The sequence below is a fragment of the Erigeron canadensis genome, chromosome 4, assembly GCF_010389155.1.
Source record: "Erigeron canadensis isolate Cc75 chromosome 4, C_canadensis_v1, whole genome shotgun sequence".
Lineage (NCBI taxonomy): Eukaryota > Viridiplantae > Streptophyta > Magnoliopsida > Asterales > Asteraceae > Erigeron > Erigeron canadensis.
This window is the reverse complement of record NC_057764.1, coordinates 43,825,746-43,886,693: the sequence shown is the minus strand read 5'-3', so window position 1 is coordinate 43,886,693 and position 60,948 is coordinate 43,825,746. Positions and strand designations below refer to the sequence as shown.

Here is a 60,948-nt window from a genome sequence, read left to right as displayed (position 1 = left end):
CCTTGTTCTGAGTAATCATTGAGCCACAAACCATGTTTCAAGTATAATCAGGTCTCTCGGGGCCTAGCGAGTAGCAACTATATAGGATCTAGGCCCATTTGTTGAACAATGGCTACAGGCTAATTGTCCGAGTTTTATAAAGGGACATGGAAAACCCCCATCCCCATGACCCCATGAGTTGGTGTCATGGTGTGTAGTTAGACAATCAATTTACACATCAGAAAGTGACACCCAAACGAATCATAAGTTAAGCTAAATTATATATAGCAGACTGTACTTCTCGTATAGATGGTCATGTTACCAACATACTCAAGAAGCATATCAAACAAAAATGCGGGAAAGTATATGTCGCTTTGGCATGGTTCAATTCTCTGTACAGCTCTGTGAAGGTGAGATCCACCACAAATAACAAAAAGGGGACCTCAGTTTGGTTTCCTGTAAACTAAAAAACTGGTCCTACACATCTCCAGCAGCAAAAACTAATTTTGTCCTACACGTCTCCAGCAGCATAAACTATATTTCTTTAGGTGAGATTGTGGGAGTGGACTTGAAGCAATCTCTAAGGTTAGCAATTTCCTTCGCTTGTTGCTGAAACGATAGATGAGTATTACTTAAGGTTTGACTATACAGATTTGATATTTAAATCTAACATAATATCAAACGTGATGGTTTTGTTCATACCTTGAATAATGCATCCCACCATAATTCCGACTTCTCTTGCAGTGTTCGCCACTCCATTGCCATATCAAATTCGACCGTATTGGGCTGTGAAAAATGAGAAGTTGAACCTCCCTTTTTCTATTTGTGAAGCACAGGGAATGAGTGAGATAACAAAGATGAAAAATATGAAGTGTAGAAAATACATGATATCTGCAAATATTAGTGGTAAAGCAAGATACCATATTGGAAAGAAATATGGAAGTACTGAAGCTACCTGCTCCATCCACTGCCTCTTATATCTCATAGAGTCCATTCTGATGTATCCAAACTTCTGTGATGGGTGGTTACCAGGCTCCCTCAATGATGGGCGACTACCTATAATAGGCCTGAACCACAGTACCAGTTTGAAATTAATACTCGGGTACCTTTTGCTCCTATGTATACAACCTATTCACTTTGATCTATGCGCATGTGTGTGTTTGCATAATAAACCAAAAAAATTGCAAGATACGTAAGAGAAGCAGTTTAATAGATAAAGACCATCAACAACATAGTCAACCACTAAAAAAAATTCATTTGAGCATCATTGTAACATATATGAGCATATTGAAATTATTTCAAGATGATCAAAACAAGAAACATACAATTTACAAGGTTGCAGAAACGATCATCTAAAATTTTAAGGCAACACAAGAATGCCTCTTTTAATAATTATTGCTGATTGTTGTTCAATCGTCTTAACAACTTTGTTTCCATGTTTACTTCTTTAACAGTTAGAAAATCTCGTCATGAATATACCAAGGCATTGATACATGTTTGCTTATCGACATTCACGAAAGACTCTTAGATGGTTGGAAACATCAGGGACAAGAAGAAAGATTTCAAACCAACTGGCAACCTCGAGGAAATTATCTGTTTTCTAAGGGAGTTCTTAATTTGTACATTTTAGGTTCTTGGATAAGTTGTGAGAATACAATCTGTTTTACAAATTGAAATATCAGACAGTTAGCTTTTTGTGTTATTTCAAGACTTTTAGGAAATTTTTGATAACAAGTAACTCCAGATGAGATTTTCCTTACCCGTGCAACCATATAAATATTTATGTACATGCATACATGTATGTGTATATGTGTATGTACATGTATCCTGCAATACTGTGTTATATAGTCAATTAGTTAAAAACATGTATGGTTTAACATTTTTTTTTAAAGCTGGTCATGCCAAATACTTGTCAGAACGAGGCAAGTGAATAAAAACAAAGTACAAAATAAGCTTTAAGCCGTGCTCAAACCCTCATTATACTCGAACTCATGAAAAAAACAAAACAATGATCGTGACACATAGCCGGTTTACCTTGTATCTCCAACGATTAGGCATTTTGTATTTAACTCAGAAATAGCAAAGTCTGCCTCACCTTTTGAGCCAAATACAACAAAAGCTTTCCCTACAAGAACAAAGAAAAAAAGAAAAAGAAAGAATAGATGTTAAGATATTTCAAATTTCCTTTGCAGAGAAAGTGAAAGACTATTAAGTATCAGAATTGTCATACCAATGTATGGGCTTGAAAATGCAGTGCGTCGTACCATCTTTGCACTGACCTTCATATTAAAAGCATCCATAACAATCTCCTGAAAAAAAGTTAGAAAATTTATGATCTTATGAATTAAAGAATAAATTTAAGATTGCCCCAAACATACCTCTACATCTAACGACGTAAAGGATGTGTACAGATTTTCTAGCAATACCAGGGATCCTGTTTCCCGAGCTTTCTGCATTCTTTCTTCCCAAGGCTGAAGAAAACAGAAGAGACAATATGAATAAAAGTAAGAACTAACTCGGACAGAATGAAATATTGTTATCTGTCAAAAAAACGAAGTTCTTAAGTTTGTAGTCTAATCTATCCTAATAAATGTCAGAAAGAACTTGTGAATGTCAATGTTATATGACACGAACCAGGTTGAATTCATATCTATAATAATCTATTAACAAACAAATAAAGAAAAATAGTGAAGACTTTCATGTAATTTGAGAAAGAGGGATTTTCCATTAATCTTAAGACTCAAATTCAATTCATCTATAATATAAACTACAACCCTAATGTCTATAAGTATACTAAAACTATATATTGTATAACAAACTATTAAACTTAACTATAATAAATATAAATATCCTAGTATATATCTAGAATATAATTTATCTAATTGTCTTGTTTAACACTAAATTGGAAAGATCCAGTTCCGGTCAATGATCCATGACAAATACGGATAACTCACTAATTTCATTGTCTTGAACCAGTTGCTTGAATCCTGCATGCACAAAAAGATGTGATATGTAGATTTTCAGAAGTAAAGAGTTGGAACCAAGACTTTTTCATGCAAACACAAAATCCAAACATTAATAACCACTAGAACGTTTTACTCTTTACCACTGTCGGTCTTTTCTTTTCAACGTTCTCGCCTTTATTGCTTTCAAAGTCTAGAAGCTTCCTTTTCTTCGGGTGGCAAGAATCAGACGCACTGGAGGACGAGGATGTCAGTTTACCAACATTTGAAGTAGGAATCCTCAAAACCAAGTCTTTTACCACAGTAACTTTGGAGTTCTCCTTGGGTTTTGGATTGAAAAAATGTCCTACTGCATCAATATTGATACACGTATGAGGATATTGAGGAAAACATAATATAGCAAACGGCATTAGGAGCAATCTTAGAAAATAAAAAATAGAAAATAGAAAAAATGGTCATGGCAACAAGCAAAGCACAAACCAGGAACTCCGGCTATCTTATCTGGAAATATTTCGGATATTCTGCATTCTTTAACATCAAATGTACGAGAAAATACATACGTAGACATTTTTAATCCTTCCATTGATGCTTTAGGATTCCTCCCGTCATTTGATGTGCAAATAACGTTGCATTTCCCAGAAATTGTTTCCTAAACAAAACTTAGGCAAATTAGAAAGAAAAATAAACGAACATTAGAGAAAAAAAAGAGCATCTGTGAAAGATGTATTACCAAAGCATTAATATTAAAGAGACCAAGGCCTTGACCAGAAGCCAAGAATAACTCGTTGTGGAGTACACGAGTGCCCTTTAGCCACTTTTCAACCTCGGATGGACGGAAATACCAAACAACCTTCACCTTCTTCTCAAGGTGTGGAGTCTCAAAAATCTTGACAATTTTGCCAATGTGTGGACTTGGTTGACCTTCGGCCCACAGGTATACCGTATCGTAGAGTAAATACTCCACACCATCATAAGTGAATGATCTATAATACTGTCGGTTGAGATTCTTGTCACCAGGGGGTTCCTTATGACCCCAGCTGAACATAACATCACCCAGTATGCTTGCATCTCCCTTTTCAAGAGGTGACATATCTGTGGAATTACATAAAATTGAGCGACAGTCAGGGGCCTAACCCCTGAATCAAATCCAAGGCACACTTGTACAAGAAAACACAAGTTACAAAGTTACAAAAACTACTTGCCATTCTGGCTGTTCTCGAGTTTTTAGGTAGGAAAAGGAAAAACAAACAAGGATGTAATATGCTTTCCTTCAAAAACTTTCCTCCCAATTTTGGTGGGAAAAGGGTTATAATATTTTGTAATGACAAAAATATCCTTAATGTATAAAACTTTATAAACTCAAAAAAATTTACACCTTAAGCCCTCAAAGACATGTTCATTTTGCCCCACTCAATAACATGATCTTCCTGTCTTTCTTTACAACTGAAGAACACAAACTTAATAAAGAGCGTTTACCCTTTTGTCAGCTTTTTCCTTTCAAATAAAACTCAAGAACACAGCATAAGACACATTTGTAATCATACTTAAACTTGAAATGTACAACACTCCACGGATTCCGTAGCTAAGGACCAACCAAACAAAATTACCTGCAAAAGAGATCTTAAATCGGTGATAAATGAACCAATTCTTCTAAACTTGGTTGTTTACAAATTCCAAGCATCGTAAACGACTTCCTCCATCATCTACAAGCAAGCACAACCCTCCAAAGTAATTAGAATTGCAAAGTGTGAACTACGACAACAATGTTTCAAACAGATACACGAGAAGTATCACAATGTACACAAGAATAACAAGAAGAAGATAAATAGATAATCAATCATCAATTAAAATCAACAATGTGAAAAACATATATTTATTCAATACTTTTTGATAAACAGTTGCATCAACAAAAACCATTGAAATCCCAAACACATTTAAAAAGTAAAATCACTACTAGAATTCCTAAAATTCAATATCCATCTAAAATCAACATATAGATATAAGAAATATGCATCTGCTATTGTGTAACAAATATTTTTTTACTAATGTGACAACCATACAGGTCATCAAAACTAAAATTACTACCGGTTTACAAATTATTGAAGTTTACACATGCATATATCAAACAAATCAATATATTTTATACAATCGGAAAGTCGGATAAGCAAGAATTAATATAAAACAAATCAACATAATATAAAGTCTGCTAAAACTGAAATAACTAGTTACAAACAAAATCATACAAAAAAAAATAGATGATCATAATGAAAATGCACAGTAAATAACTTACAATCACACACAGACTAAAACACACCGTTAAACACGCAGAGATATTTTTGTGTGGAGAGGTGAGAAGAAAAATGAAATTGTGTGTGCTTTTGGCAAGTTATATATAAAAATAGAAAATAAGAAAAGATGGGTAAGGACTAAAATGCGCCGGGGGTAGTACGTGCACAACAGAATCAAGCCGTACAGTTTAGAGTGGCATCTGGCTCGGCAGATAATGGCGAGTGCGTGGGAATACACATCCATGCAATTTAATGTCCATATGGTCTTTTTGTGCAATTATTTTCGTTGTTTTGTAATTTTTTGGTGTATGTTTTTTTTTATTTCAACGTCAAAATGATGGAGTATATATTAAAACCAAAGACCAATCTAGCAAGATACTAGGTCAAGAGTACAAATGTTAAAATCTAAAATATACACATAACCTTAGGCTACTTCAAAAACAAAAGCAGTCCATTAAGCGCTAATTAAGGGAGACACGATACATTCATCCCATTTCAAATGATCCAGCTTATCCCGATTATGTTGTTTCTAAAATATGCCACATTCGTATTAGTTTACTTTCAAAATTAATTTTTGGATATTATTATATACCTTCTCAGAATAACTATCCATTTGAATTGTAAGGCGATAATCTTGGCCTGATTTTTGCACGGAATTGAATTTAAGAGACTCTTTATGTTTTTTTTAGAAAGTAGAAGATTTTCAAAATGTTTTTTTAACAACAAATTAGTATACTAATCAGGGGCGGAGCCAGTAGAGTGACTGACAGGTACTTAGACCCCGTCAATCGTTTATGTTTTCCATTGGACGGCTAGCTCATAGCCGACTGTACAAAGGTCTTTTCGAACCAAGTCACCCCCAATCTAAAAATGTTTCATTTCTGGCAATGGAGGTGCGAGTAAAACCTTTACATTAGACGCATAAAAGTAAACCATCGTAATAATATTCTATTTCATTAACATTTTATTAAATGGTTACTGTCTTTCACATTATATATACAACGATCGAGAAAAAAAAATTGGTTCAGCCTCTCTCAACGTTAAATACTGACTCCGACTCTGATACTAATATTCTTTGTGGTTTTAACATGAAGTCATGAAGTAAAACTTCTCATACCTATCCCACAAATGTAAGAACTGAGACTGAATTTCAAATTACGAATAATATTATATGTTGTTTTAACATGAAGTCACGTCATGTATATGCTAAATAGAAATGTTTGAAAGAAAATGATATGATCTCATTTTAGGAAAACATGGAATTCTTTTATTACATCATTCTCTATTTACTTATTTTATGCTTTTTACTTACAACTTTCGATAACATGTATAAAAAATTACACCTTACACACTAAAAGTCTATCTTCTATATTCAATGACAAAAAAATACACTTTATACACACACTAAAATTAAAATAAAAAACAAAAAAACAAATTAGGTGGACCAATTATATGTTTAGTTATTTTTACTTTCATCATTCTCTCCCTTGATTTGATTGGTTAGACATGAGTTAAAAATTTGTTTGTAATTGATTGGTAACTCTAGCATTGCTCGCAAAAAAGTTTGATTGTTACCAATTGATGAAAGTAAAAAGAAAACAAAAGTTTATGTGGCATTTTTCTGAAAAAAAACATTACCATAAATAAAAACTTTTAAATTTACGAACCGTCGTGAAAGAACGATAAATATGTAAAACACTTCATAGCTGATATCAAAAATAAATCAATAAATAACTTCAAATTTAGGCATTTACGTCTCAAAAGTGTTTAATAGCTAAATTTATACTACGAATACTGGCAAAAGGGTATAGTCTACAATCAATTATATCTTATAATGGATAAATTGGTTTATGAGACGTAAATAACTAAAATGAAATTTCTTTGGTCGTCATCTGTCAAGTTTTTCTACATGTATTTATTGTTTCTTTCACGAAATTATATAGCTTCAGAATTGCATTTCAAAAAGATGACAGCCCAGGCGGCTCTCATTGCTTACATAAAATAAATGTAATGTGAGCATACTAAGCAGCTTTGTGTTATCAGTAATAGTAAATGTAAAAAGTAAATACATGATTTTAAAATAATATTATGTTTAACAAACATACATTATAACATAGGGGAAGGGAATATAAGACATTTAGGTTGGGTGAAAAACCTCTCACATACCTTTTTTAAACCATAAAAATCATGGGGATCAAACATTTATTCAAAATATTAAAATATTGTATGTCTAAGGGTTTTTCACCCAAGCTAGATGCATAACAGCCCATATTCACTTTTCTCTTATAATATACCGTATAATGCCTTAACTATGAATCTTCCATAAACATAAACATACATTGTATTGAAAATGTTATTGTACACAACCTCCCGAAAACAAGGTCACTCCAAGTCATATTTTTTACTAGGTCGGTCAAAGGAAAGCCAACCTTAATTGATTACGAGTATGTTGTCTTAGTTTGAAATCACCATTCCCTAAGTGAATAACAGGTTGTTTGTATCGAATTGTACAGCTTCATCAAATAGTTGTTTTGGCAATTGGGAATCATGAATTGTGCCTTAAAATGAGACAAACTAAAATTAAATCAAAACTATGTGCTCGACGAACTGGTGTATCTTCTATAACAAACAATTTGATTCAACCACCGCTGTTACAAACAGTTAACCGTTCACAACAGGCTTATAAACATTTTGATTGAACCCCATTTGGAACCACAAAGGAGTAAACAAATTACACGTGAGTGAGAGAGCTCTAAAGCCCACCCGAAACATAGAACCAGAGAGACTGGCTCCGAACTACCTTATCAAAAATACACAAAAGGAAAGAGAAATTTGGACTCATTCCCCTTGAGACAAATCAAAACAACCAAACCCCCCACACCACCCAACAACTCACCAAATTTCTTAATAAACTAGTTCTAATCAACCTACTCTTTTTCAGAATCTGCTGAAATTAACAATTTGCTAATGAAAGGTAATACAGCTGCAAGCAACGCCTTAGGACACTCTTCGTGGGGCAAATGGCCACAACCAGATATCGCAACTAGCCTCTGCATATATGTAACCAGTCAGATGATATATCAAGTTACCATAGTTGTGCTAGTAAACAAATTATAATGCATGCATCCTTAAAAAATATGAAGTATTTTTAAAAGACCTTATTAATATAACAATACTCATACTTTTAACGTAATATCTGTTAAATACAACATTTGACAGCTCGAACCCTTTTTTGACTTATTACCCAACCCACCCACCCACGGATAAGTAGGGCCGAAAAAGAGAGATGATATACTGTTGAAGATAGATAAGTATGCATGGATAGTATATACTCACAGAATTTACAAACTTGGATGCCATTGCTTGAACAGATTTTAGAGGAACAAGTGCATCTTCAGCTCCAGCAATAATCAGTAATGGCGTATCGTCCACTGCCTTTACCAGCAACGATTCATTTTGTTGTGTGAGAATTGTTTCAGATGATAACCTACCAATCTCGTGCAATGCATCATCCCAACCTTCTACACATAGTGGCGCCTGATGTCATATCAAAGAAGTGAATTCAATAATGAGAATTTTTAGTATATATAATTTATGATGGAATTTTGGTCCGTATATTGTGAGTTGGTTGATTTGGTTCTTTTTACCTCAAAAGGTCACCTTAGAGGGGAATAGGGCAAATGTGTCAAAAGTCCCAACATGTACTTTAAAATACATATAACTATATAAGATGCAACCTTCTAAACGTGTTATTTAATGTTTAGCTCATTAATTTAAAGAACTATTCATTATTCATATAATTAATGTACTTATGTACAAGAATTGAAAAAAAAAACCATTAGCGACTTAGCAGATCAACCCAGCCCGGGCATGTCTGTTTTGTACCATACTAGTATATGACGTGTATCAAACCAAACCCATTTTGACCAGTTACACAACACGCCAGACCTGCTCATCTTGCAAACTCGAATACAATTCTATACGAACAGCAACAAGATGGCCATAACCAGAAAAAGTGAATACTGATTTATCAAACTCTCTCTCTCTCTCTCTCTCTCTATATATATATATTTATTATATATATATATGGATACCTTATAGAGGCTTAACACATCCGTTGTTAGTTTGGTAGCATCATACCACGCTCGCCGGTTAACAACCTGAGAAATTTCTGTACGAAGTAAAGGACGAACCAAGTGCTTCTTCCCTAAAGAGGTACGCATGAGTATCCTAGCAAATCCAGGAACAACTTCCCTTGTTAAGCTTGTTGTCAGCAAAACGACACCCTTAACATCCACCTGAAGATGTATCTTAGTTAAATAATCTATAATATCTGTCTTAGCTAATGGAACTTACTTTACAAAAACCATTTTTTTAATGTATATACACCAAACTTGTATCCTTGATCCTTCAGAAATACTGTCGTGTGAATATTTACGATCTTATACACTCAGTATGTTTCAGCTTGACTTCAAAACACAAATCTTGAATTTACAGGGAACAATACAATACAATCTATATTTTCTTTCGATAAAGATGTCAAAATACATCCATAAATGGGTTAGCTTACATCAACAAGGCATGGAGATGCCTTGACTCGTTGTGCAGCCTTCAAAGCAAGGAGGCCTCCATCATCATGACCAACAAGTACAACAGAAGAAAAGCCCATCTCTTTACAAAACGAAATGAGCATGTCAACCTGGAACATATTTACAAAAGTGTGGTTCAGAACTTCAGATACATGTTTGATGGGTTTACAATAATTGTGGTTCGGATATATGTTTGATGGCAATTATATAGCAACTTCGATAAGAGGTTTCAGTATTATCATGGAATTATGGAAAAGTAGAAGTGTACAACACCTGACTATCAAGCATGTAAGGGTTGCGCAAATTATTTGCCTCCCATTCTTCTCGCCTTGATCTTGAAGTCAAACCCCAACCAGGACGGTCAAAAGCTGCAACAACACAATTCACATGCCGAGATAGCACACCCATAACATGCCTCCATGAAAATACTCCCCCTCCAAAACCATGCACCAAAACAATCCCGAACTGGCCATTGACTTCTGGAACTTGTTCTAGTGATTGATAAGAAGGCCTACCAGTGGCATTCTCATCGGACCCTTCATCTAGGTTAAAAACAGGTATTTCTTCAGAGAGTACAAAGGAATTGGTACCATCTAACAAAGGGGCATAAAGAGGAGACATGTGCATATGATTGCTATAGCTCCTCCGAAGATGATATTGGGGTTTTGGAATGACATTTAATGATGGTCTTTCCAGCAGGGTAGATGATAGTGTGCGTGATGGTGGACTGGGCAAACTAAGTTTGTAGTGTAGGGTGATACCCTGCCAACCCATGAATAGACTGTCAACATCAGCTAGTAATCTAACTGGAAGTTCACCATTATTGTGACCTAAACCTACAGGTTTTCGTCTGATTTCAGTATCACTTTTTGGTGTCCTACCAGCAGTAGGAGTTGGAGATCGTGGTACTTTAGCATAACCCGCCGTAAATAAAAGCTTGCTCGACAGAACCTACACATTAAAAGTGATGGTCAAATACAAGTTATGATTTCTTTCACAATAATGCATGGACAAGATTCTTGAATTTGGAAGTTTGACATAATCAGTGTAACAAAATTTAAGCCATCACTTTAAACAAGAAGTTGAAGCCTCGAAATATAAGACCCCAGTTGTACAGCTATAAACAACAGATTTCCAATTTTTAAGAAAATATTGGGTCACAGCTAAATCATAACTCAATCTTGACAAAATTACAGGAGTCATTTCAGACCCGCAATAAACAAAATGATGTACCGCATTTTAGACTGAATGATGATAAAAGATATTTGTATGCTTAACATATGGCAAGACAAGTGGACATAAAGCCTCAGTAGCTATACATACAGATTCAGGATCAATCCGGTGAAGCATAAGCTTCCGCCGTGCTCTGCAGCTTGTCCGATATGCAATAACGGTATGACCAAGAGCAAAAACCACAGACGATAGAAACAGCACAGGCATTCCCCATGATTTCTTTAGATGAAGCCTTTGTCTTGAAGGAGAAGACGAAGCTTCAGCTTCGAGTTGCGAATTGACAGTGAAAATACACAGTTTAACTGATAAAAGAAGAACTGAAAGTGCAGAGCACAACGTCACTGTTCCAAGATATTGCCCATGTGAAATCAAGGAGCTGTCACAGATTAGATAAACACCTGGAATCACAAAACAGGTATTAGATTTTAAACTCATGAAAGAAGGTCCTCAGCATCCATTGACCAGCAATAGTATATACATTTAACAGTATACAAACTGTTGAGAACAAACCCAGAATCTAAAGTCATCAGGATCTAAAGAACCAAAAGGAAAAAATATACATAATACAACTAAGGAATTTCATGTGCCCAATACTTGCACACAGCATTTGCATTCTAACTTTATATTATCGATCGCGAAAATCAATCTTACGGCTACACCTTCGACATGCAAAGAAGAAGTGCAATTGGCATGCTTTTTTATTTTTAGTGACAATCCGATTTACTTAGCGAAGATGACAGTTACTCAGTTAGTATAACAACAAAGGTCAAGATGAAAGGAACACAATGACTGCATATGCACTAACCAGAAAACACACAATTTAGATATCATTAACCACACAATTTATACACATGCAAGAATATAAGCATAACTCGATAATTCTTTAATTCCAAGAAAAGCGTGCGCTATCAAGTAGTTTCACTATCACAACCTTTAGCATTCAACACATGTAATGACACTCTTTTTCCAAAATATTAAAAACCTCATTTTATTTTAAGTACAACTACAAATAAAACCTTTTATAAATAAAAGCAACAATAAAAACAAAAGAAATTAGAACTACAAAAATAAATTCATGGAAAAGCACAACTCTGTACACGTTATAAAGATGTTCTGATCAAAACCAAATGCCCAACGAAAGATAATAAAATAACCACAATGCCAAATATTTGGATACATACAAATAAACTGCCTATAAAAAACAAATATTAAAAATCATGCATACTGATGATTATGAGAATTAAGAGAACCATGTGCTAGCAACTTATCAAGTAGTGTTGGTATAACAACATTTGGCAACCATGCAAAAAACTAACACAAAACACAAAGCCAAGTATTTACATACATATAAGTGACTGCTTACAAGAGACAATTATTGAAGCTGAGACACATTGCATGGATGACATTACAGTAGCTTAAAGTTCATATAACTGATTATACACAACAAAATCATACAGCACACAAGTGACTTATTATTATTATAAGAAACAATATATATATGTATAACTTCAATTTGTAAACTTTAACATAAAATCAAACGTTTCTAACCATGTAATTACTCAAACTAACACAAAAAAATAGTACTTCATGACACTCTCTGGAAATGCTTATCTGCCAAAACTTTTTCAGCATAAGCCCTTTAAAAGATACTCACAATTTTGGAAATAAACAATCATGAATACACCGCAAACTCGATCCAAACATGTGATACACATACATAAACAACTATCATAAAAAAAATATTCAATGAAAGAAAATAGATAGATACTTATATATATATATGAAGATGGATACATACAGGTTATAATGAGGGATCTGATGAGGGAAACAAGAGGAACATCAGTGAAAGAAGAAGTAAAAGAGTATCTGCTAAAATGTTGTTTCAGAGTATAACAATTCACACATGTAAAACTCGATATCAATACACAAGGTATCACCACATCACCAATTGCTACTAATATTGGCAAACATATAACCAATAATGACGTCACCATTACTACCATAAAATACACTGTTCTCACTATCCTCCATATTTTCTCCATCCAAACACCTTTTCCTATACCACCACCCATTATTATGAAGTTTTTTATTAAAAAAAAATTCTGATCAAAAATTTGAAAGAGGGCTAGGCGGCGTTAGAAGAAACGGCGACGGCCGCAAATGATCCATGCGGCGGTGAATTGAAGTGAGTAAGTGTCCGATTGTGTTAATTTTGAAAGGAAGGTGAGTAATTTTGGATAGCTAGGGTTAGGGTTTGGTAAAATATTTGGGGGATTTTATATGAATTAATAGAAAAGTGTTTGAAATAAAAAGAGAGAGAGAAGAGATGAATAAGAAAATGATGGAAATGAAGGAGTCTCTGTTTGTCTGTCTGTCTGGTGAATTTTTGAGGGAGGAGGGAGGGAGGGGAGCTATATTTCTTTTTTCTTTTTCTTTTTCTTGTGTAATTTGTATATGTGTTCTTTTTTGTAACTATCTGTTGGTTGTTATTGTTTTCTTGTGCTTTTCAACGAGGGAGTTTTTTCAATTTACTCGTAATATACTAGAGCTGCGTACCTATCGATGTGCGGTGGTTTCTCAGAAAAATACGAGTAAAAGAAAGAAATATCAACGGTAAAAATCTAAAAAAACATTCTTCAAACTACATATATGAAAACGTAACAGTAACACATAGACAATGTTTTTCCATATTCCATTTTAAAGAAGGTTGTTTCTCACCCTAAAAGAGAAGGCTAATTTCAAATTGCTGATGATATATGAGTTCTACAAAAAAATAATAATAATAATATTCATATATTTGAACTATTAGACACAAAATTAGGATTACGAGTGATCCTTAACACAAAATATTTAATACTAGCCTCATATTCATGCAAAATAACATAAACGACTAAATTATTACGAGTTTTAAAGATTTTTCTTTGACTTTAGCATTTTATAAGGTATGTCCTTATAAGACGTCTAGGTCACGTCTGAGGCCACCAAGATTTCGGACACTATTAGCACTAGTGCATCCTATGTTGCATCCTTTCCGTTTGTTCCATTTTTAGACACGTGTTTTGTGAAGGAAAGTGGGGCCCGAAAAGATGATGTGAGGGAAAGAAGTGAGGAAGAAGTGGGGGTTATAAGGCCTATACTTATAAGGAACCGCTTCTAACCCACTTCTAACACTATTCATCACTTCTAGACACACCAAGAACACCCCTTCCTTATAACCCCTACTTCAAACACTATGCATCCATTATTATATTATTTCATTTTTTATTTTTTACAAAATTAAACAAACACAATCTATTTTTCACAAAATTCACCCTTCTAGTCAGCTTGGGTGTTGAAGAACTTGAAGCTGCCTGGCTCTGGTTTTCTTCCTCGTCAAAGATAACGTTAAGACAAGCGCTTATGGCCTCGGGATTGAAAACTGCATTCATCTGGGAAACAGCCCGATTGATGGATTCATATTCGGTTGCTTCAAAATCAGAGCTAGAGGAGGAGGATGCTGATAAATCAGACATTTTTCTGGGGTGGTAAGTGCTAGAGATGGTTTAAGATAGATAGAAGTGTGTATGTTTGATAGTGTGAAATAAAAGGGTAGTGTGATAGTGGTATATATAGGAGGAGGAAGAAAAAAAAAACCAAACCAAACTAGCCGTTGTATTTGAAAATATTTTAAAAAATCAAAATTTTTTTGTTTGCAACGGCTCACGATCAAGACGGACCCACCACCACCACTTCTATTGCGTTCAAAGTTAGAAGCAAGCACCGGACGCACCCTTCAGACGCGCCGATGCTTATAACGTCTTCTGCTTCGGTCGCGTCGGACGCCTCCTAGACGCGAAGTGGAAGTCTTAATAAGGAACGACCTAAGGAGGGGGTGTTCTTGGTGTGTCTAGAAGAGAGAGAAACTGATGAATACTGTTAGACGTGGGTTAGAAGTAGATTTCTATAAGAAGGAGCCTAAGAGTTTTAGCACTTTTTGTTAGTTTTCATTTCTTATTTAATTGCTCGTATGCATATCTATAAGTTTTGTTGTTTAAAATCTTTTAAAAGTTTAAGGTTATTCACATTAATCGCTATCCCAAATTTCGTTGACCCGTATCATCGATGGAAAATTCAACGTATTTAAAAAAAATACGCTATATGGGTTGAGCGGACCTCTAACCCTAATTAGACAATCTAACCCTAATTACCCTATCACTAAGATAGTTCCGCCCCTGATTAGACAATCTCTAATGGAGTAATGGTTGTCAATTTCTTTACGTCAACACTTGGTAGAGACTATAACTTAAGCAAAAATAAACAAAATCACGCTTTTAGGCCATAATCGATTGAAAGTCACCCAAAATTATTGTGGACCGGTTGTCATGAAACATTATCTTGATCTAGAATTTTAACAAATATAATTTTCCTAGAGTTGTAACCAACCGTTGGCAAAAATATTTCTCTTGTAATCCTATAGTGTGTGTAATCTTCAAAAATATTTTTGTGTTTGTGTAATGTAAATTTCGTAACAAGAATGATTGTTAAATGAAATAAGTCCAAGTTCTAAATGATTTGTAAACATGTTGATACTCGATTCTGTGCTTGCCCCTGTTTAGTTGAACCTTGTGATTGTGTTGCGTTATCTGCACCTTTTAGTTTGATCGACACTACTGTAAAAGAATATCTTTGAAAAAACTTTTATTTCAATCTCAATAATACATAAATCATAACCTTCCAACAAAAAGAACAAATTGCTCCCTTTACGGGATGCGAGTGTGGTCCATTCATAATGGAGTCATTTGCCCTCGGTCTAAACATAATGTCCTCACATCGAACGTACTACTAAATTTACTTGGAACAACACAAATGAAAAAGATATCCGTTAGGAAGACCATATTTTATTTGAATGCATTATTATGTGACAATAAAAATTGAAGTTAATGATTAGGATTCTCTTTTTGAACATTGAATTGAATATGGAATAAAATCGGGTAGGAAGCCTCCAAGTGATTCCTCCGTTAGTTTAGGTTGGCTGTTTCTCATATTCACTGTCATTTGCTGTCTATCTATACTTTACAAAGTTTAATTCATAATTTTTTTTTGAAAAATGATAATGACAGCCCTAAAGGTTGTCATTAACAGCTTATTACATGCTTAAAAAGTAATACTTTATATATCAATAACCGCCCCCCTGAATTTTCGCAAGACAAAATATAAATTTTAATACATCAAATTAACTAATACTGACAGCCCTAAGGGCTGTCATTAACAAAACTCTTTTTTTTTTCAAAAAGAACCTATTTATATACCTTTCATAAGTTTGCTGTATTTAAGACTAATCTATGTTTTGTATCATAATGATTAGGTAACATTGACTTTACTTATTAAGTAGTATGTTGTCGTTTATAGTCTAATCTAATTACTACTTTAACTTATTTTTATTTTTGAAACTCTCACACAAGTTTATAAATATTTACAATTTGTCTTTAACATGACTTGATCGTATATCCTTTGGGTTGGTAGATAACCAAGACTAAGCCAAGCCCTTTGGTAATACAATTGTTAAGTATAAACTTACAAAACATGTAAATATATATCTAAATCTATACTACCTTATAAATTATTTACACCTTCAAATCTTCAATATTTGTAAGAAAAACTTAATAAACCCAAGTTATCCATTACCTTTATTCATTAATTCAAATATCTCAACGTACTATTACCTATAATACCATTAATGGAGTTATTTGCAACATACATTCTTCAACCATTAAAATAAATACACTACCTCACTTACATCAATTACTTATAAATTAATAATTACACCGCCACTATCACCCGTCTTCGCCACCACACCGCCACATTGCGTGTGCAAATGTCTAGTATGACATGAACTTTGCCATTCACATTAGTATACGTACTTCAGTTAATATAAATATTATAGCCAGGGGTGGAGCTTGTAGGCGGACTGGGGGTGCTTAGCCCTCGCCAACCATTCATGTTTTACATTGCAAGGCTAGATCATAGCCAACTAATACAAAGGTTATTTTTGAAGCAAGTTACCCCCAATATATAAATGTATGATTTCTAGCCATGACATTTCAGGTAAAACCTTTACATTTGGTCCATTAAAGTAAACCATCGCAATAAAATTCTATTTTACTAACATTTTATTGAATGCTTATGTATTTCACATTATATTGTATACAACAATCAGGAAAGAAGTACGGTTGAGTCCCCTCAACGTGAAATCCTGATTCCGCCTCTGATTATAGCTAACCCATTTATAGCAATTGGCGGTTCGGCGGAATAGTTGAACCTACTAGATGTTGTTTATTTATATGTATGGTTCTATGTCCTATTACTATGATAGTATGGTGTTTGAAATTTGATATTTTCTTTAAATTGTCCTGTAAGTTCATGTTTACTGTTAATTAGGATTCTACTTGAAAAATTATGACATTAGAAGTGGAATCTTATGATCCCAATTATAATACTGATTTTGCAATCACATAAACGATAGTAACTAGGATTTCGATCTTGATAGCCTTTTAGATATTATAAACATGCTCTTAAATTAAAAGAATATGATTGAAGTAGTAGAGACCATTGGGTGGGTAGTATGAAAAATACTCGTAGTTGAGAGGAGATTGGGCGGGCATTAAATGAATGAAGTGAGATAGAAATAGTGAGTGGTGGTGTTTGAAAAGAAGAACGTGACTGTTGTAAACGGTGGTTGGGTCACTGGGTGAGGAATGGAAGGGGGGGATCGTGGTCTGGTCCAAAAGCCTAAGATAATGTTGCTCATGTGTCACCATCATCATATTCATCCCGATGCTATTCTCCTTCTATCTTAACCCACATCCCCCTATTCTACTTAATTTACTACTCGTATTATTTTGTTTGTTATATTAGATTTAAAGAATACACCATAATAAATTATCAACTTACGAACAATGAACCATGGGAATTACTAGGTCGTGTTTAGTTCATATAATGATTTTAGAATGCTCACAAAACCAACAAGGTTGGATCGAATAGTTAACACTCATGCCTTTATAGATATATATAAAAGGTTCAATTTATACTTTTTGTAGGACCGGATGTCCTTTTCAATTTTAACTAGAATTTGAAAATAACCATTATATTTTAAGTATGGGTAACACTGTCTATATATCAACCTCTTCAACATTGGATATTACTTACTTTTTTCCCCTTTACACCAAGACCCTGTTTGTTTTTAACAAGAGATTTGTGTCTGAATCTGAATACCACTTCTAAATGTTAAGAGGTGGTTCAAACATCTGAAATCTGAATGAGTGTAATTGTTTCTTTTTAAAAACATCTAGATACCTATAAATATCTAAATATTTATAAATAGATATATTAACATTTCATACACCTACAAAATACGAGTAGTAAAATATCAAAAAAAAAAAAAAGTTCTATTATAACATACCCACTAAAATCATAAACTTTTTTTTATAGACAAAATAATTAATGTATATATTTATCTCCTTTATCATACACACCCCATATATATCTTCCTCATCCTGAATATCCCCATCTTAACAACCCACCCAAACTCACGATCAAAAGTTCAAAGCCTCATAAATTTATTTTACACAAACTAATCAAAAACTCATTATTTCATTTAACGAATAGATCAAAATCATGTTTTCCTATTGCTTTTATCATCTGTTGTTACTCAAATGTTTATAAGGGTGGGTGAATGGGAAATCTATACGCGACGGTGGTGATCGGAAAACATATCTCGACGGTGGTGTGGGTCGTCTCTTACATTTTCTTAATTGACAGTTACTTATGATCCTTAATGTCAGTTCTTCTCAATCAACAGGGGTGGTGGTGGTCATCAACACTCAGACGTCAAAAAGAGGTGAATATTGCTCTTAACGAATTTGATGTTGTTAAGACATTTGTGCCTCTGGATCTTAATGAAAAACAAACGACTACAAATCGAGAATCCTTTGACCGAATCAGAGGTCAGAGGTAAATCAGAGTTTTTTTAGAAAAACAAATGAGGCCTAAGATTGTTCTTAGGAGCAAAGTGAAATAATAAAGAATATATGAGAATGGTTAAGGGGGTTGGTGAAGAAGTGACGGTGATTGTGCTCACCTAGCTAGGTGAAAGAGATCAAGTTGGTTGGTTCTTTATATATATTATTTGTTTTGTTTTGATTTTTATATTGTAATGTCTCGTAATGTACAATATTAAATTTAGAGGTTAATCACTATATTGTAAGGTATCGTAATGTAAGTAAGAAATAAATTGTTACAAATGATCTAACAATCAAACAAATATATATATATGTGTGTGTGTACAGTGTCGTCTCATAGATTTTAAAAGCTCTGCACTGCATTATTTATAAGGAACTTTATCCATATCATTTACGTATTCTCTCATTTTATAGAACAAAAAACATATCTTTTATAATTAGCAATTTCAAACAAATTCACAAGATTACATTGTAATCGGTGGGTATTATGATATGAATATTTAATACTAGCAAAAGAAAATTGAACTTTTAGGCCCTTAAACAAAACTAGGCCCTGTTCGTTTGAATATGTTGAACACCCTCAAATCCGGCCCTGTATATGTATATGTATATATATATATTCCCGACCAAAACAATCACAACTAAAATTACTTATGAAACATCACACTCAAAAAAACAAAAACATAATGTGATAATTCCATTGAGAAATCAAAGCGTCATTTGAAACAATATGATATCTGCATATCTCTATTCCCTAATAAAACAACCCCTCCTATTAAATATTTATGTCTTTGAAATATCTTATTTGACCTTGGATTTTTTGTTTTTTTTTTCTTTACGTAACTACCTAAAATCTCTAATAAATCAGACCGCCTTCCCACTACTGCCGCCGTATTGCGCGGGTACAATGCTCGTCGAGAAAAACGCAAATAAGATATTCATAGAAATTAGGCTATCTCCAATGTTAAGGACGCCCTTAGGCGTCCTTGAGCTGACACATCATATCCTTACAAATCCTTACACATCTTTATAAATCCTTAAAATCCTATAAATTTACCTCCAACCATACAAACATCCTTACATATCCTTTAACTCCACTAAAAACAAAAAAAATATAAGTAAGGGCACCTAAGGGCATGCCCTTGGGTAATGGCATGCATCAAAAAATCTTTAGTTTTGAACAAACTTCAACCGCAAAGAATATCCAATGGCACCTATGGGCGCCCAAAAACATCCTCATCAGAGATAATCTTATGCGATATTAAATAGGAAACAAATGACATAAACAAGACATAGGATTAATGGGACCTACTGACAAATGTGTCTTTTCTGTCAACTTATTATTTTCATTCAAATTCTTTGTTGAGCAATCATCGGACTCGAACAAATACGCCTGTTTCAAAAGTAATAAGATTACATTATAATAATAATAAAATTATAGAAAATGATAAATCTTCTTAACCAATCCTTTTAAAAATCCTCCTAATATATTTATTTGTTAACGGGTAATGATCAATCCTCTTAATTATTTAGCTTAAAAATTCTCCTAATTAATATGATCGTGACACGTGGAAAATCAGGCGATGAGATTTGTAAAGAGAATTAATAGATTACATGTGTTAACAAGTGGATATATTAGGTGGATATTTACGAGGATTAATTAAGAGAATTTATCATTTTCCTTTGTTAACACATGTAATCCATTAATTCTCTTTCCTAATGTGACCCCTGATTTTCTACATGTCACAATCCTATTAATTAGGAGGATTTATAGGTTAATAACTTAGGATGATTAATCATTACCCTAAAATTATAAATAAATTCTACCCCATTTTCCTTATAATTCAAAAGTACTTTTAAAGGCTATCAAAAGATAACTATCTTAGAGGGTTGGCAACCCACCTCTCATTCCCTTTTTTCACCACTCACTTTTAACCAATCATATTATGTCACCTCAACTCCACCACTCACTCACCACTCATCCAACATTGGCATCTGACCACTCACTTCACCACTCATTTTAAAATTTTCATTTTATTTAAACATTCAATTTTCATTAAATTAAAAACATTACATAATAAATAAAAATAAAACATACATAATCTATACTCCGTTGTAAAGAGTATTGGATTTCTTAAAATTAAACATTTTTTTTCTTCCCAAAATACCCCTACTTATACATAAAACCTTTATATATCATCTTTTCCCACTTTGTCTCTAATCATTACACGCCCTCATCGACCTTTTATCACCCTCCGCCGCCGCCCTCCTTCTCCACCGCCTCCTTCGATCTCCACCACCGCCTTCCTTTTATATTGTCATCACCTTTTAGCCGCTGCAACGCGCGGACACTATGCTCGTACTTAAAAAACATCACGAAAACATTACATAATAAATAAAAACATAACTAACATAATAATTTTAAAATACATAAATACTAACACGCGAAATAGTCTGAGTCCACAGTACTATCGCCGTCGTTACGATGAATGTAGCAGTATGGTTCAAGTGACCCGGCAACGTCGCCAGGTGGTAAAGATACGTACTCCTCCCCCGGGTTAGAGTAGTAAGGTACATCATCACCATCACCGACACTTCCTTGCCAGAACACCGCGTGGTCTATCGTGGATGTCAAAGTTGTAGAGGCGGTGGTAAGCTAAAAAATAACTTGATTAAGTCAATCCATCTTCTGACGAAAATACACGAGATACTCACTTTCGTTGTGGTTAAGAATTCGATTGGGACTCGTCAATCGGTCGATTTGGGCTTGGTAAGCCGCCTTGTTATCAGACACGCTCTGAATGACGTTGCTTACTCCAGTGCGGTGTCTGGAGTCGTAATTCAGGTGGACTTGGATCGCCATTTTAACATCACGAAGATTCATTGGATTATTAGCCATGAAGAAGGTAGATTGTGGTAAAATGAGATTTGTATTAGGAGGTAACGTATTTAAAATTAGAGAGTTGTGTGTGTAAATATGTAGTGTGTAGTATATGTAGGAAAGGTGAAAAGGTAAAAAAAAAAACGGCTCAAAAGTTTCAAAATCCAACCGTTGGACCTCGATATGCATGCAAGAATTGGATGGTCGAGTGCGTGGTGTGACCACTCATTTTTATACCATGACGCGTGGTGGAGCGTTGACGGCGATGTTGAGTGGTGATGCCACATCCATAATGCGCCCATATTCCATCTGTTGCCAACCCCTTATCTACTAATCTACTTTGTTGAGTTAAGAGACATAAATCAGGTGGCTCGAAAACGATTAACCACAAATATTCTAACTTTTAATTATTAATCCTATCTATAAATACCATATAAAAAGGAATCTCTTCCCTAATCTCAAATGATGTATTGATGTTCATAAAATACTTTTTTCATTTATTCACTCATTTAAACATTTTTACTTTTTCCTGAAAGGTGAATTTCGCTGAAAACTTGGTGTTATGATTCGACAACTAAATATCTCCACTCAATATACATACAATACCCTTAATGAAAGATTTACAATATTAAATCCCTCTGTCCTTAAAATAATTACATCGTCTTTTTTAACATCAATTACTTTTATATTCACCACTATCGCTGCCCCAATCGTCGCCCCCACCACCTGTCACCGCTACCATCACCACCGTTGTCGACACCACCGCCACCCATCACCGCCACCACCACCCATCGCCGCCGCCACCACCTCACACCGCTACCATTTATCGCCGTCGCATTGTTTGGAAATACATTAAATTTGTGACCACGCCCAAATTAAGGGAATCAAAGAGTTTAGAGGGCCCGACAATATTTATTTAACGGTAACATCCAACCAAAATAGGTGATGTGACACTTAACGAGCTCCGTCTGTCAAAAACTAACGATATACCCTTTATTAGGAATTTTTTGAAAATAGGATCCTTTAAATAGACGAAAACAAAATAGGTTACCTTTAATAGGAATTTCATGTAAATAGGTTACCTTTTTATGGAATTTAAACGTAACTTTGTAACTTAGTGAAGAAGAGATCCATCCATTAAGTCCAAAGAGATATACATGGAACAATCAATTAAAATAATTAGATTAAAATAATAGTACAAAAATCCATCGTATATTACAGTCGTTCATTAGGAGATAAAGGGATATATATGTTTTAAAAAAAGAACCTCAATGAGAAATATATATAAAATAATTAATGATGATTAGGATAAAGAATATTTTTTAAATGAATGTTTAAAATAGAAAATTAATGTAAATATGTCATATCTTACATGACATTATCTCATAATTGCAAACTAATAAAAAACTATCCTCTTTTAATTATTATACGGAGAGATTTTTCATATAGGCTTGTGATTTTTACACGGATAAAGTTTATTCTACGGAATCTAAGAGCTAAATGTCTATTTTGCTCTCCCCCATTCTTATATCATTCAAGTTGGTTTCTTCACCAACTCAAAAACCATTACGCCCTATTTATCTTCTTCCTTCATCGTCCTTGATATCTGCAAACTTAGTTCCACCTCCATCTATCCCTCATGAGAAAAAGTTTTGCTTCATCATTGTAACTTTCTCGCACAAAAACATATTAACAGAAAGAAAATCATAAGCTAACAAACTTCAACTTCGTTTATCCGATTCAATACACCACACTTCACGATCCGAAGGGGCTGGTAGTTCAAACAATCAAACCAAACAAATCAAAAAACATGAGTTTATAATTTATTTCGTTCTTAATTTTCATTAGCAGGGGTCTTTTCTTTATAAAAAAGGATTTGAATGAAACCGCAATCACAATATCAAACTTGAGATCGAATTAAAGTTGATACAGTAATGCTAAATACTCGTATTATTAATGATTCACTAATTTGATGTTTATGAAATACTCGATTAAATGTACATGTTAATGGAATCAGGGGATTGTGATGAACAGAACCCATATCGAATTGTGATGATGATAGAATAAATTGATGTTGCCAAATGCATTGTTTTCACCTGTAATCAGGTGTCAGTGTGTGTAAGTACGGATGTTTGGGGAGTTTGGGTAATGGGGTATGATGACGAAGATGACTAAGAAACAAACTGAAATAATCATTTTTGGGTAAAGATACAGAAAGATAAGGGTAAAACTGTCCATTCATTTAAATTTCCGTGGATGAATAATTTTGGTCAGTGTAAAAATCAACCCCCTTTCATATAGTAGATTGCTCCTAGTTGTGTGCGTGAGTGCGTCTAAATGTCCAATGACTAATGTTTGAACGGTTGAAGTGTAACGGGTCATATTTGATCCAGACCACAACTGTCAATATGTCACTGGCTGTATCTGACCCAGACTATTAGTGGGCCAAGTCTGGTAACCATCCAGGTCCACCAAAGTCTATATATTTGGTGAATGAAGAGTGAAGACCACCTCAACGGCTCAACCTCAGTACCTCACTGTTAAACCTCCACAATATTTTCCACATGTAATCGAGCCCGCATCTATATGGTGTTATTAAACTCATTTCTACAAAATTCTTTTTATTTGAACAGATTTCTATATAGTTATAACTTATAAGTTAATGATGATACTTCCTATCTCATTTTCCTTATCTATAAAACATATTAAAAGTACATCCCTATTGTTCAAAGTTTACATAATACGAAATCGTCGTTTTTACAATTAACTTATAGGTTAGATGCCAACTCGGGGGTTGGTCCTAGTCGGATACGGATAATGACCTGGCGACAAGTACAAAAGTTACTTGTGTTACTGGAAAGACCAAATAAAATTCTCATTGATGCAGCTTTTACTATAATTATCAATCAATCAATCAATACTTATTATTATTATCGAAAGAACAAATGAAACTTTCATGAAATTGTTGATATCACCATTCAAGATGTTAAAATAATTTTGTAATACTATTAATAATAAAAAATAATCACCATTTTTTGAATATATAAAAAATCAATGGCTCCATGTTTATAAATAAAACAATTTGATTAAACATAGCATTGAATAGATGATGGAGCTATCAAAATCATACGAGTAATTTATACAGTAACACATCAACTAAGTTTTAGTCAACCCATTCCTATCCACATTAGATCCAGACATTCTATCCTTTATACCAACTTCACACCAGTCCACCACCAGTCCACCACAATCCTCAACCATGCCGCCGCCACCAAACCTCCCAACACTACCACCACCGCCACCGTTCTTTTGGGGCAAAACCCCGGAAGACGAATACTACAAATCACAAGGTGTACGTAACTCGAAATCCTACTTCCAAACTCCTTATGCCAAAATCTTCACTCAATCATGGCATCCTTTAGACGAAACCCAACCCCTTAAAGCCGTGGTCTTCATGACCCACGGATACGCTTCTGACTCTAGCTGGTGTTTCCAAAATATATGTATTGCTTATGCCAAATGGGGATATGCCGTCTATGCGGCTGACCTTATTGGTCATGGCCGCACAGACGGACTCCATGGATATATAGGTGACATGGACAAAGCCGCTGCCACATCATTATCCTTTTTTATTAAGGTTCGCGAGAGCGAACAATATCGTGATCTCCCGGCATTCCTTTTAGGGGAATCTATGGGGGCACTAATTACTATGCTCATGTTCTTCCAATCTTATGTTGACACATGGACTGGGTTGATCTTTTTGTCCCCACTGTTTGTCACACCTCCAGACATGACTCCTTCTAAGGTATTTTTATATAGTCTCTTATAAATTCTTAACTATGTTTATATCACAAAATATATTGTACGAAAAATGATTATAGTTATGTTATACAACATTAATTGAAGTCAACCAGATACTACGAGTCAATGATAAAGAGAACCATATATAAACCTTAATTTAAAATTTATTTTCTTTAGCACTTGAACATTAGTCGTTGTTTAATTGACTTAAAGTTGTATGATCTGGCCAATTGAAGCTACATTTGATAATATACGGGTTATTGTACGGACTGGCGGACACGTGGGCTGTAATGCCAAATCCTCCAATGGTGACCAAGGCAGTAAGGGATATGGAGAAGTTAAAGATACTAGCAGTGAACCCAAAACTATACACGGGAAAGCCGAGGGTAGGGACAATGAGAGAGGTGGTAAGAGTGACAGCTTACGTGAGGAAAAACTTTGATAAGGTCAGGGTGCCGTTTTTTACAGCACACGGGCTAGCAGATGGGCTGGCATCTCACACAGGGTCTGAGATGTTGTATGACAAAGCCGGTACTCCAGAGGAGGACAAAGCGTTGAAGTTATATGAAGGAATGTATCACTCATTAATCAATGGGGAACCTGATGAATGTGTTGATCTGGTGCTTGCAGATATGAAAGCTTGGATAGACGAGATGGCTCAAAAGTATGGTCCTATAGTATTCGCAAAAAATCACCTGAATCTTGATCAAATTTTCAATACTCCGAATTAAAGTTACAGTGTAAATGTAGGTATCATTGATTGCATCGTGATTGGGAAGACATTTGATCAAAGTGTTTCCCAAGTTCTTGTAATAAACCTTTGGGGAAAATGAAATGGGTTGTTTAATCAATCAATGTTCCTGAAGATATTATTCCATGAACATTTCTTGATCCCGTGTGGTTTCCATGACCCACGGATACACACAAATTAACGAGACCACCTGGTTTTCACGAAGGATGCGCATTGCGTACGCCAAATGGGGTTGCAGTAGTGTGATCTTTGCTGCTTGGTGCACGGTTGCTCTGACAGACTTCGTTGATACGTAGGAGACATGGATAAAGCAGCCTCCACATAGTTGTCTTACTTTGTTAGCGTTAGAAGGGCGATCATTATCGTGTAATCATACTGTGTAATTTCATAAACATTTCCCCAATGTGTTTACTGGTTTAGTTTGAGGTTTCCATCATTTTCTTCAGTATTGTATTAACTTTGGTGGCGTTTGTTTAAATTTGTATAAAAACTCATACACAGATTCGAGATATATAGCCTCTAACTTACAGTAGATTTATAAGTGATTATTTTTCATCAGATTAAGAGGCAGAAACATATAGTATATCTTAAGAACCTCAAATTGTGACATGTTTGAATATTATTTTGGTTTATAAAAACCAAAGTCGATATGTCGATATCATTGAGTAGTAGTCTTCAATAGTTTCCGATCGGATGCTACCAAGAATTTTTAATTTTTGATCATTGACATGTCACATGATGGTGTCATTAACTCAGTAGATTCCAATTTGTTGATGGATTTGGTTATTTGAGTTTTCAAAAATAAAAAATACTCAATAAACTAATGATCCAAGAAGGTTTGGGTTCTGAAAAATAATATTTATATGCCCAATTGCCCGTGGCAAATAAAAAAATGTAAAGATAAACGATGGTTATACAATGAAAAAGAAAGTTATAATACCTCGGAATATTGATCAGCATCTCACAAACCCCACGCTCCAGTTATCAAAACTCTTTACCCTTTGCACGCCTCTTCGATCGACCATCAACCATGGCGCTGCCGACCTTATTGGTCATGGCCGATCAGATGGAATCAGGGGATATATTGGAGACATGGACAAATTAGCTGCCGCGACATCATTATCGTACTTTGTTAGTGTTCGTCGTAGCGAAGAGTATCCATGGGTGATCTTCCTGCTTTTCTTTTTGGGGAATCCATGGATGGAATGATCACTATGCTTATGTATTTACAGTCGGACCCGGGTACATGGTCCGGCTTAATTTTTGAGGCCCCTCTTTTTAAGACTCCCGAATCCTCGACTCCATCTAAGGTACTATTCGATCTTTGTTCTAAAGTTTTCGGTTGACTTTTTCAAACACGTATCATTATCCTTTTCGGTTTTTCCTTCGAGTGGGTATAGGATGAGGATTCTTTTATAAAAAAACAGCATGCTTGGATAAGTGGTAAACATCTTTGCCTCTGAAGACAGAGGTCATAGGTTCGATCCTCATCCCATACAAAGGCTGGAAGACCTTTTTTATCATTTAGGTAGAAACTGGAAGTAACCTCTCTACTTAGGTAGAGGTAAGGTCTGCCTACATCTTAAACCCCCCATACACCGTCGAGGTATTGGAGCCCAAAACCCGCAGAAGACGGCACTGAGCAGTTACTTACTTATTCTTTTATAAAAAAAATTAGTAAAGTTAGTGATGCTACCCATTAAAATCAAATGTCAAGATTCAAAGATAATCTTTGAATCTTGACCTTTAATTTTAATCCAAAGGTGAAGATGTTTCCTCATCCGTTCATGTGTCCTTTTTAGCTTTTTATGCGACATATAAGATCTTTGATTTGTATGGTAAAGAATTGTACCGTAAAAAAAATGAACTTGAAAAATATTGTATTTTATAAGAAGTTTGTCCTACCTCCCTCCCAATTAAAATGTTGTTAGTTTGATATTTTGAGTTTTTTTTTTTTTATATATATAACTTTGACCGTTAAATAAGAATTTTGACATGGGTGTTTTTTTATGAGCAATGTTAGAGCTACAAACCAATTACAAATAAATTTTTATAAGCTAATGTCTAACCAGTTAAATCAAGAGAGAGAATGAAAAAAGAGAAAATAACTTAACATTTAATTGGTCCATCTAATTTAGCACAGGAATTTGTAAAAATATGTACTATTTAGTTTGTATAAATAGCATTCTTTTTTTTTTTAATTTAACTTCTGTTAATATTTTTCTTTGATGGAATGAGAGTTTTATAATGATATAACTTTTGTTAAAATAATACAATACAAACAAAAATATTAACGGTTAAGATTTAAAAAAAAAAAAAAACTTAAAAAGACAAAATATGACATTTAAATTAAGACGTATAATTATAATAAGCATTCTCGTTTGCACATTTTATCAAATGAAAATGTACCATCTATATTGTACATTTGTACTACTTTAGGTTTTGACAGTAGATCCAAGCTCATCTACGCTTCATTATATTTGTAGATAATTTTAACCTAGACCAGTAGATCTAATTATTAAAAATTGGTGGTTTTTCGACTAAAGCTACATTTGACTATGTACGGGCTACTATTTGGACTAGCGGATACGTGGGCTGTAATGCCATATCATCGAAAGGGGCCGAAACCAGTGAGAGATGTCGAGAAACATAGGATACAAGCATTGAACCCAGATATGTATGTGGGAAGGCCAAGGGTTGGGACGATGAGAGAGGTGGTGAGAACCACTAGTCACTTGCAACAAAACTTTGACAAGGTAAGCGTCCCATTTTTTATAGCTCACAGCACGCAATGGCTTGTCATACTGGGTCAGAAATGTTGTACGAGAAGTCCACAACTTCAAAGGAGGACAAGATGTTGAAGTTGTATCAAGGAAAGTACCACTCACTGATCACTGGGAACCCGATGAAGATGCTAATCTTGTGTTAGCGGACATGAAAGCTTGGATTGATGACAAGTCTCAAAAGTTTGGACATTGATGATGACGAATTGATCAGACTTTCATGCTATATATATTGATAGTATTCATGTTATATGGCACAGAGAGTTTAATATAGATTCTAAATATATTTTGAAGAGTCACAAGTGTAATGATATTTTCTACCATTACATTAACTGAGAATAATAACTCACATATAATTTTGTTGGTTTATCCAATTTAATCGATGATAATATGACTTTAATACGATAGAGTGGCATGAATAATTCGACGCAAATTGATATCTTGAACACTGCATTCAAAGAAAAAGATTGATCAAATCAGTTTCAGTTAATTAACTCTTAATTAACTCCTTTCATCATAATTTATATGTCCTATTTCATTTTTCAATTCTTTTTTTTTTTTTAATTATAAACGTAAATATTTTTTTAATATTTGTTGAAAATTATAGCAATATAAATTAAATTTAAAATCTATTCATATATTCTAGTGTAAATTACATAAACCGTCATTATTTTGTCTTGGATGTTACAAATTATAAAGTTTATACAATTAAGGATATTTTTAAAACAATTTCATAGAACAAATAATTTTTAGTACCTTTTAATTCTATACAAATTTGACATCCCTTTTTTTGTTTTATTATTTTAATGCATGCATTTTAACAGTTATCATTGATTTCATAGCTAAGAAAAAGGTTTGGCTAATGATAGTTTCACATGCAGAAAAAACTGTAATTTTTATTTTGATATGAAAGATAGTTATTATAAAAAAGGGTTAGCTAATAACATTTACTTCTTTCCTGTTAACCTCATTTTCAAGAGGGTTGTTTATTAATTTATCATGTGACATTGTTCGAGCAGTTATGCTGTTAACAACACTTTATATTTTTCTTTATAAAAATTATTAAGAAATATCATTATACTTTAATTTCTTCATGATTAAGTAAAATTTGTGTGATTATTCCTAATTCGGCCATTGCTTTCCATATATAGCTTCAATATGTACATGTACCTCAACTATAACGTGCCTTCTACTATATATGGAGACCAGTTGGGTTGAGTATAATATAATACAAAATCAACACAACACATTTTAACACACCTTCCATAAATTTCAACTCTACATCCTATATTCTCAACTTCCCGATCATCGCACCTACATACCATGCTTCCGCCATCAAACCAACCACCACCGCCACCGTTCTTCTGGGGCGAAACCCCAGAAGAAGAATACTACAAATCACAAGGCGTACGTAACTCCAAATCCTACTTCCAAACTCCATACGACGCCAAAATCTTCACTCAGTCGTGGCACCCTCTAGACCAAAACCAGCCCATCAAAGCAGTGGTCTTCATGACCCATGGATACACATCCGACACCAGTTGGGTTTTCCAAAATATATGTATCGCCTATGCAAAATGGGGATACGCCGTGTACGCTGCCGACCTTATTGGTCACGGCCGCTCAGATGGAATCAGGGGATATATTGGAGACATGGACAAAGCTGCCGCGACATCATTATCGTACTTTGTTAGTGTTCGTCGTAGCGAAGAGTATCGTGATATCCCGGCTTTCCTTTTAGGGGAATCTATGGGGGGGATGATCACTATGCTTATGTATTTACAATCTGATCCAGGAACCTGGTCTGGCTTGATCTTCACTGCCCCACTTTTTGTCACACCCGAAGTTTCGACTCCATCTAAGGTAATTAATTAATTAACTTACTTGTGTATAAAGTTTATTTGATCAAAATGTAACGTATAGTACCTAACATTATATTCGATGCTTTTTTTACACACACATATATATATATATATATATGGGAAAAGTGAGTATAGGGTTGTTCCTCATCTAAGCTTAGATAGGGAACCACTCACATACAAATATTTTATTATTTGTTTGAATTTAAAACAAACTAGAGGGATACACGCGCGTTGTAGCGGCACCTCTGAAAATAAAAAGGTGGTTAAATGTGGGGTATCATGAACAAAAAACAATGGGCTGTATTGAATAGAAATACACGTAATGCGGCTAATAATTTTAATCGAATATAGAAATTAAACTGAGATCTTGTCTTCTACATCAACTAACCCTTATCAAACCAGCGTTATAAAGATTAAAATAAAATTTAAAAAAAAACTACTTTCAATCTACATGACTATACATAGTGAACAACCTGCAAACATTAACATACCACAATATCCATTACCTAAACGCAAAAACATCTTTATTCCAAAAAATGAATGATTGATACGTAAATGCATAAGATTTTTCTAAGGGTATTTTAGGAAGTTCAAGAATAAAGTTTTTGAGAAAGTGTAAATTATAAGGGTAAAATAGAGAATTTAAAGGTAGAGTGTTTAATTTGGGGAGATGGTAGTTTGTTTATATAGGGAGTATAAATACATGGCTCCCATAATTTTCATGATTATAAAAACCAATTGTTAGATGAGGAACAACCCATACCCACTTCCCCTATATATATATATATATATGTATATATATATATTATTGTATGCATTAAGTTTCCATCAAAATGTAACGTACTTGACTTTATTTGATTCTTTTTGCATATACAATAATAAAATGTGACAGTTAGAAATGTAACAACATAAATACTGCATGCTAAGTTTTATTTTTAGCTAGAAATTGCCTATGTCGATCAATTCGTCAATTCTATGAAAAAAATTATATATGGAGTTCAATTAAACTAAACACCGTGAACATTTTGTTATAGGAAAATTAAAGGTATAAATTTTCCAAAGCAAATTTGAAGTTAATTTACTTTATCAACTTTTAAATAATTTTGTGTTTCAAGTTTCATGTGCTATAACATTAATTCTACATTGTTAATTAACAACTTTAAAAAGTAGGTAGGTTTAGTTGTATATAATATTTGATAACGTACAAGTAAAGTAAGTTAATCCATAAAAAAGCGACATGGCGTGAAAAACTAACTAATTAGCAAAAACGATGTTTCACATTTTTTATGACTTGCCACACACACTTCATAAATGATTTGAACATATGATCTAATTAATAAGTTTGGTGGTATTAATTTCGATATATTATTATTGAAGCTACACTTGACGATGTACGGGCTACTGTTTGGACTTGCGGATACATGGGATGTGATGCCAGAACCTCGAAAGGGACCAAGGCTAGTAAGGGATGCCGAGAAAGAGAGGATACGAGCATTGAACCCAAAAATGTATGTGGGAAAGCCACGGGTCGGGACGATGAGAGAGGTCGTGAGAGTGACAAGTTACTTGCAACAAAACTTTGACAAGGTTAAGATCCCATTTTTTGTAGCACACGGGACTTCCGACATGTTGGCATGCCCTAGTGGGCCGGAGATGTTGTACAAGAAGGCCGCGACTCCGAAGGAGGACAAGATGTTGAAATTGTATGAAGGAATGCACCATTCGTTGATCAATGGGGAACCTGATGAAAATACTAAGCTTGTGTTAGCGGACATGAAAACTTGGATTGACGAGAAGTCTCAAAAGTTTGGGCCTCGATGATGATTTGATGGGGAGCCAACAAGTTACTGTCTTATTGATGATGTTATATTATCCTTCGGATCAAGCAATGTTATACTCGTATTATATTCTCTTCAACTTTCTCTTAAATATGTTTCCAACAATTCTTAATTTGAAGTATCAATTTTTTTATTTCGAACAATGTAAACTATTGATGGAGTTTGTATTTACAATTACAATACATATTAGTTTTGGAGAAAAGTTATTAGTTAAGAAATTATATATAGTAGTACATAATTTAGTTTAAGTTACTCGTATTAGTTAAGAAAATTATAAACTGCCGTGACCAATAATTTAAAACTCAAGTCAATCAAGGGGTTATCAAATGTGATCAACTTATAGCTTACGTATTTCACTTTTAGTCTATATTGTGATCACCGTTATAAACCAATTTCATAGAAACAATAATAACTTTGTTGGTTAAATCAATCGGATAAAACGGTTGGACTGGAGTAAATGACCAAATCAAATCAACTAAACTTTTTTTTTTTCAAAAGTATCGTTAATGATACATATCAGGTTATTTTGTTGACATATTTATAGAATAATCATCATAACATTTTTGTTTATCAAAGTACCCAAATAAACGGGACAACCAAGTGACGTCGTGACCCACTAATATCAATGTCAAATGAATTGCCCGTTCGAACAACAAAAAAAAAGAAATCAAATGTCAAATCTTATTAAGAAAAAAAATCATTCTTTTTCGTTTTTGTAGTTGAAAAAAGATTCCTACATTTATCTTTAGTCAAACACACACCTAACCCCATCATCTCCCTCACCTTTTTCCGACCACCGTCACCAACCATGTCACCACCGCCACCGTTCTTCTGGGGCGAAACCCCAGAAGAAGAATTCTACAAATCACAAGGCGTTCGTCACTCAAAATCCTTCTTCCAAACTCCATACGACACCAAAATCTTGACTCAATCATGGCACCCATCCGACGAAAACCAGCCCCTAAAAGGCGTGGCGTTCATGACCCATGGATACGGATCTGACTCCAGCTGGTGCTTCCAAAAGATCTGTATCGCGTATGCTCAGTGGGGTTATGCTGTTTTTGCTGCCGACCTTATTGGTCATGGCAGCTCAGAAGGTCTTCACGGTTATATTGGTGACATGGATAAGGCGGCTGCCACGTCATTATCGTACTTTGTCAGTGTTCGTCGCAGCGAGCAGTATCGTGATCTCCCGGCCTTTCTTTTTGGGGAATCAATGGGTGGGTTGATCACGTTTCTGATGTATTTACAATCCGATCCTGACACGTGGACCGGATTGATATTTTCGTCCCCGCTTTTTGTTATCCCTGAGGGAATGATCCCTTCTAAGGTAACCCCATTTTAATTCAGTACTGATCATATTATGTTAAAAGAGTCCCAAAATAACTGTCCTATCGAAAAAGAAAAATAAACACAAATTTTAGGAATCAATTTGTATAAAAAAGCATTTGCTAAAGGAAGAGTTTATTTAGTAAAAGTAGGATTAGGTACCGTTGTGCTAGGATTATTCGCTTATACCGGGATTAGGTACCGTTGTTTTTGTTGTACTAGGATTATTCGTTTATTTTAGGACAACTTATAATGGAAATGTGGAAATTATTTTGGGAAGTAAAGGAAGAGTTTAATTTATAGTTTATTTAGTTAAAGTAGCAATTAGATATGAATAGATTATAACTTTGTTTTGAAATTATAATGTATAGTTGCATTTGACAATGTACGGACTATTGTTTGGAATGGCGGATACATGGGCAGCAATGCCAGATCCTAAGATGGTGGGAAAGGCGATTAAGGATATGGAGAAATTAAAGATAATAGCCGTGAACCCAAAGCGATATGCTGGGAAGCCGAGGGTGGGGACAATGAGAGAGGTTGTTAGAGCGACAAGTTATGCACAAAAGAACTTTGACAAGGTTAATGTTCCATTTTTTGTTGCTCACGGTACATCGGATGGATTGGCTTGTCACACTGGGTCGGAGACGTTGTATGAGAAGGCCGCAACTGCAAAGGAAGACAAAATGTTGAAGTTGTATGAAGGAATGTACCATTCGTTGATTCAAGGGGAGCCCGATGATTCTGTTGTGCTTGTGTTGGCTGATATGAAAGCTTGGATTGATGAGAAAGCGCAAAAGTTTGGTCCTAAATGTGATGGTAACGAATGACTTTGTCCCAGATTATATCTCAAAATTTTGTAAGTGTGTGATTCATCTGATGGTGCTTAAGAACAGAGCGTATGAGCGTTATTTGTCACTGATTATCATTTTGTATTTGATACGCTTGATCTTAATATGGTATTTTGGTATCAAGAAATTTAGGGAATGAAGAATTTGAAGTTCCAATAATTGTATAGCCTTAATTTCATGTATACATATATTGGTACAAACTATTTGTATAAGAAGAAACTGCATATGTTTAAGAAGTTGTTCACTGAAGTAGTAGGTCTTTGGAAATGGGGGAGAATGATAGCTTCAAGTGTTTGACTTTGAAGTTGGGGATTTAAAATCTTTCACCGGCGAATCGATTTCAATAGTCTTGTTATCAAGTCTAACCCGCACACCTCGAATGGATGGACTAGAAATTGTTCGCAAGTTGGCCTTTGATTCCCATACCTATGATCTGTTACTCCTGCCTACTTGTAGTGAGTGAACTCCTGTACTGAGTATGTCCCTCCCCCAGAATGGGTATAGCTTTATAGAAACCCACTCTCCAAAAGTTTTTTTAGCAAAACTAGAGTGGACCCGCGTTAAGTGGCGACGGCGGCGTGATGGTGGGGGTGGAACGGCGACGGTTGGCAAACTCTTATTATACTCAGGTGATATGATATGAACTTTTTTTAAAACCTACTGAAATTCGGTTATTTTTCTTCTAACGAAAATTGGACTTTTAATTTCTTTTTTACCAGGAATATTTGGCAAACTTATGTACAAGTATAGTTATGTATATATACAAACTCTTTTTTTTTTCCTTAAAAATTTGCCATACAATTAATGAATTACACATTAAATTAGTGATCGCACATGGTCTATATACATGTATAATTAAATCAAGAATTCTATGTTCGTGAGCGAAATATTATAACCATAAATAAAGGTGTGTAATATAAAATTACATTATCATTACTATTCCAACCGAAGCAACGAGAGTCGCACAAGGGTGTTTTAAATATTATACTTGATGATTCTGCATGGGAGTTAGTTTGTGCTATATATATCTCCAGAAACATACTCTCATATTTTCTCAACTTATATGTGCCAAAACTGCCTTTTCTTTCTAAATAAACCGGTCGATACAACTAACTCAATTTTCATGAGATAATAACGCATTGTCTTCTTAATTGATTCTTTACGTGATGGCATTTTCAAGATTTTAATTCTTCTATAGGTAATATATATTTTCTTGTGTTTGAAGTCAAAACCGCTTAGAGTTTTGACTTCTTCTATTGGTTTGAGAGTTTTCATTTTCGTTTTGGTTAGTAAAAATGGATGGAAGTGACATTTATAAAGCTAGTAGGAGTATAAGGTTTGGTAGTTTAAGAGCAGCTAGTAATGGAAGAATGGGGAGTTTAAGATCTGGAAGTAGTTCTATATGGAGGAACTCGGGAATGGATGTTTTTTCAAGATCTGTCCGCGAAGAGGATGATGAAGAAGCTCTTAAATGGGCTTCCATCGAGAAACTCCCAACATTTAATCGTTTAAAGAAAGGCTTGCTCTTTGGGTCAAGTGGACCTTCACAAGAAGTTGATGTAGACAATCTTAGTTTTGTAGATCGAAAGCGATTACTTGATAGGCTTGTAAATGTTGCTGATGATGATAATGAGAAGTTTTTGTTGAAGCTCAGGAACAGAATTGACAGGTATTCAGCTTTCACTAATTTCTTATCGGTTGATTTTGATAATGCTCATTCCATGTTTGTTCCTAAAAGCTCTTGTTTGCACCATAACGCTTTACCTTTGTTTTCAAATCTATAGTAAGTTAACCGTGAGATGAAGCTTTAGCTACATCGAGTATAGTTAGTATGCAAGTAATCTATCAGCAGATAGTTTAGGAAACTTATTTGTGCTTATATGAACTTGTATTTTCTTAAATGGAAAATTTACAGGGTTGGGATCGAATTACCTACCATTGAAGTCAAGTATGAGCATTTGACAGTGGAGGCAGATGTGAACACTGGAAGCAGAGCTTTACCTAGTTTTATAAATTTCCACATTGATATCTTTGAAGTAAGGAATCCACTCAATATAGACATACAACTTTCTTGATGTTGTTATCTATTGAAATATATATATCCATGTTTGATTTTGTTAGATATTCTTGAGCTTATTCCGCCTGCTGCCTAATTCGAAAAAGCATATAACCATCCTTGACGATATTAGTGGGATCATCAAGCCTAGTAGGTGAGCAAAAAATCATTAACAAAGCGTACATTGCAACTAATTATGATTTTTTCACTGAATCTTACATAAGGAAAAACGCTTACAGAATGACTTTACTTTTGGGCCCTCCGAGTTCTGGAAAAACAACATTGTTGTTAGCCTTGGCTGGCAAGCTCGATAAGAAACTTAAAGTAAGTTCTTGATTCTTATGACTTCATTGAGACTTTACACATTTCCTTTTTTCGACTGATTGTTTTTTTAAGATGATATAAACAAGTGTTGTATGAATGAAGCAAAGTTTGTTTTTGTTATTGTGTTTATAGAGCTCTGGGAGGGTGACATATAACGGCCATAAGTTAAATGAGTTTGTACCTGAAAGAACCTCTGCTTATATTAGTCAAAACGATGTTCATATTGGAGAAATGACTGTTAGAGAAACCCTGGCATTTTCTGCACGATGCCAAGGGATCGGAACACGTTATGGTCAGATTGAAATTACATTTTGAAATTCCAAATCTCATTTTCAAATGTTATGATATTAAGACATCTTGTCATTTAATTTTCAGAAATGTTGGCTGAGTTATTAAGAAGAGAGAAAGATGCAAACATCAAACCTGATCCAGATATTGATGTTTTCATGAAGGTGCAAAACGAGCTCCAAATTAGGAAGCAACATTATGTTCTTATTTTATACTATTTCTTAGTAGTTTGAATTTGATGCACAAATATGTGATTATTAAGGCAGCTGCATCGGAAGGTCAAGAGGCAAATGTAGTGACAGATTACGCTCTCAAGGTATAAACTTTAAATTGTTTCTTCAGTGTGATCGTTTCTTCATGAATAATTCTGAATATTTTTAAGAAATTACTTAAGCTGTTTCTTGCGCAGTTGTTGGGGTTGGATATTTGTGCAGATACTATGGTAGGCGATCAAATGATAAGAGGTATCTCAGGCGGCCAAAGGAAGCGTGTTACAACAGGTAAATCTGTAAACACAATTCTTTTGAACTGTACAAGTGTACCAAGTATATTGTCTAATATGTAAAACGTTACCCTTATAGGTGAAATGATAGTTGGACCATCAAAGGTTCTTCTTATGGATGAGATATCTACCGGTTTGGACAGTTCTACAACTTTCCAAATTGTGAAATCGCTCAAACAACTTACTCATATCCTTGAAGGAACTACTGTCATTTCACTTCTCCAGCCAGCACCCGAGACATATGATTTATTTGATGACATTATCCTTTTAACTGAGGGGAAAATAGTTTACCAAGGACCACGGGACAATGTGCTTGATTTTTTTAAATTTATGGGGTTCCAATGCCCTGAGAGAAAAGGTGTTGCTGACTTCTTGCAAGAAGTATGCTCATTTCTTTCCCCGTGCTTCGATTCTCTTACCTTAAATAGTTACCATGTTTCTTAAATATGGAAACTGTTTTGTAGGTGACTTCTAAGAAAGATCAACAACAATACTGGATGAGAAGAAGCCAGAACTACAGATTTGTGACTGCCAAGGAATTTTCCGACTCTTTCCAGTCTTTCCATATTGGGAAGAGGCTCAAGGATGATGTTGGAACCCCATATGACAAAAGTAAAAGCCACCCAGCCGCTCTTACCACCGAGAACTATGGTTTAAATAAAAAAGAGCTTCTGAAAGCATGCATTGATAGAGAGATCTTGCTTGTTAAGAGAAATTCATTTGTTTACATCTTCAAATTATCCCAGGTAAGTGCCATGCCTACCAAAAGTAGATGTTATTTCAACTCATTTGCTTCTATTTTGGCCGATATGAGCTGCTATAAGCATAAGCTAAAGAGAATCTGGTAGTCCAGGTTGAGAGAAGTCCAAAGTTATAAACTGGTAATTTGGGTTGAGAAAATTCCAAAGTTTATAAACTGGTAGTTTGGGTAGAGAGAAGTCCAAACTCTCCGAACCTACAATAAAAATGACTTATTTTGATCGATTACCCAGATTGTTATACCCGGCTGCTACCTTTAATAAAAAAGATTTTCCTTTTATTGCTTAGCTCTAATCAAGATTCTTTTTGTTTGGTTGGGTTCAGTTATTTATCATGGCAGTCATGTCCATGACTGTGTTTTTCCGAACTAAGATGCATAGAGATGATATAGAAGATGGCGGGATATATACTGGTGCTCTGTTTTTCGGTGTGGCTATGATCATGTTTAATGGGATGTCTGAGATTCCAATGACAATTGCAAAGCTTCCTGTATTCTACAAGCAAAGAGACTTCTATTTTTACCCTTCGTGGGCCTACGCTCTTCCATCATGGGTCGTCAAGATTCCGGTTTCTTTCCTAGAAGCTGGCCTATGGACAATTCTCACTTACTATGTTATAGGATTTGATCCCAAGATCACAAGGTTAATTAGTTTTCCATATCTAATATTACACATTTCCATTTCTTGTTAAACTCTACCTAAATCGCATTTCTTACCAAATCTTTGATGTTTTGCAGATTCTTCCGACAATATCTTTTACTTTTACTTATTAACCAGGTGTCTTCTGCATTGTTTCGATCTATCGGGGCATTAGGTCGGAACATGATTGTTGCAAACACTTTCGGTTCATTTGCACTTCTCTTGATCTTTGCATTGGGTGGCTTTGTCCTAGTACGAGGTAAGTATAGTCTTTTATTTTTTCAAACATATGTATTGACACACCATATTCATACACTCGTCTCCAATCTGACTCAAACTCGCAATTTCTTATTACAGATGATGTGAAGAAGTGGTGGATATGGGGATACTGGTCATCTCCAATGATGTATGCGATGAATGGGATCGTAGTTAATGAATTCATGACGGACAGGTGGAATAAGGCAAGTTACTCTTACATGACAAGTTTAACTTAACTGCTATTTGTTTGTGGAAGTAACTAAAAGATTATGCCACTATGGCACTATGGTTAAGAACTTTATTAAGGCTTTAAAGAGTTTTATCGAACAATGTATGAAATGGAGATAGAATCCTAAAATGTATTAATATATGACAATAGAATGTAGTGATTCGTTCAGTTTGTTTTCTTACTCACCCCGACAGATTCTTTTTTTCTTTTTCAAAACAATTTGTTATAGCCTATATACGAAACAACACTAGGGAAAGCTATCATCACTTCTCGAGGGTTGTTCGCAGAAACTTACTGGTATTGGATTTCGATCTTGGCATCCATTGGATTCATTTTTCTCCTCAATTTATGTTTCGGTTTGTCTCTCGAGTTTCTCGACCGTGAGTATCTGTTTATCTCCCGACATTTTGTACTATATGGAATGATATCATATACATATTTTTGACCAATCGTTAATATTTTTAATGTAAAATTTATAGCTTTTGGGCAATCACGATCGACTGTATCAACAGAGCCTAATAGTGAGAACTCTGTTGAGTTATCACCTACAGATGAGAGAAATCGAAGCAAGAAAAAAGGAATGATTCTTCCCTTCGAACCACATTCAATTACCTTTAATGATGTCAACTACTCTGTCGATATGCCTCAGGTAACTTGCTGACTATTGTGTTGTACTGTAATCCCGAAAACCAAATCCAACCAGCGTTGTGATGTTTAATATGCAGGAAATGAGAGAACAAGGAACAGATGAGGATAGATTGCTGCTACTTAAGAGTGTGAGTGGAGCTTTTCGACCTGGTGTATTAACCGCACTAATGGGGGTGAGTGGTGCGGGAAAAACTACTCTGATGGACGTTTTAGCAGGTAGAAAAACGAGCGGTTATATAGAAGGTGATATCCGGATTTCAGGGTATCCAAAGAAACAGGAAACATTTGCTCGGATATCTGGATATTGTGAACAAAATGACATCCATTCTCCTCATGTTACTGTTTATGAATCCTTGGTGTACTCAGCTTGGCTAAGGTTGCCACCAGATGTTAATGAAAACACCAGAAAGGTTAGCTCATATCTGGTCCAGTCAAACATAGACAAAACTTGTGGTTATATAGTGAACAACAATATGATTTGTTGTCATGCAGATGTTTGTGGAAGAGGTGATGGAGCTTGTCGAATTACATTCGTTGAGAGAGGCATTAGTAGGGTTGCCTGGTACCAATGGACTCTCTACAGAACAGCGAAAAAGGTTGACCATAGCAGTTGAGCTCGTGGCTAATCCATCTATAATATTTATGGATGAGCCAACATCTGGACTAGATGCTAGAGCTGCTGCAATTGTGATGAGAACTGTTAGGAACACGGTTGACACAGGAAGAACAGTTGTGTGCACCATTCATCAACCTAGCATCGATATATTTGAAGCTTTTGATGAGCTATTCTTGATGAAAAGAGGAGGGCAAGAAATATATGTAGGACCTCTGGGCAGGAATTCTTGCCAACTGATACAGTACTTTGAGGTAAAATATTTGATCTAACTGAAGGTGATGATAAGAGATTTAGAATTGTTGTTTATATATGAGAGTACTCTAAGGGCACCAAGATGTATTCAACCTGGCACGTTAGCAATTTTTCTGATGTGTATCAACCATACAAAGTTCATGACACTGATTTACAAGCTATAGTGTTAGATATACACTATAGTAATGAACTAAATCTCTGATCAATGGACGCGTGGTTTGTAAGTTATGATACAGACAATAGCTAACTATGAGTCCTTGGATAAATATTTGGGGCACTTAACTCTATATACGATTATACGTAACTAAAACCACACTATTTATGTGTACCAGGATATCCCAGGGGTAAGTAAAATAAAAAACGGATATAATCCTGCGACGTGGATGTTGGAAGTCACTACCACAGCTCAAGAAATAGCTCTAGGAGTTGATTTTGCCGAAATATACAAAAATTCAGAACTATTTCAGTAAGTTCATGCCTTGCATTTTGTTAAAGCATTGGCAATTTTGGCTATGTTAAAGTGTATGAGACTTGGATTCTTGGAAGGCTATGATGACCCATATGTATTGTTGACCCCACTAGGTATTGGGTATTAGGGCCAGACTCATATGACCCATCCGCCTTGTGTCTCCTTTGGATTAGCTGAGCACATTAATCAGCCCAACTGCGTATATTTTGTAGTTGATCATGTGACTGGCTACATTTTCCAAAAGGTTGTCACGTGCCCTTTGGACAACCGACTCTTCCCAGGGACCAGTTCCATGAAATATTCATCTGTCATTAGGTACCATCCTATGGGGTTAGGCCAAACTCAAGGACAAAGAAGTGTAATGTCCCAAGATTTGAACCCATTACCTTTATTTCAAATTTGGTCCACTATAGTGGCCCAACAATACCCTTTTGGTGTATTTGTCTTCAGTTTTGTTAATATTATGTTTTGCTCAACTTTCTGATACTAACCGACATATCATCCTTCTCACAGGAGAAACAAGGCTCTTATTGCTGAACTAAGTGTAGCACGTCCGGGAACCAATGATCTCTATTTTGCAACCCAATTCTCACAGCCTTTCTCTGTCCAATGTATTGCTTGTCTATGGAAACAACGTCTGTCATACTGGAGAAACCCACCTTACACTGCAGTCCGTTTTGCTTTCACTACCTTTATAGCAGTCATGTTTGGCACCATGTTCTGGGATCTTGGCCGTAAAAGGTAAAAACCCAAAAATGAAAAGATATACTTATCATTGTTTTATTTTGTTCATTTCATTCATCTGCTTCAATGACTCAGGAAAACCCCACAAGATCTATCTAACGCGATGGGTTCCATCTATGCGGCAACTCTCTTTCTTGGAGTCCAAAATTCATCATCAGTGCAGCCGGTCGTTGACATTGAGCGCACAGTCTTTTACAGAGAACGAGCTGCAGGGATGTATTCCGCTTTACCATACGCTTGTGCTCAGGTGACCAAACTAACGGCCACACTTTTAGTTTAATATAGATATAATGACCAAGAATTTTACGTACGTCTTTGTGATTTGCACATGCAGCTTCTGGTGGAGATACCTTATGTTCTGTCGCAATGCGTTGTTTACACTCTCATAGTTTACGCTATGATTGGATTTGAATGGACAGCTTCCAAATTCTTTTGGTACTTGTTATTCCAGTTTTTCTCTTTACTCTACATGACGTTTTATGGCATGATGACTGTTGCCATCACCCCAAACAACAACATTGCCGCCATCGTAGCAGCTTCTTTTTACGGCTTCTTTAACTTGTTCTCTGGTTTCATCATCCCAAGACCGGTAGCTTTTCTTTTTCCAGCTAGCTTACTTAATAACCGCTTGTTCTAATTAATAGCTAATCTTGAATGTATAATAGTGTTTTTATTCAAATTAATGTCACAGAAAATTCCTGTGTGGTGGCGATGGTACTACTGGTGTAACCCGATGGCGTGGACTATTTACGGCATGGTGGTATCGCAGTTCGGCGACTATGATGACTTGCTTCTCGACGGAGAGACTGTGAAGGGATACCTGCATCGATATTTTGGATACAAACATAGCTTTCTTGGTACCATAGCCGGAGTGCATGTGGGATTAGCTATAGCTTTTGGATTTATATTTGCTATTTGCATTAAAACCTTCAATTTCCAGAAGAGATAGATCTACAGAATTCAAATGTTCTAAACTTCTAATTTTTGTCATGAAATTTAAGCAAAAATGTTGTACCGGCTTTTGATCTCGAATTGTAGTTTAATATATGTGCCTATGATATATTTATAACTAATAATTTGGGTCAACGTGTTTGTGGAGTGTCTCAAGCAAGTAATTAATTCCAATCTGATGGAGATGGGTATTATATGGAAAATCCGGCCAATTTCGTGGACTAGTTAGCTCTTTATGGTTTTGCTGTTACACGTACAGTTTGGCTTAACGCCGTGCTTACGAGACCGTGAAAGGTTACTGCATGCACAGATACCTTGGGTATGAACATGTGACTTCCTTGGTGATGGGATTTGCAATTATATATTATTTGCTTAATTGTTGTGTATGAGATGATCTTTTAATTTCCAAAAGAGAGAAACTCTACAGTTTAGGGAGAAATTTTTAAGATAACGAACTACGTACTTTATTATTATACTAAATTTTAGACTCGTGTAAACACTGGACACGGGACTTACATTTAGGTCACAAAAGTTAACAATTTTGAAAATATACGGTTTCAAGTGTTATACTTTGCAAGTTGTAATACAATAATCACATGTTCGTTATTGTCATTATTAGTTGAGACATATTGATGGAATTGTTTGTCATAGTTACTCCACAAGGTAAATGCTACAATATTTTCTCTATTATAGAATTTTTTTTTTTTGAAACCAGTTACACTCATAATGTGATATTAAACATGCTTGTGAAAAATTATACAAAATCAAGAGTTGTAATTGGTCAACAAGCAAATTAATTAAGTGATGAAAAGTTATAAAAAAATCTTCTCAAGTTGATGGGACTAGATATTATAAAAAGTATAAATTAAGTATTTAATTGATGGGTAACAAAAAAGTGTAAATCAATGAGACTTTGTCCACAATATTTATAATGATTATTAGGATTATGATGACATAAGCGGGAATCAATTTAACAAAATTGAGCGATGTAATTGGCCAATAAGTCATTAGTTCAACTGTTTTTAGGCCTGTGTCTAATACACTGGGATATTAGATGTTTTTTTATTATAGTTTAAAACATAATATACTATTTTGAGTAATAAAAATTGATCTACATATTAACACTTTGAGTTTTATACTGAAATATTTTTTAAAAGTATATTCATCGAAGTTGTTTTTACAATGTTAATATATTTACAATAAGTTTTATTTATGTTTGATTAATTAACTTTATGTTTATTTGATAGCACATACTATTGGATATATATTAGTTATTATTTAATTGAATATATATTAATTCTTATTTTATTGGATAAATATTAACTATTATTTTATTAGATATATATTAGCTATTATTGTTTATTTAATATATTAAAATTAAAATTATTGGGTAAAAAGTGTAAATTTGTGATGAAAAACAAAAAGTTATAAATTAAAGTCAAAATTAAAAACAAAAGTTAACTTTAAAAAATTAAGAGTTGTGATTGGTCAATAAATTATTAGAACTGTGCTTTAATATAATAAAAGAAAAGATGTAAAAAAGTCTTTAGATCATTGATAGATCTTTAATGCCTAATAATGTGATCATGAAGGCGAAATATATATACTTCGACTTCCTAGTTCCTACGAACGTACTTATTTTGTAATCGGACCTAATCAAGTCCAATAGAAACTTAATTGGATATATGCAAATAATTAAACTTTTATTATTTTTATAGATAGATATCAACAGATCGATCATGTGATTTGAATCTTTGCCATATATGTTGTGATTGTTATTGTGAGTTGGGTGATGTTTGTAACCGGTTGAACTTAATGCATGGAGTGCTTGTTGGTTCATATCATATATGGTCTCCTGTTTTTTGGTAATGGTTTTGGGCTTTCACAAAATAAAAATCTAGCACCACTTGTTGAGTCTAAAAATCCTAAAAATCTAGCACCACTTGGAAAATGATAAATCTTTATAACCAAGCCTTCTAAAAATCATCCTAATATATCTACTTGTTAACACATGAAATCCACTAATTCTCTTTTCTAATCTCACCTCCTGATTTTTCACATATCACAATCCTATCAATTAGGAAGTTTTTTAGGCTAACAATTTAGAGGATTGATCATTACCCTATCTATATCTATCTAATACTATATTATAAAGCAGATTCCTTGTCTAACATTTTAAGTTTCAACATTTACTTTCCAAAAATGCCCTTTGATCAATTATATATTTACCAAACACCCTTTCTCTTTCTTCAAATCTTAACCAATCATATTTTTTCTCTCTCCTCCATAAATCATTTATTTCTTCAATTCATTCAAAATATTTTATCTCACAAACCGTACATCGATGAATTATAAAAATTATATGGGTGTTCTTAAAATTTCATGTTTTTTCATTAGAGATGTCATTCGATATACTTTCGACGAATTTTCAAATCCGAGGGGGAACCCGTACGGTTAAGACATTTGGCTATCACACTTTATGACCTATCACCCCCACCATCTCACCGCCGCAACGCGCGGGTACTTACTCTCGTTATATTATAAAGCAAATCTCTCATGTCTACATTTACTTTCCCAAAATGCCTATATATCAATTTTATATTTTCCTAACAAAATTTTCTCTCTCCTCAAATCTCAATTAATCATTTTTTTTCTCCCCCCCCCCCCATAAATCATTTATTTTTCAAATTTATTCAAAATCTTTTATCTCAAAAACCGTACATCGATAAATTATATAAAATTATATGGGTGTAAATTATATGGGTGTTCTTAAAATTTCATGCTCTTTCATTAGAGATGTCATTCGATATACTTTCGGTGAATTTTTAAATCCGATGTCGGAACCCGTATGGGTAAGACATTTGGCTATTACACTCTATGACCTATCACATTTTATGACCTATCACCTCCACCATCTTACCGCCGCAACGCACGGATACTTACTCTCGTAAGTTTAAAAATACTAAATACACCCCTTAAAAGTTTTAAGTGAATAAAAAAATTATACCTCTTATGTTAAAAACTCACCTTTTGAATTTTATAATAAAGGTTTACAGCCTATGTTATTCACTTTCGTTATAATTTTAAGAGTTGCATTTAGCAAAACTAATGTGATCATTAATTGTGACAAGTCACGTAACAAATTAGCATTAGAATAAATTACACTTTTCGTCCCTAAACTTGGCTCGTTTTTCACTTTTCATCCCTAAAGTTTAGAAATTATAATTTTGACCCTAAACTTGTCCAATTTTTCAATAAACATCCTTTTGTCTTATGGTGTTAAAATTTGGCCGTTAACCAGCCCTCGTGCCAAACACGTTAGGGCACTTCCTTCTTTCATCTTAACAACATACTAATATACCGAGTTAATTATAATTTTCATCCCTAACGTTATCATACCTTTCACTTTCAATCCCTTCACAACCCTTCTTCCCCATCCTACCATATATATATAGATATATAGGGTAACACTCTGGTGAGAACACATTTAAAATAAGAACAGTGATAACACCTTAGAAACATCATTTTGATGCATTAAAAGTCCATAAAACTAATATAGTGCATAACTAATTATCATTATTTAAGTGTTTAACAACACATTCATTCGTCAAAATCGAAATAATTATGTTTTTTGTTTTGTGCATCCATCTTGGATGCATATTCATCAAAATGATGCATCCAACAAAAAACGTGATTTTTTCGATTTTGATGAATCAATGTGTTGTTAAACACTTAAATAATGATAATTAGTTATGTACTATGTTAAATTTATGGACTTTTAACGCATCAAAATGATGTTTTTTAGTGTTTTCCGCGTTCTTATTTTAAAAGTGACACTTAAATAATGATAATTAGTTATGCACTATGTTGATTCGTCTTCTACTACCTCGTTTTTGGTGAGCAATGATTCTGCCACTGTTTGCTCCGTCGCGAACTGTTCAGCCAAAAACCCTAGGTCTTGATTCGACATCTTCTACTGCAAATCGATCCAATTACAACCTTAGATCTTCATTTTCTTATTTATTTGTTGCTGATTCATTCCAATCAGAACCCACTGAACCAATTTCATTATTGAAATCGGCTGAAATCAAGAAAACCACCACCCAGTCGTCGCTCGCCGCTGTGATCCAGCCGGCTGCCGGCCACCAGGAGGTGGCCATGGCAGCGAATTCAAAAGGGGGTGGGGCTGCTGTGCTTAATTCCGATCAGAACTTGGGTTTGGTTAACCTTTTGTCAGGTCGGGTCGGGGGTCTGCAGCTCCAATTGATGAATAATGTTTGTATGCTTTCTTTCTTTCTTTGATTATTTTCCTTTCCAAACCCATTTCTGACAGGTCCTAATCGATGGAAAGTTTGACGAAAGGTGAAGAATATTATTCAGTGGGTATATATTTAGAAAATATCATGTGCATAATTATGCTTATATTAACGAATTTATTCATTATATACTTTTTATGTTTGTTTGTTTGGTGATCGAAGAAATCACCACGAAAATAGTTGATGGATGGCAAAAAGATTGGTATATAAATGTAAAATGTTTAGTTTATTAGTGAATTGTATATGAAGATGGTTGATATGGGTGAATTTTTGGATTAGATCTGGTTTAGATCTAGGTGAATTTTTTGAGAATAGGTGGTGGTGGTGCTGCTGCTGCGGTGGTGGGTCACAATGGTGGTGGCCGGATGTTTGAGAGGGAAGAAGGGGTGTTTGAGAGGAAGAAGGATGTCTAAAGACAAAAATGCCCTCACATGTTTGTCACATGTGAGCGTTAACGGTCAGAAATTCACGGCGTTAGGCCTAAGGATGATTATTGAAAAAAAATTGCCAAGTTTAAGGTCAAAATTATAATTTTTAAACTTTAGGGATGAAAAGTGAAAACGTGTCAACTTTAAGAACGAAAAATGTAATCTACTCTTAGCATTATTGCTTAAAACAATCTAGAAACACATACGAGTAATTAATACTCTAAGAACAACAAAGTTAATGTTTAATTTGTATTTTCATAGGAAACTGGACAAGCATTCTGGAAGTCTTTGACAAATCAATTTTGCCCATATAATAACCATAAATCCCATAATCCAAGATTAGTTTGACTACTATTAAAATCTTACAAAACATATACAGTTTTATGGTAGCATTAATTTACGCATATTGCCCAAAATTTCTATTATATGCATTCTTTCGTTTAGATACAGGCTGTCAAATTAACATGTTAACATCATATATATTCCAGAAACAAACCACGATATATCTTTTTTGAACGGAACCAAACCACGATATTGATCAACCCAACTCTTCAAACTAGCTGGTGAGGTTTTCTTTCTTGAATAGTATAGTGGCTGTTTATTCTTTATAACGTGAGTAACTAAAATTCCTTACCTATCATCATGATTTTATTATTATAAAATGATAATGGTAATAAAAGCGTAATAATTGATTGAAGTCCAATAGTACGTCCTGAATAGTTAATTATGCCATCTATTAAACCCCTACCCGCCTACGATTACCACCATTTCACCACCAATTCGTCGTCCTATACCAATTACTGCTTCTTATCCGGCCACTAATGTGCCCCTTGCCAGTGTTTGGAAGATAATTTCATGTGCAAGTGGTCCATGTGTTTTAGTTTCGTATGTATACATATCCTCTATCCGTTCCATATTAAGTGTTTTATTTTAACTATAAAGTCTTTATTTTATATCTTTGACTGTTGATAATTTTATATGTATTTTATAATAGTTGCTATTATTGAAAAGTACATTAAATATACAATCCATTTATATATTTAACATCAAGTGATATATATATATATAAAAAAACCCCAATGATAAATATTTTAAAGCTAAAGAAGTTAATTAACTTAAAATAGGACAGAAAGAGTGCATAAACTAAGGTTACACTTAACGTGAATATATATATTATTTCTTTCAAATAAAAAGTTCATTCGTAAATTTTATAATAAGTGTACAATTATTTAACGCAATTTGATTATAACCTTTAATGTTTTGTTTAGCAAAACCCATTACAGTATATAATTATATATAGCTTTCATATTACAAAATTGGTAGAAACACAAAATAATAAAATTCAAGTATGATATAAGCTAAACAAAACCCTTAGGGCTTTCGTTAAGGTGCATTAATTAGTTGTACACTTACCATAAAATTCAGGGAGGCGACATTTAATATGAAAATGTACAACTTTTTTATGCAAGCCCTAAGGGTTTCCTTTAACATTTTCCTATAATTAATACTTTTAACAAGGAATTCTCGGGAAAAAAAAAAACCAAGAATTTTTTGCTCAAAATAGTTACTTTTCTAAAAAGGAATTTTCATTTGTTTCAAACAAGAAAATTTTATACGCTTTCTTGGGAGATTATATAGTATTTTCTATATAATTTTTTTAATTCTTATGTTGGAGCAATATTTTTGTGTATCTAATTAAGTTGATGACTTATGTAATTTTATACGATCGAGTACCAAACATATAAGCTTTCTTCATCTTCTAATTAAGAAAAGAAAAAACAACTTTGTTCAATATGGGCGAGCATAGCTAGTGCTTTTTGACAAAAGAAAATTCTTCATTTCTTTATAACTTCAATTTTGATGGTATATATATATATCAAATGCGTCCATTATTTGCACTTCCTATTTACCTCGGTTAATTGATCGATAATCAAATCCGATTCCAATTACAATAGTTTTCCTTCACAAAAAAGATACTCAAGATATATATTTCCAACTAACAAAATTGTAAACTTAATTGCGTTTTAAAAGCCAGAAAGATTCACATGCCTATGTTCAAAAAAAGTAATAACAAACAATTCACATTCACTCTATCTAATCTAGCTATATATATATATATCCACCACAATAAAAAAGATTCATAACTATAACCACATATGTCCTGTTCCTGTTCTGTGCCCACCATTTCATATTACTAGTAATGTTAGTTCAAGTTTCTGTTTAAAATCCCACCAGAAGTCTCAAAAAGCTTCCTATCAAACGTACCCCTTGCATGCATTATTGTTTCATATATATCTATATATATAAATACGAGTAATTTTTTTTGTTCTTGATCATTACGTACTTTATGCAAAAATTTTAAATCTCCTTCCAAGTTTTTATACCCGCTTGATCTTTTGGTTCAAAAAGTAATAAAAACTTGTGTTTTTGGATTGTGTAATTATTATATATATATATAATGGATGGAAGTGATATATACAAAGCAAGTAATAGTATAAGGTTAGGAAAGTTTAGAACAAATAGTAGTGGTGGACAAATAAGAAGTTTGAGGTCTTCAAGTACTTCGCTATGGAGGAATTCTGGCATGAACGTTTTTTCAAGATCGGATCGTGATCATGAAGAAAACGATGAAGAGGCTCTTAAATGGGCTAATCTCGAAAAGCTACCAACATTTGACCGTTTGAAGAAAGGTCTTTTGTTTGGATCAAGTGGGCCTTCTAATGAAGTTGATGTCGATAATCTTGGAATCGAAGACAGAAAGCGATTGCTTGATCGCCTTGTACATGCTGCGGATGAAGATAATGAGAAGTTCTTGTTGAGACTTAGAAACAGAATTGACAGGCATATCCTAGCTCCTTTTTTTTCCTTTACTTTTTATAGTTGTGTTTAATCACAATGATCATGACTATGGGTTTATATATGGTTGGTTATATGTTTGAATATTAATTTACAGGGTTGGAATTGACGTGCCAACAATTGAAGTTAAATTTGAGCATTTGACTGTGGAAGCTGATGTCAATACTGGAAGCAGAGCTTTACCTAGTTTTATCAATTTCTACCTTGATGTTGCGGAGGTAAAAGTGATATTCGCCACCACATATCTGTTCAAAAGTATCATATCTGTACAAATTTTGAAAGTTCAATGAAAAAAAAAATAAGTATAAATATGCAACCTTGTACAAACCAAAGTACTTAATTTGTGTCTTAAATCCTAGTAAAATTAGTATATATGGTCATAGTTGGATTAGTTCTTGATTGCAGTACTTACGCTTTACGTACATATATATATATTTTTTTTATGACCATTGGTATTGAATTTGGACAGGGTGTCCTGAGTTATTTTGGTTTGCTTCGGAATAAGAAAAAACATATAACGATCCTTGACGATGTCAGTGGTATCATCAAACCGGGCAGGTGAGAAGAAAGAAGAATACGAAGAACGTACATTTGGTAGTGTATTTGACTTTATAATTAATACTAATTTCTTGTGTTTTCCAGAATGACATTACTTTTGGGTCCTCCGAGTTCGGGGAAGACAACGTTGCTATTGGCTTTGGCTGGAAGCCTTGCTAGGGAGCTTCAGGCCAGTAATTACAACTTGTGTTGTTTGTGATTTATTTTTATTCTTTCTAAATTGAAAAATAAAAGTGATTGAGTTTATACATAACGAAAGATGCAGCTTTCTGGAAAGGTGACGTACAACGGGCATGAGTTACACGAGTTTGTACCCAAGAAAACATCTGCATATATCAGTCAAAATGATCTTCATATTGGAGAACTGACGGTTAGGGAAACATTAGCCTTCTCTGCCCGATGCCAAGGGGTTGGGTCACGTTATGGTTAGTGTTCAATCTATCTCTACATTAATTAAAATGGTACTGTATGGAAATACTCGATTAATTGTTCAACAAATTAATGACAGAGATGTTGGTGGAGTTGACAAGAAGAGAGAAAAATGCAAACATCAAGCCAGATCCTGATATTGATATCTACATGAAGGTAATAACGGATTTCAATTTTAACACTAGCTAGCTTTTTCTAAGTGTGCACGTTTGTTAATTACGAGTGTGGTATGACTCATAAAGTGTAAAATGTAGAATAATGAACCTCAAGGTATTTTGTTATCCAGGCTGCTGCCACGGAAGGTCAAGAAGCTAATGTGGTAACAGATTATACGCTCAAGGTACGCTATAAATTGCAATATTTTCCATTTTAACAAGTATTAGAGGTAGGAATTTCAATTTATATTTACTTAAAAATGAGTCGCTTTGAGTCATTTCTTTCTTGTTTGTTTTATCCCAAACCGGCAGTTCAAATTGTCAAATCACATATTTTAGCAAAAAGAGGAAATGTTGACTTGTCAAACAATTTGAAAGTTCTCCAAAATCTATTTTTAATGCATGCAACCAACACCTAGCTAGTAAAATGTTGTCTTTAAAAACAATGAGCTAGCTACTCGTATAATATTTGTATAAACTATATTTGCTGTGTAGATATTGGGGTTAGACATATGTGCAGACACCTTAGTAGGGGATCGAATGACAAGAGGTATCTCCGGCGGGCAAAAAAAGCGTGTTACAACAGGTAAATATATCCGTGTTTTTGTAAGGACTTATTGCTTGATTATTTCTCAATAAACATAAATGAAATTTCTACAGGAGAAATGTTAGTTGGACCATCAAAGGTTCTTCTAATGGATGAGATATCTACTGGTTTGGATAGTTCCACAACTTTCCAAATAGTGAATTCGCTCAAGCATTATGTTCATATTCTTGAGGGAACAGCTATCATATCCCTTCTGCAGCCTGCACCAGAAACATACGATCTATTTGACGATATTGTACTTTTAAGTGATGGTAAAATCGTGTATAAAGGTCCACGCGAAAATGTTCTTGAGTTTTTTGAATCAGTTGGATTCAAATGCCCAGAGAGGAAAGGCGTTGCAGACTTTTTGCAAGAAGTAAGTATCACATACCCTTGTTCTGTGATTCTTTAGGCAGAGGACATGAGCACACGTACAAAAATTAATGAAAATTTCAAGATAACTTTTAAGCATGAAAGGGGTTATTCTATTATAAGCTATTACAGTATTAAGGTTCTGTCAAAGTTTCACAAAAGTGTGTGTAAATTATCCAATTGGGATTACATGATATGTAATCTTGCTGGAATGTTATAGGTCACATCAAAGAAAGACCAGAAGCAATATTGGATGAGAAGAGACCAACCTTACAGATTTGTGACAGCAAAGGAATTCGCTAAGGCATACGAATCATTTCATATCGGAAGGAGATTAGGAAACGAAATTGCTACGCCATATGACAAAAGCAAAAGCCACCCTGCAGCTCTTACAACCGACAAATACGGTTTAAGCAAGAAGCAACTGTTTAAAGCTTGCTTTGATAGAGAAATATTGCTTATGAAGAGAAATTCTTTTGTCTACCTCTTCAAACTAACCCAAGTAAATTACATCACATCATATGATCAGGCTAAAGCTTAATTTGTGTAAATTTGATTTTTTTTACTAAAAGTTATGATTTACATGTTCTACTATTCAATGGTTTCAGCTAACAATAATGGCGTTTGTCAGTATGACTGTGTTTTTCCGCACTAAGATGCATAGAAATGGTATAGAAGATGGAGGACTTTATGTTGGTGCTTTGTTCTTTGGCGTCACCATGGTCATGTTCAACGGGATGGCTGAGATTTCAATGACAATCGCAAAGCTTCCTGTTTTCTACAAGCATCGGAATTTTTTCTTCTTTCCTTCATGGGCGTACGCTCTTCCAACATGGTTTGTCAAGATTCCCGTTTCATTAGCTGAAGCCGCACTTTGGACTTGTCTCACTTACTACGTTATGGGATTTGACCCTAATGTCTGGAGGTATGTAATGTACTACGTAAAACTAGTATTAAAGTTAACTCTTATTATTTTTTACGATTGATGTATCGATGATGGTAAAAAAAGGGGCAAAGTTGGATACATTATACGGACAATCGCAAAACAGACAAAGTTTAGTAACTTGCTAAGTCAGTGACACATGAAAGCGCAATCACTACTTGTGAATGGTTTCTTATTTTCTAGTTTTAAGCTATTCTATTAACTAGATCGAGTAATATTTTTTCCCCCACTGTTTATGCAGATTTCTCAAATATTTCTTACTACTCGTGGCCGTTAACCAGATGTCATCTGGTTTGTTCCGATTCATTGGGTCTGCGGGTCGCAACATGATTGTTGCAAACACGGCGGGTTCCTTTGCACTTCTCATACTTTTTGCATTGGGTGGATTTGTTTTATCCCGAGGTCTTGACACAAATGCATGTATAGTTAATTTGTTTTGAATGTTTTGGTTTTCTAATAATGAACTAACTAACTCACATCTTCTTTTTTTTTTTTTTTTTATGTTTATAGAGGATGTGAAAGACTGGTGGATTTGGGGATATTGGTTTTCACCAATGATGTACGCAATGAATGGAATTGTGGTAAATGAATACCTTGGACACAAGTTTAATAAGGTAAGCATTAGTTGTAAGGACTATCACTAGTTTGAGGTCCACTCATTATTATTAATCCATAATAAATAAAAAGAAATATATAAAAAGAAATATACCGGTGGACTTCAATCGCCATTTATTTAGAATAAGAGCAAACTCAAATCGATTTAACATCAATATATAAAAACCCCAATACAGTACAATACATGTCTATAATATCATTCACACACTAGCATCTAAAATAAAACACAATTAGTGGAGTATGGTGGCTATGGCGACCGGAGGAGGTCAGATATTAATTACGAGAATCCGTAGTGGGCTGATACCACCCCGATAAGGTGCCCTTGGTATTGTGTTTATTTTATATTGATTATTATATGGGGTTGAATTTTCATTATTAGTCTCATCGGCTTACACACAAAAAAAAAAACTGGATTTTAGTTGGAAACTGTGGATTTTGGAATATTGTTTGACACTTAAGATTCTGATGTTTTTGTCATGTTTATGTTGGATAGATACCTTTTTGACATTTTTCTTTAATAGCCTTTTGGCAACTCAACACTAGGGAAAGTCATTGTTACTTCTCGAGGATTGTTCGCAGAGAGTTACTGGTATTGGATTGCTATCGCGGCTTTGCTCGGTTTCATGTTACTATACAATCTGTGTTATCTTGTGTCTCTCGAGTTTCTTGATTGTGAGTATTTTTGCCTTATTTTATCCATCTTTTTTGGTGTTGGAATGTTTCTGTAAAGTCATGTGAAATTTGGTCTCAACTATATAGCGTTTGGGAAAGCTCAATCAAATGCAGCAGCAGAGGAGGAAGACCGTGATGCGGGAGGCATTGAAGTGTCATCCGCAAATGACGCACATCAAAACAAGAAAAGAGGAATGGTGCTTCCATTTGAACCACATTCCATTACATTTAATAATATCAACTACTCCGTTGATATGCCACAGGTAACTTGTTACTTACTAGTGATCGTAATTGAAATAGCATTTTTTATATCATCACGGGGAATTATTGTAGGAAATGAAAGTGCAAGGTGTTAGCGAAGACAGATTGTTGCTACTTAAGGATTTAAGTGGAGCTTTTCGACCCGGTGTTCTTACAGCGCTTATGGGGGTTAGTGGTGCTGGTAAAACTACTCTGATGGATGTGCTTGCTGGTAGAAAAACGGGTGGAATTGTAGAGGGCGACATTCGGATTTCTGGTTATCCAAAGAAACAGGAAACTTTTGCTCGAATTTCTGGATACTGTGAACAAAATGACATCCATTCTCCTCATGTTACTGTTTATGAATCCTTGTTGTACTCAGCTTGGCTAAGGTTGCCAGCAGATGTTAATGCAGACGCCAGAAAGGTTAGTGTACTTATTGGATAAATGTGGTGTTTTTCTTTTTTCTCATGATCGACACAGTATGATGTTTTGTTTTCAGATGTTTGTCGATGAAGTGATGGAGTTGGTGGAACTGAACCCTTTGAGACATGCTCTAGTCGGTTTGCCAGGTATCAATGGACTGTCAACTGAACAGCGAAAAAGGTTAACAATTGCAGTGGAGCTTGTAGCTAATCCATCTATAATTTTTATGGATGAGCCAACCTCGGGTCTAGATGCAAGAGCGGCTGCAATTGTGATGAGAACCGTAAGAAACACAGTTGATACAGGAAGAACAGTTGTATGCACCATTCATCAACCTAGCATCGACATATTTGAAGCTTTTGATGAGGTACATATGTGAACTTAGTTGTTACTTGTTTTTTAATTTACAGATTGGTTATAGCTCCATTTATGTTTGGAATAATGTTATGCAGTTGTTCTTGATGAAAAGAGGAGGAAAAGAGATATATGTTGGACCCGTTGGTCGTCAATCCTGTGAATTGATTAAGTACTTTGAGGTAAAATACCATCACTTGTGTAGAATAAGAAATAAGGCAAAAGGACACACATGTTTTAGAAACCATACACTCACTTAACACTAACAATTTGATATTATATACTTCTTTTTTTGATAGAAGATTTTTAATTCACTCAAAAGCACAAAGATTTGAAATATGGTACTAATTTTAAAACGTTTGTTAATAATAGGATCTTGGATTTTGCTACTAAGAAGTAATAACAACTGATTAATAAATCGAATTAGTATGGGACACTAGAATACTTTGTTAAAAAAACATCATACTATATAATGTATAATATTTTATTATTCAGGGTAGTAAGTTTATTGAGCACTTAATCAACTAAGTTGATACTCATAGTTGAGTATATTTTGGTTTATTTTTACAATAGCGTTAGTTTAGAATGTATCGAACTTTACACCTTTTGTTACTAGATATATAAATGTATTTAACAAAATATATGGTGTATTGCTTGTACCCGGCATCCTACAATATGTAAACTAATGATTTTGCACTATTATGATGACATCGGCATTAAAGTGCCAGATGACATATAAAACTGATACATAGGTCAAAAGATACAGATAGATGACATATAAAACTGATACATAGGTCAAAAGATACAGATATGCAATAGCATGTTTATGGAAGTTTAATACATATAATGGGAAGTTTGTATGTAGGATATATACAATATCAACAAAAGTAAAGTTGAGTACGTTTTTCAATATTTGTTCTTCTTAATAGGCATTAGCCATGAAAATCTCCCATAAGACCTTTCCATGCCTCGAGTAATCCCAGTCTTGGAATTTTTGAGTCTTATTGTACGTATGTTGTTTGTTAGAGTTGTGTTATTTGTTAATGGTATTAGTAAGGTAAGATCGTATAGCCATAAGTATATTACTATATAATTAAGAGTTTAGAGATATAGCTTACTAGGTCAGTATGCTTTAATTTGGAGACTGAACTATGCTATTAATCCAAATACTAAAGCATAGCCATTATGGGCTTAAGGGTTTAATATGGGCATAAATTTTAAATTAAATGAGCCTGGTAGTGAATAAGTTGGACTTCCAGATTGATGACCCCTCTAATGTGAGCCCTGTGCCATCACCCACCTAGCCCGGCATTAGGGCCAGCCTTGGCTCCAATGGAAGGAAAAAAACATCGGAATAGAGAGGGCAAGGAAACTATGGAGTTTAAATGTAAATGATTTTGATAGTTCAAACTGGCCAAGGGAATATCAATTAGGCTGAGTAGATATAACCCTGATTGTTCCATAAACGTGTTAGTTATCCTGATTATTTTTGTGAAACAGGATATCGAAGGGGTGAGTAAAATTAAAGACGGATATAACCCTGCGACTTGGATGTTAGAAGTCACTACTTCCTCTCAGGAATTGGCTATGGGGGTTGATTTCACAGAAATTTACAAGAAATCGGAGCTTTATACGTGAGTAGCGCTCAATTGTATCGAGTCATTTCCTTGTTACCACACTTCTTTCTTGTAATTCTTTTAATCAATTTAAATTACAGGAGAAACAATGCACTTATAGCGGAACTAAGTGAACCACGCCCTGGATCAAACGACCTCTATTATCCATCTCAATACTCCACACCATTCTTCACACAATGCTGGGCTTGTCTGTGGAAACAACGATTATCATATTGGAGAAACCCTCCGTACACTGCTGTTCGTTTCGCTTTCACCACTTTCATTGGCCTCATGTTTGGATCTATTTTCTGGCAGCTTGGTAGTAAAAGGTGAAACAAGCAAAAAATATTAATGGATTACAATTTGTTAAGTTCCATACTTAAATACATACTACACATTTCAGGAAAACAACGCAGGACTTGAGTAACGCTATGGGTTCTCTTTATACCTCGGTTCTCTTCTTAGGAGTCCAGAATGCATCCGCAGTGCAGCCTGTTGTCGACATTGAACGAACTGTTTTCTATAGAGAACGAGCAGCTGGAATGTATTCTGCGTTGCCATATGCCTTTGCACAGGTAACTTGAATGACTCTTGAATCTTGATAGTACTTTAGGCAAGTTTTAACAAAAAACTCATATTTAGAGTCACTTGTTTTGAATGACGAGGGTATGGGATCCTTTGAGAAGTCGGCAGTCAAGTGTGGCTAGGATAGAGTAGTACAAGTTTTTTGTTTTGAACAGCAGAGTAGATTAGTACAAGTTTGGGAAGACCATAAATCGTTTTATCAGAACCACGGCCTTGTCTCTTTGATGATGGTGGTACAAGTCTCATTTATGATCGGGGAGTCTTTAAGAGATGTTTGTAACACCTTAGGAAATTTCATATTGGCTCTCACCATGAGAGATGTTTGGCTCATAGGTAAATTATAGCGGGTAACCTCAAGGGAGCCCTTGTCTGGTTAACAAGAACAAATTAAGTCATGAGCCAGTGGTATAAGGTGGACCATTTTGTGGTTGTGGTTGGAAGCACGTGACATTTCAAGTCGTCTCCTAAATTGTGTCAGTATTTGTGTTTTCTTTTGCAGGTTTTGGTGGAATTACCGTATATATTTATACAAGCTACGGTGTATGGTCTTATAGTGTATTCGATGATAGGATTCGACTGGACAGCCACAAAATTCTTTTGGTTTTTGTTCTTCTTTTTCAGCTGTTTGCTCTACATGACATTCTATGGTATGATGACCGTTGCAATTACTCCCAATGGAGACATCGCTGCCATCATTGCCGCTGCCTTTTACTCGCTATGGAATTTGTTCTCCGGATTCATTATCCCAAGACCTGTAAGTGAGCAAATGTGAAAAATTTGAGTAAAAGTAATTGCATAACTTATAATAATGTGTTTATTTTGTGTTTCAAGAAAATTCCGATATGGTGGAGGTGGTATTACTGGGCAAATCCATTGGCATGGACACTCTACGGTTTACTTGTGTCACAGTTTGGGGATTATGATGACGTGCTTTCAAACGGAGAGACCGTGAAAGATTATTTGCGTAGATATTTTGGGTACAAACATGACTTCCTTGGTGCCTTGGCTGGTGTTCATGTGGGATTAGTGGTCGCTTTTGCAGTAATATTTGCTTATTGTATCAGATCCTTTAATTTCCAGAAGAGATGAACACTATATTGTTAAAGGGAGCGTACATTTCATTGTTTCAAATATAGTTTGAGTTGGTTGTGAAAAATAGAATATATCCATTGTACCTTCCGGTTAAGATTATTATTTTTTCATTTCTATTGAGCGATGATCTTAATATACATATTATTATTATCGCTTACTGTTATTGTTCAAAAACAATTATATATACTAAAAACTAATAAGATTTTTGCATTAGGTACAACACTTTCTGCTTTCCCAATTTTGCTATTTCATCCTTAAGTTTCTAAATTATGACTTTTACCCCAATTTTGACTTTTGACTCATTTCAATTTTACCCCTCAAAATTTTTCTCTTTTATCTTATGGCTCTTATCAAAGATTTTATTTTCAATTTTTGACACTAAACTTTTGGGTTATTATGTTTCTATCCAACTACTTTCACACATTTACGTTCACTTTTTAGACATTTAGTTATATATTTTTTTAGACAATTTGACTAATTCTATAGTATTTAGCTATTTATTTTGGTTCTCGGCAAGTCCATCTTGTTTGTTGACTTTTAAGTTAAGTCCTCCGGTTTATTGAATTTGAAATTAAGCACTCATACTAGCATATTACTCATAATTGCTTAATAATTTAGAACATTTGTTAACACTTAACTCTTAATAATTTGGATTACAGACGAAACAATGAACCATCGATTATTATTGTGACACCACTGATATATACCATATGATCATATTTGAATACCAAGTCATGAAATTATTATTGACACCAGTGATACCATATAATCATATTTTAATACCAAGTCATGAACTCAAAAGAAACCCACTATGACAGTATTTCTA

General features: G+C 34.4%; 7 protein-coding genes and 1 pseudogene across 7 annotated transcripts; 6 read left to right on the top strand and 2 right to left on the bottom strand.

Annotated features, from left to right (window-relative positions):
* Positions 1–238: 238 nt before the first annotated feature.
* Positions 239–5,316, bottom strand: LOC122597981 (protein ANTI-SILENCING 1-like). Its single transcript, XM_043770584.1, has 12 exons — positions 5,233–5,316; positions 4,550–4,645; positions 3,673–4,034; positions 3,423–3,591; positions 3,086–3,291; positions 2,934–2,966; positions 2,358–2,450; positions 2,210–2,288; positions 2,014–2,104; positions 935–1,046; positions 682–798; positions 239–588 (listed from the first exon to the last, which is right to left on the bottom strand). Exons 3-12 carry the CDS (start codon positions 4,030–4,032, stop codon positions 514–516), a joined length of 1,335 nt encoding a protein of 444 aa, XP_043626519.1. The 5' UTR covers positions 4,033–4,034; positions 4,550–4,645; positions 5,233–5,316; the 3' UTR covers positions 239–513.
* Positions 5,317–7,826: 2,510 nt separating this feature from the next.
* LOC122597986 lies at positions 7,827–13,540 on the bottom strand. The gene is made up of 7 exons (XM_043770590.1): positions 12,851–13,540; positions 11,143–11,450; positions 10,093–10,770; positions 9,801–9,929; positions 9,325–9,528; positions 8,567–8,767; positions 7,827–8,280 (listed from the first exon to the last, which is right to left on the bottom strand). The coding sequence occupies exons 1-7, from the start codon at positions 13,122–13,124 to the stop codon at positions 8,158–8,160; spliced, it is 1,917 nt and encodes a 638-aa protein (XP_043626525.1). The 5' UTR covers positions 13,125–13,540; the 3' UTR covers positions 7,827–8,157.
* An 11,649-nt stretch (positions 13,541–25,189) lies between these two features.
* Positions 25,190–26,686, top strand: LOC122594972 (caffeoylshikimate esterase-like). The gene is made up of 2 exons (XM_043767255.1): positions 25,190–25,735; positions 25,968–26,686. The coding sequence occupies exons 1-2, from the start codon at positions 25,190–25,192 to the stop codon at positions 26,460–26,462; spliced, it is 1,041 nt and encodes a 346-aa protein (XP_043623190.1). The 3' UTR covers positions 26,463–26,686.
* Positions 26,687–27,400: 714 nt separating this feature from the next.
* LOC122597691 lies at positions 27,401–29,461 on the top strand (annotated as a pseudogene).
* Positions 29,462–30,537: 1,076 nt separating this feature from the next.
* Positions 30,538–33,119, top strand: LOC122594973 (caffeoylshikimate esterase-like). The gene is made up of 2 exons (XM_043767256.1): positions 30,538–31,128; positions 32,505–33,119. The coding sequence occupies exons 1-2, from the start codon at positions 30,589–30,591 to the stop codon at positions 32,946–32,948; spliced, it is 984 nt and encodes a 327-aa protein (XP_043623191.1). The 5' UTR covers positions 30,538–30,588; the 3' UTR covers positions 32,949–33,119.
* Positions 33,120–33,657: 538 nt separating this feature from the next.
* LOC122594974 (caffeoylshikimate esterase-like) lies at positions 33,658–35,304 on the top strand. Its single transcript, XM_043767257.1, has 2 exons — positions 33,658–34,295; positions 34,666–35,304. Exons 1-2 carry the CDS (start codon positions 33,774–33,776, stop codon positions 35,122–35,124), a joined length of 981 nt encoding a protein of 326 aa, XP_043623192.1. The 5' UTR covers positions 33,658–33,773; the 3' UTR covers positions 35,125–35,304.
* A 1,017-nt stretch (positions 35,305–36,321) lies between these two features.
* LOC122594975 (pleiotropic drug resistance protein 1-like) lies at positions 36,322–43,951 on the top strand. The gene is made up of 22 exons (XM_043767258.1): positions 36,322–36,814; positions 37,061–37,181; positions 37,267–37,355; positions 37,441–37,525; positions 37,658–37,817; positions 37,901–37,977; positions 38,076–38,129; positions 38,223–38,313; positions 38,395–38,696; positions 38,780–39,061; positions 39,399–39,715; positions 39,811–39,971; positions 40,070–40,188; positions 40,438–40,579; positions 40,679–40,848; positions 40,925–41,257; positions 41,340–41,714; positions 42,048–42,181; positions 42,698–42,925; positions 43,004–43,175; positions 43,263–43,517; positions 43,620–43,951. Exons 1-22 carry the CDS (start codon positions 36,441–36,443, stop codon positions 43,875–43,877), a joined length of 4,299 nt encoding a protein of 1,432 aa, XP_043623193.1. The 5' UTR covers positions 36,322–36,440; the 3' UTR covers positions 43,878–43,951.
* A 7,130-nt stretch (positions 43,952–51,081) lies between these two features.
* Positions 51,082–60,232, top strand: LOC122595578 (pleiotropic drug resistance protein 1-like). The gene is made up of 23 exons (XM_043767962.1): positions 51,082–51,464; positions 51,577–51,697; positions 51,949–52,037; positions 52,122–52,206; positions 52,303–52,462; positions 52,546–52,622; positions 52,753–52,806; positions 53,117–53,207; positions 53,282–53,583; positions 53,800–54,081; positions 54,188–54,504; positions 54,764–54,924; positions 55,033–55,136; positions 55,659–55,809; positions 55,897–56,072; positions 56,143–56,475; positions 56,552–56,842; positions 56,928–57,011; positions 58,330–58,463; positions 58,547–58,774; positions 58,849–59,020; positions 59,530–59,784; positions 59,862–60,232. Exons 1-23 carry the CDS (start codon positions 51,082–51,084, stop codon positions 60,117–60,119), a joined length of 4,308 nt encoding a protein of 1,435 aa, XP_043623897.1. The 3' UTR covers positions 60,120–60,232.
* Positions 60,233–60,948: the final 716 nt, after the last annotated feature.

Excerpts from the sequence above, each read along its gene's own strand:
- LOC122594975 (XM_043767258.1), top strand. The coding sequence starts at position 36,441 with ATGGATGGAAGTGACATTTATAAAGCTAGTAGGAGTATAAGGTTTGGT. Across the intron at positions 38,130-38,222 it reads TGACAGATTACGCTCTCAAG|TTGTTGGGGTTGGATATTTG; the intron begins GTATAAACTTTA and ends TTTCTTGCGCAG. Across the intron at positions 43,176-43,262 it reads TACCATACGCTTGTGCTCAG|CTTCTGGTGGAGATACCTTA; the intron begins GTGACCAAACTA and ends TTGCACATGCAG.
- LOC122597981 (XM_043770584.1), bottom strand. The coding sequence starts at position 4,032 with ATGTCACCTCTTGAAAAGGGAGATGCAAGCATACTGGGTGATGTTATG. Across the intron at positions 2,451-2,933 it reads GGTTCAAGACAATGAAATTA|CCTTGGGAAGAAAGAATGCA; the intron begins GTGAGTTATCCG and ends TGTTTTCTTCAG. Across the intron at positions 2,289-2,357 it reads TTACGTCGTTAGATGTAGAG|GAGATTGTTATGGATGCTTT; the intron begins GTATGTTTGGGG and ends ACTTTTTTTCAG.
- LOC122594972 (XM_043767255.1), top strand. The coding sequence starts at position 25,190 with ATGCCGCCGCCACCAAACCTCCCAACACTACCACCACCGCCACCGTTC. Across the intron at positions 25,736-25,967 it reads CAGACATGACTCCTTCTAAG|CTACATTTGATAATATACGG; the intron begins GTATTTTTATAT and ends GGCCAATTGAAG.
- LOC122594973 (XM_043767256.1), top strand. The coding sequence starts at position 30,589 with ATGCTTCCGCCATCAAACCAACCACCACCGCCACCGTTCTTCTGGGGC. Across the intron at positions 31,129-32,504 it reads AAGTTTCGACTCCATCTAAG|CTACACTTGACGATGTACGG; the intron begins GTAATTAATTAA and ends TTATTATTGAAG.
- LOC122594974 (XM_043767257.1), top strand. The coding sequence starts at position 33,774 with ATGTCACCACCGCCACCGTTCTTCTGGGGCGAAACCCCAGAAGAAGAA. Across the intron at positions 34,296-34,665 it reads AGGGAATGATCCCTTCTAAG|TTGCATTTGACAATGTACGG; the intron begins GTAACCCCATTT and ends TATAATGTATAG.
- LOC122595578 (XM_043767962.1), top strand. The coding sequence starts at position 51,082 with ATGGATGGAAGTGATATATACAAAGCAAGTAATAGTATAAGGTTAGGA. Across the intron at positions 52,807-53,116 it reads TAACAGATTATACGCTCAAG|ATATTGGGGTTAGACATATG; the intron begins GTACGCTATAAA and ends TTTGCTGTGTAG. Across the intron at positions 56,843-56,927 it reads TATTTGAAGCTTTTGATGAG|TTGTTCTTGATGAAAAGAGG; the intron begins GTACATATGTGA and ends AATGTTATGCAG.
- LOC122597986 (XM_043770590.1), bottom strand. The coding sequence starts at position 13,124 with ATGGGTGGTGGTATAGGAAAAGGTGTTTGGATGGAGAAAATATGGAGG. Across the intron at positions 11,451-12,850 it reads CAGATCCCTCATTATAACCT|GTGTTTATCTAATCTGTGAC; the intron begins GTATGTATCCAT and ends TTGTGATTCCAG. Across the intron at positions 9,529-9,800 it reads CATCTCCATGCCTTGTTGAT|GTGGATGTTAAGGGTGTCGT; the intron begins GTAAGCTAACCC and ends ATACATCTTCAG.